Raw genomic sequence first — 60,214 nt, forward strand, 5'->3', positions numbered from 1 at the left:
AAAAAATAAAAAAGAAGATTACCCACTTCAGTAGTTGTTACAGTGAACCCTTCACAACTCGCTACTCCAGCCTTAATATGAGCAACTCTACCCCACCCACCCTCCCTCTCTAACTGATCGAATTAAACTATAATTTATCCTACCCAGTTTTGAGAACAACCTATCAATTATACACCCACTTGCATCTTAGTTATCTTCCACCTACCTAGACACCTCAGACCTTCATCTAGTTAAACATAGACCAGGATTGCAGCACCATTGTGAAAAACTATACCGGAAAGACTTTGTGAAGGATGACAACCACCTCCAACTGTGAACCTGAATCTCTTTCACCATACTATCAAAACAGAAGCTGCTATCCTTGAACCTACATAGATTCCTTGTCCTCCACACTATCCAAGTAGTTACCAGCCACACCGTACGCCAATAAACAGCTTGTGTACTTTGGTGAAAAGGTCCAGGAATGAAGTTGAAATGGTCCAAAATGCACCTAGGAAGGGGAGCGGGACAATTAATCCACGACAGACATACCTTCCATACCTTGTCAACCACCGGGCAGGTGCAGAACAAATGATAATCAGTTTCAATATCACTCTTACAAAAAACACATAGTGCATCATTTTCTGATAAGACAATACTCCTGCTAGCCAGATTATCCACCGTAGGGAGGCCCCTACTCATCATTCTCCAAGCAAAAATTTTAGCTTTTGGTGGTGCCGGGATGGACCAAACACTGCTAGGTGCACCAATATTGGATCCTACATCAGCTTCAGAGGTGATGGCACTATATGCAGACCTGACTGTATAAGTTCCAGACGGTTCACCCAACCACCACCATGAGTCAACCTGCCTCGCCCTAGGATTACACTCCAAGAGTCGTTGCATTAATTGCTGCTCCAGCGGTATCTCCCATTCGAACCTTTCCCGTCTCCAATGTAGCTGCCATGCCCACCTATGGCCTGTCCAATAGCCCATATCCTGAATAAACTTGTTTTGCTGTTCAGAAATAGTGAATAACCTCGGAAAAAGACTTGCTAGACAGATTGGGCCTATCCACTTATCCAACCAAAACCTCACTCTTGATCCTGATCCAATACTCCACTTAACCTTCCTATCAAACCAATTGTCTTGTTCTAGTCCGCCACATACCACAACTAGATCCCTCCACCATAAGGAATCTCTTCGGGAACTACTTTGAGCACAAAGGTTTGTCCCCCCACCATATCTCGAATATAATACTCTGGCCCATAGAGAATCATTTTGGTGAAACAACGACCACCTCCACTTGGCCAGCAAAGCCATATTAAACCTGATAATATTTTTGACTCCTAATCCCCCCATCTTCTTTGGCAACGTCACCCTATCCCAGCTTATCCAGCAAATCTTGCGTTGATCTTCCTTACATCCCCACAGAAAGTTTCTTTGTAGACTAACAATTTCTTTGCTGACACTAGGTGGAATTCTGAAAAAAGAGAGAAATAATAATGGTAGCGAGGTTAAAACTGAGTTCAGTAAGCACACTCTACCAGCCATTGATAGGACCTTGCATTTCCATGATGACAACTTTTTCTGAATTTTGATAACAATGGGCCTCCACGTGTCTTTCTTTCTTGGATTGGCGCCAATTGGAATCCCTAGATATGTGAAAGGAAAGGATAAAATTTTGCAATTCAATAAGTGCGCATAGCTTTCCACCAAACCAGATTCAATTCCCAAAGCTCCGAAGTTGCTCTTGCAGAAATTGACTTTCAAACCCGAGACCATCTCGAAGCATCTCATCATACTTTTAATTGTCATTACATTCTGTAAGTTTGCCTCACCAATAAACATAGTATCATCAGCGTATTGGATAATACTGACAGGCACCTGTTGAGAGCCAACCTTCACCCCACCAAAACTATTTTGACTCACAGCTTCCCTCATCATTCCCGTTAACCCTTCCGCTACCACTATGAATAGGAACGGGGACAGTGGATCACCTTGTCTGAGCCCCTTTTTGGGACCGAATTCCTCTGACGGGCTTCCGTTCACCAGCACAGACACTCTGGAAGACATGAGGCATTCACTGATCCAACTAACCCATAGGTTATTGAAACCAAGACGTCTTAGCATATACAGAAGATAGGTCCAACACACAGAGTCATACGTCTTAGCACCGAATTTGACTTATACTTCATGAGATTACTTTTCTTAAGAAGAAATATTTTTATTAGTTTGATAACATCTTGCCTATTTAATGGCTAATGCTTACAAAAAAGTGATGTGGATACGAGAAAATTCAACATAAAAAAGATAAGCTCGTCACATAAATAAAATTTTATATACAATTAACGTGCCATATACGAAGATATATCCATATGAAACGGTACGTAATGCTAACAAAGAATCCAATTAACTATGATACCGTATAATTTTTAATATCTATATCTCAGGAAAATATTAAATACCTCTCATACGTTTGTGTAAAACAGAAAGAGTCAAATGTGACACACATTTATCATCAAAAAAATAAAATAAAATGTGACACACATTGGGTGAAAAAGCTGGCTAGCAACACTGTCATTTAACATACACAAGCCGGCAAGTTTACAATAATTAATCAATATTTCAGCATTTACTCGTTATTCTATCAATTTAATCTATAAAATTTGAACAACTTGTGTATTCGTCGTTTATGAAAACTATATATAAGACTTATCAGATATGCACGCAAACAAGATAGTATTGGCGATTATTTTGACGCGAGACTTTGGTAGACACCTTTAGCTAGAGACGCAAGAAAAAGACACAGCACAAATTAAGAGAGACACGTATAAAGAAGGAAATAATATATCTTTTAATTCAAGTTGAATCAACAAATTGAATGAAACAATATAAAATTCATCAAGTTGAAAACAAAAAGCTCAGAAAAAATTAATATATTATGGAGCACTAGAGTAGTCTGAAATATATTATTTTAGGGTTAAACATCTCTATCATTCTCATAAATATGTAAAAGCTCATTTTTAATCTTTCATTTTAAAAAGTTGACGTTCGATCCCTTTTTGTAAAATGTGTCAAAATTTAATTTGTTAGTAACTTCGTTAATCCAATATTCAACACTTATAGGGTTTTTAAAATTCAAACTTGCATAAATTTTGGTGTGTGATGATGTGTTTATATTTAACAGATTTAGAAACAAAAATGACTAAAAAAGAGAAGATGAAAAGGTGATGTTTTGAAAATAAGAGATTAAAAACGAACTTTTACGTATCTAGGATTAATTAAAAAAGTTGTTTAACCTACTATTATATATAGTATAGAGTATTTATTTATTAATTGTTGTTTTCAAAGAGGGAAGTGATGGTGATGAGATAAGGGAGAACGTGTTGCAGACATGACAAAGGAAGGTTCAGTGCTGGCAATAGAATGAGGACTCCTTGGGGTTGTAGGGGTTCTTGGTCTTGAGGATGCCATGCTATGGTGACCACCATAGCCTCTTTCACCACTCCTCCTTGGTCCTTTCTCAGCCCACTTGAGCTCAACATGCTTCAATGCACTTGGATACCTCCAACTGCAAAACCCTACCATCCCTGCTCTCTCTATGTACCTGTGTCAACAACAATCATATCCCATAAACCATTTATATTCCAAGGTTAATTTGAAGCTAGCCAAGTACAAAATTCTAGATTCACAAAAGATAAAAACAAAAATAATGTGTATAAGTAAAGATATAACTCACACTTAATAAACTAGATTTTGTAAAGTTAGAATCTATACTCTAACAAGACAAAAATAACACCAACTAACATCCCTCTAATAAAAAGAATTTAATTTTGATAGATTGTGAAGAATTTCACATTTTTAATCAATTAGAAATAGCTCTAAATATAATTTTTAACGTAATTATAACAAAAGTTAATAATTTTATTGTGAAGAATTTATACTCTAACGAGAGTAGAATAACAACAACTAACATCCCACAAATTGTAGCATTGTACTCTTTTTTTTCTCAAGTAAAACACTGTATTTTAGGAAATCATTAATACCTTTGGCTGAATCTCAGTCCAAGACACTCAATACACTTTCTTCCTTCTGTCATTTCTCCCATGCCTATTTCCACACACTGCCTGCAATAAACCCTGCCACATACCTGCATGCCCCAGAAACATCATTAATTAACTAACACAAAAGTTTTTAACTATACACACACACACACACAAAAAAAAAAAAAAAACTAAACTATGCAGTCCCTTCTTGCATACATTACATAGAAAAATCGGAAAAAAAATTGTAAGAATTTTGTAACTTGTAATGTACTAATAAGTAATAACAGTGCCCTTGTTAACATGAATGATATGAAATTATAAATCTTTTCATTTTTAAGTTACTGAATACTGAATATAGTGATAATGTACAAAGACATACCAGGCATCTTGTCCTGAAAAAGTAAACATAGTCACTGCAAACAGTGCAAATCTTAGAGTGAGGAATCCCAGGTCGCCTTCGTCGACCAGAACCACCTTTTCCAGAAGCAAAACTCTTCGTAGCATCATAGCTCATGCTATTCTCACCGACCCTTCTTTGAGCATTCGGTGCAGCAACACTTGCATGGCTAAAACGACCCCACGGTGGCATTGGTGAGTCATCACCACCTTGATGGTGATGGATGTTCACGTGATTGAGTGCCTCCAAGCCCCTTCTGAAGTCAAGACTAGGAAGTGTGGAAAGCTCCTTTGTGGGGTTATTGGTAGGTTCAGAAAAGTGTTGAACATTTGTGGCCATTGTGGTGCTTTGTGACGATAAATTCACATTGGCTAGGTCTTGAAAGGTGAGGTTAACAGACTCATCAGGGATTCCTTGGTACAGTTCTTCAAGTTCTTGCTTTGGCTTTGCATGAAGAGTCTTCATGTGATCATCGCCCATTGTGTTTCTGATGATATGAGCCTATGTGAGAGAAGAGAAATATTTAAGGCAAGTTAACGTGTTGTGAAGGTGAAAGCTGTAGCAGGCTTGCTTCGTCCATTGAAAATAAAGACGATCATATGTGGCCAAAGTTTGCAGGGCCGGTCGAAAATTAATTAACATCATATAACTCATTGATTAACACATTCCTTCTAAAATACTTTTCTTTTATTATTGATTTAAATTTATTACACATTATAAAATCATAAATGAAATGAGAGCTATATATTAAATAAGAATTGAAACTCAAAAAATTATATTATTTTTAATGTTTTAACTAATAATTAAAAAACTTAAAAATGATTTTAATATCTTTAAATTTGAGATAAATTTGTTATATACGTTTCTTAAATTTGAAATTCATCTTTTTAATCTATGTTAAAATTGTTTTGGTCTTTTCAAAGTCCAAATTTCTAACAAAAGACAAATTGAGTTAGTTATGTGATGCGAATTGAATTTAATATGATGTATATATATATATATTTTAATTTTAAGGATTAAAATATTAATTTTAAATTTAAGAAATTAAAAATAAATTTATTTCACATTTAAAAGATTAAAATTATTTTTAATTCAATTAAAAATGTAATGCGTAGTTCATTAAAATTTCTCTTTCTATGAACATTAACACGAATTAAATACTATGATCAATAATTTTTTTTGCACACGTTTTTTTTATAAGGGTAAAAATCTATTTTGGTCTCTTATAATAATTGTTTGTTTCAATTTAGTCCACCCTTTATTTTCGGTTTTAATTTGGTCCTAAACTAATTAATTGGTTTCAATTAGGTCCCTAATAAATTAATTGGTTTCAATGTGGGACTTCCGTCCAAATTTCTTTAACGGTGTTAAACGTTGGCCACGTGGATGCCACATAGATGCATAGGTGGATGCCACGTGGAGACCAATTTTTTTGAAAATACCTGGAACCAGAACGGCCCGTTCTGAAACCAGAACGGGCCGTTCTGGATGCACTCTTGGTATGTTAATTTTGCATCTGAAACGGGCCGTTCCAGATGCAAAATTAACACCAAGAGTATAGCAAGACGGCCCGTTCCAAAATTGAGAATAAAATATTATTTATTAATTTTATTAAAAAAATATAATAATTTTGAAAAATATTTTTTTGTGGTAAAAATTTTAAAATTACTTATTTTTATAAAATACAATTATCTTATAAATAGAGTAATAACTTTTTCTTTTTCTCTTTCTATCTGAATAAATATTTAAGTGTCATTTTATAATTTTTTGTAACTTATTTAAAATTAGAGGAATAAAATAATAAAAATTAATAAGATAAACATAATAAAATTATTAATTTATTTTCTTTTAGTGTGCTCTAAAGTTTTACATTCATTTAAAACAAAAATATTTTGTATGTTAATTTGAATTAATTTAACGAAGTATCATATGATTTTTAATTTTTTAAAATTTTTTATAAATTTGATCTATACATGAAAAAAATTTTAATTTAACAATTAAATTCTTAAAAATTTGATATAGAACATTAATTATTAAATAGAATAAATCTATCAAGATTTATTCTTGAAGTAAGTAAATTTTTTCTTCATTAAAAATGAAGATAATTTTACCACAAAATAAAAAACAATTAAACAATAAAATAAAATATAAAAAAAATATTAATATATTTATTATATTAGATATAACAACATAATTAAAATATAATTAATAATATATATTTTATAAAATTATTAATATTTTATATATAAAAAAAAGAATGAAAAAAATTTTAGTGGGGGCAAGTGCCCTCACTATGATTAACTTAGATCTGTCCCCGCATATGGTTGTGTGGTGAAATGTTAGTCCTGTGTATCCTCTTCCTTTACTTCAGGTTCTACCTCTTCAAGAACAGGTTGTTGTTGGGGTACATCGTTAATGACTTCAAGGAAAAACACCATGTCATTTCATCCTTTACTGGTTTCAATTAGGTCCCTAATAAATTAATTGGTTTCAATGTGAGACTTCTGTCCAAATTTCTTTAACAGTATTAACTGTTGGCCACGTGGATGCCACGTAGATGACACGTGAATGCCAATTTTTTTGAAAATACCTGGAACCAGAACGGCCCGTTCTGAAACCAGAACGGGTCATTTTGGTTTCACTTTTAGTGTGTTAATTTTACAACTGGAACGGGCCGTTCCGGATGCAAAATTAACACATCAAAAGTTCAACCAGAACGGCCCGTTCTTGTTTCAGAACGGGCCGTTCTGGTTCCAGTTGTTTTCAAAAAAATTTGCCATCCACGTGACATCCACCTATGCATCTATGTGGCATCCACGTGGCAAACAGTTAACTCCATTTAAATAATTTAGACGAAAGTCCATATTGAAACCAATTCATTTATTAGGGACCAAATTGAAACCAATTAATTAGTTTGGGACCAAATTGAAATAAAAAATAAAAGTGTGACTAAATTGAAACAAACAATTATTATAATGGGACTAAAATAGGTTTTTAGCCTTTTTATAAATATTTTATTATTTTTAAAAATTTATTCAAAGTTACCAAATTTTATAAGTTTCACTTTCTCTAGGTATTATAATATTTAATAAATTTAAATCAACACCTATATATGGGTGTTAAAAATGTTTTATTGTTAATAGTATTTAACCTTCATAATAAAATGTATATCAAATTTATTAATTTTTGTTACCACCTAGTTTTCGTGTCTTAAGAAATTTGTTAGTTTTTTTTTTTACCCTTTTCCCTCTTTTCGTGTTTTTACTTATTTTTAGGAGAGTTAAATTATTCTAATTTATGACTAAATTTAATTAAGATAAGAAAATTTTCTTAAATAGATACATGTTTTTTTTTTCAAACCAAATAAGATACATGTTAAAAAGGGGATTATTTATGGTATTCATTTAATTAGTCCAGATTTTTAATTAATTAAAATATGTTGTTATAAAGTTTAATTAAGTAATATCATAAAGTTTATGTTATAATAATAATAATAATAATAATAATAATAATAATAATAATAATAATAATAATAATAATAATAATAATAATAATAATAATAATAATAATAATAATAATAATATAGTATATGAGATGTTATATTATTATATATATGGTTGTTATAAGGTGTGGTCCTTTGATTTTAATTTCAAGAGAATTGATGAATGATTCCAATTAGTGAGTTGGTTATTGAGATGGATCCACTTGAAACAACTTAGAGCCTCGATGAGATCGTAGTGATCAACCTCAATGGAGTTGTACACTGTTCATGACGCAAATCATTTTGTATTTGTAACCATGATAGTTTCTTGTTCATGGCATGGAGAGCATCTTCCACATCTTTTGTGGGTTTCAGAGGCATCGCTGAGAGTAGGAAAAAATAATTATAGGGATTTTCCTATCCTTATTAATTAATGACTAGGCTAGCAACGAAAACATTTAAAATTAGAAAAGCTATAATGATAGCAGTTATAGTATCGGAATAATCTGCACCATTATACATAACGTTTGTTAGTAAAAAAAAAAAAAAGTTAAAAAATAATTTTAATACAATAAAAAATTTTACTAGTTTTTTTAATTATATTTTGGTCTCTATTTTTATATAGATTATTTTTACTTTTTATTTTACCAAGAAATCTTTTTTTTAGGAAAAAGAAACTTAACTCATTTCATTCATAATAAGGGAAGTAATACATGTAGGAACAAAATCAAAATAGTGGGGACTAGCATGTGATCCCGACACCCTTGCTAACTAGTGGACGACATGATTGGTTTGTCTCAGGATAAACCTAACCTTAAGGTTTTGATGAGAATGCAACAAGGATCTACATTGATTTAAGATGATCCCATATTCAGAGTGATGAACAGATGAGTCATTGAGATTATCAACAACTTGTTTACAATCAATTTCTACGGGTACATGTTCATAAGGGGACGTTATGAGCCATTGAAGTGCTTCTAGAAGGGATGTTGCCTTTGCTTCATGAGGAAGAGGCAAATCGTCACTACAAGAAAAATGCTAAATAGCGACCGAAATTAGCGACCGAAATTTTTCGGTCGCTATTTTGCGACCGAATTAGCGACTGATTAAAATAGCGACCGATTTAGTGACCGAAAATTTTCGGTCGCTATTTTGCGACTGAATTAGCGACGGATTTGGGTGGTAGCGAGAAAATCGGTCGCTATTTAATTGTGTTTTATGAAAGCATGATCTGCGACGGAATTAGCGACCGATTTTGAATAAATTTCAAAAAAAATTGCGACCGATTTTATTTCGGTCGCTAATCCTAAACTTTTGAATATTTTAGCGACCGAATTAAAATCAGTAGCTAAAACTTTTTTTTTATTTTTTATCATTCAAATGTCAATTGATGTGGCAATTTTTATTAAAATGTCAAAGCTAGGATTCGAACTATGGACATGGAGATTATGGGCCACGCATGGTACCGCTGTGCCACTTTAATTTCTTTGTAAAATATTAAAAGTAATATATATACATAATATAATATCTTTTCTAAACTTTGAAAAATCCTCAACATTATATTAGATATCTTTTAATTTAATATTAAATATCTTTTAATTATAAAATATAATAAATGAAATCTAAAATCTGTAATAATTTATTTGATACAAATATTTAATATGAAATTAGTTATTATAAATTTAGTTATGATTTTTATAATCTTTTAATTTAATACTGGATTTCTTTTGATTATAATATTTTAATATATTTTATTTGAAATATTAATTAAAATATTTTATTACCTTTTCATTTTAATTTATTGTAAAAGAATAAGAATATTTAATTTAGCAGTAATAAAAAATAACTATTATAAGATTTAATTTGTTTAATTTTATTATTTATTATAATATTTTTAGTCGCTATATTGATAAAAAAAATATTTTTAATTAAAATATATTTTAAAATTTTAATTAATTTATTTCATTCACTCTCTTTATTAAAAAGTGATAAAATATAATTTATATTCAATTAATTTAATAAAATAAAAAATTAAAAATATGTATTTAAAATCTATAACAATTTCTTAAATACAAATATTTAAAATTTTAAAATAAATGTTTATTTATTTATTTATTTTAAATAAATTAAGCACAAATTAAATGTTGTGATTTTTTTAGAGTATTCATCCTTAAAGTTGCAAGCTCAGTTACTTGCTGTAGAGAAGGAGAAACATAAATATTGAATAATTCATCTTTTGAGAACCATGAAGGATCTCAGATCAAAGTTAGAGCAAGTGAGTATAGCTGATTTATTTTTAAATTTTTATTGAAATAAATGATCAAAATATATTGCCTCTTTTAATGTGTTGCTTCAAGTCAAAATTAGCCAATCTGATTACAAAATAAATTAAAGGCAAAAAAATCACGTATCAATTCATATCATAATCAAATTTGATTATAAAAGAAAAATGAAAGATCATATCTGGTTCCGTGAAACATCAGTGTTTTAGCGACCGAAATAGCGACCGATTTTATTCGTAGCGACCGAAACCAGCAGAGCATAGAATATGTGCCCTCTTGCATCTTGAATTTCACCCTTAATTTCATTGTTATGCTTTCTTGAGGATATAAATTGAAGAATATAATTCAATTCCTTGATTTCTTAGTTATAAGTGAGATTTGTTTTTGTTGTTGTTTTTGTTAAATTCTTGGTCTAATTTTATGGACAAACATTGGTATGTGTTAAGAGTTGTGTGATTGATACCTTTACTACTATGTTTTTGGGTTACAGATAACACTTTATATGGAGGTGCATATTATGGCTCTCACGTGATGCAGTACGGTGATGTAGGGTTCCACAATGATATTCTTTTCCTATATATGGCTACATCTTATTTTGTATTGTTATTGAAACTTGAGAGGTTGCTAGTAAACCTTTTTTCCCCTTGAATGTTTGGCCCTGAATGTTAAAACTATAAGAAAATAAAGCTTGTAATTTGATGGCGCATTTTATTTTGATTGACAATATTTGTCCATTATATATACAAAAAAAAAATCCAAAAACAAGCATATTTTTTTTATAAAAAAAATGCAATCTACATCGGTTCTCAGGAGAACCGATGTAAAAATATATACACTTTTTACGTCGCTCTATTCTACATCAGTTTTAGAACCAATGTAAATGACTTTAAAGAACCGATGTAAAATATGCTTTTTGTAGTAGTGTCATATTCGTTAACAGGTATAAATTTATAATTAAAAAAGAATTTAAAAATACTGGTATATTTTAGTGACTGAATTAGCGACCGAAATTATTTGTAGCTAATTCAAGTTATTAGCGACGGAAATAGTGACCAAAATAATTGGTTTTCAAATTTTTAGCGACCGAAATAACGACCGATTTTATCCGAATCTATTTTAGATTTTTAGCGACCGAAATAGCGATCGATTTTATTCGTATCTATTTCAGTTTTTTTAGCGACCGAAATAGCGACCGATTTTATCCGTACCTATTTTAGTTTTTTAGCGACCGATTTAGCGACTGATTTATAAAATGTTTTTATTAAATAAATATAAAAATTAGCGACGGAAATTGCTACCAAAAAATTCGGTCGCAAAATTGGTCTCAGAAGTTAGGAGACCAAAATTTTAGCGACGGATTTTTATTGGCTAGCGACGGAAAAAATTTCGGTCGCTATTTCAAATAGCGACCAGGGTTTTAGCGACGGATTTTTTCGGTCGCTATTTCGGTCGCTGAATGAAATAGCGACTGAATTTACCTAAATAGCGACCGATTTTGGTGGTCGCTAAAACTTGATTTTTTTGTAGTGCGTGCTTCCATTCGGTTCTACTAGCTAGAAATGATCCACTAGAGTCTCTTACACAAAGCCCATATCTAAAGGTTACATACTCCTTGAAGAGTGCAACATCTATGTTGCAGAAGTATGTACCTGTAGGGGGTTTCATCCAAGCAGAAGGCATTGTTGAAACAGGCGTTGTAGCATCCTTCTTACGTGCATGTTGCCGCATGCATGGTAGTGTTGTTTAGTTAACTAGATTGAGATGCTCGATGGGGGAATACTATCCATCCACACTTAGTCATTCCGACGCTTCCAGATGCACCAAAGCATGAGCGCAAAGGAAATTAGCTTGGGCCTTGTCAAAACCTGCAGTATTTTCCACATTGTGTCCATGAAGCATACACCTTGTTCCACGACTTAAGAAATATATGGCCAACCACTCGAATCCTCCCATATTGTTCTAACAAATGGGCAACCATAAAAATGTGCCATTCTTTCTCCTGATTTGAAGAGAAATGGGCACATAAGGAAGTGCATGGTACCCCCTTCAGTTGTAGTTTCATTCTTATAGGAAGGCAACCCCTTAGCAATCTCCAGAGGAAAATATGGATCGTGTGAGGGAGCTTTAGGCGCCAAAGATGCATCCAATCCCCTTGAACTCGTAGTGTAGTATTAGAGATGACATTTTCCATGATATGGTGGTATGCAGATTTCACGGTATATGTGCCTTTCCTGTTTGGCTGCCATGTCAATGAGTTTGGCCGTGATAAATTGATGGAGATAGGATGGAGCAATGGATGGATTCTTGTTCCTTTTGTCCTCCTCCGAATGCACGATCTTCTCCTTGAAGATTCCACCGATTAGATTGATGAAGAAGAAGGGAGAAACACGTAGAGAAGAATCCTAGACCATGGATGGAAGCATCCAAGCTAAAGACTCAAAAGAAAGCTCACTTCAAGGTTAGGAAAGGTAGGTTTTCCTAAGTCTAGGGTGAGGTTTCCGGTGACCTTTGAGAGAGAATGAAGCTGAATATTTTCATAAGTTCTCTTAACATTCAAAAGTGTTTACATGATGAAAGAAACAAGCACTTATAGGCATGGAATCAAGCAAAGTGGTGCCACCACCATGTGCTCCAAGGTGGCGCCAAAATTTGAATTCAAATTCAAATTTGAATTCAAATTTTGGATGTCCCACATGGTAGCCATGTGCAACCCCCCTTCTAGAAACCTTAATTAGATTTATGTGTAATTTAGGGTTCAATTGAGTGATCACATGTGCAGCTACCTTTGGCACAAAACATGTGACTTAAATGCAACTCTAATTACTCCTAAATGTAATTAGACTTCTATGATTTATGCCTAAAACTTATTCCTTTTAAATTCCTATTCTAATGGCCTAAATACAATGGCCAAGCAAATACAATGGAAAGAAAAAATTACAAGAATGAAAATGAGCCCAATATTAGGTACCAAAAGCTCAAAGGCCCATGAAGTCCAAAACTAGGCCCAATAAGCCTATGGCCAAAAATGCTATACTATGTGGTCCAAAATACAAGACCAAAATATATGAAACCTATACTAATATAATATATACAAAATAGAAGAAAATGGCTATCTCAAGTTGTGGCCCATGTGAAGAGCAAATTGGGCCTTCTAGGCTCATCGGGCCCATTGGGCCTTGACTGGCCCAAGTCGTCATGTCTAGCCCATTCCTCTTGACTCCTTCAAGATGTCACCTCTTGCCCTCCTAGGCATGATTCCTTCATAAATGAAGTAGCAGCATGGCCAAAATAGTTTATGCATCCTACTAGTTAAAAAGAGCGCGGACACGATTGGTGTCCCACCTGTGGCGAGCATGGTCAATGATGTCATGAACTGTGAGAGATTTGCTTCCATGAGGGGCTGTAGATGAGATATATATGGGCTTTGAGAGTGACACAGCCACGGGTCCTTCCAGAGGTTTATAGATGAGCCATCACCAATGCACCATCTAGTTCCTTGTTGTACCAATACTTGTGAAGTGTGGATGCTTCGCCAAATAAAGCTTAGGTTGTGGCCCAGACGGGCTCCCAAGAAGTCCCCTTGAGGTAAATATTTAGCTTTGAAGACATGTGTGAATAAAGCATCTAGTTTGGATTGGAGATTCCAACCTTGCTTCCTAAGCATGGCCAGATTGAAACCGTGGAGATGCCTGAAGCCTATACCTCCATATTCTTTTCGCATAGTGAGCTTTTCCCAACTGAGCCAATTGATGCCATGACTTGAGTGCTGATTAGAGCCCCACCAAAAGGAGTTTAACATCCTTTGGATCTCCTCCTCCAGACTAGTTGGAAGGAGGAAAGTACTCATATAGTAACTTGGGATTGCTTGAGCTACAAACTTGATAAGATTCTCACGCCTAGCCTTGGACAAATGTTTCCCAGTCCAATAATGGATTTTCTTCCAGATTCGATCCTTGATATAGGAAAATAAAGCTCTTTTATTGCACCCCACCATAGATGGAAGACCCAAATATTTTCTTGTACCCAAACATTCATGCACACCTAGGATAAAGTTGATGGATGCGCGCATATCCTAGGTGGTGTTCTTGCTATAGTATATTTATGACTTTTGCATGTTGATAGCTTGCCCTGATGTGTGCTCATATTGCTTAAGGATGTCGCGAAGGGTTGAACATATTCACGTACATTAGCTTTATAGAAGAAGAAAAAAAAGAAATCATCCGCAAACAAGAGATGAGTGATTTGTAGCGCACCTCTACAAATCTTAGCTCCATGGATGTCTCCTCTAGCCTCCACTTGTTGTAAAAGTGAGGAAAGACCTTCAACATATAAAATAAACAGATAGAGTGATAAAAGGGTCACCTTGACGTAGTCCACACCCCGGAGAAACAGGCCCAACTCCTTCGTCATTCACCATAATCAGGAAAGTAGGGGATTCATAACACATTTGCATCCACAAAACCCATCGAGGGTGGAAATTGAGTTTCAGAAGGAGAGCACGCATGTATGACCAATTGACCTTATCAAAGGCTTTACTGATGTCTATTTTTAGTGCAATTATGCATGTTTAACCCTTAGTTTTGCATTTCATACAGTGATTTATCCAAAATGGATTGTTGTTCGATAAAAACCGATTGGGCTTGAGAGAGATGCTTTGTGGTAAAATAGTTTTAAGCCAATTTGCTAAAACCTTTGACATTATCTTATATGTGATGTTACATAGCAAGATGGGTCATAGGTCCTTCATTGAGCATGGGTCATGCGTTTTTGGTATAAGGACGATATTTGTCTGATAGAGAGGGGTTGGGAATGAGTCTTGATGTAGCCATTGGGATCCAGCATGATACGATTCAAGTCCTAGGAGTTCCCAAAACTTTTTGTAAAATCCAAGATTTAGGCCATCAGGTCCTAGCGTTTTGTCCGCGTGCATGGAGAATGAAGTTGCACGAAATTCACTAATGTAGAAAGGTCTCAGGAGATTGTCATTGTCCGCTTGAGTTATGCGTTGGTTAAGGGCGTGCGTATAACAAGGTCAATCACATTATCGAAGGCTTGAATTAGAGAGTCAAAGTAGGACTTTACTACGTCATGTAGGTCTTTCTGATCATGAACCACCAAGTTGTCATCCCTAGTGAGCTTTTGGATGAGGTTTTGTTTCTTCCGCGTGTTAGCCATGGAATGGAAAAACTTGGTGTTTCTATCACCATCCCTAAGTTAGAAAAGCTTAGAACGCTACTTCCAAAAGGACTCCTCTTGCGTGATTAGAACACTAAGATGCTCCTCGAAGTCGAGAAGACGAGAGACAGATGGAGGGTCTTGCTTATCCTGCAGATTCAGAATACGCTTCCTACATGCTTCAATTGTAGCTTGTGTAGAATATCAGGTGATTGCATTTGTAACCAACATCGAGTCACTAAAGGCGCTAAACCTGGCTCATCCAACTAGGCATTCTCAAACTTGAAAACACGTTTTGAGCGAGAATGATGTTGTAAAGGGAGAGTAAGAAGAATCCGTTAGTGATTTGACCTGGAAACCACCATATTATTGAGTCTACAATGTGGGAACGTGTCCAACCAAGTTTGTGTAGACATGGCATGATCCAACCTTTCCTGGATTTGATGCGGAGTACCTTTTCTTTTGACCCAGGTATATTTGTACCCCTCGAGAGGCAAGTAAAAAAGTTTTGCATTAGTAATTGCTTGACGAAATCCATGTAGAAGCCAAGGAGGGTGATCATGCAGGCCACGTTTGTCTTTAGAGGTCAGTAGGTCATTGAAGTCACCAATGATGCACAACGTGAGAGAGTTATCCTATGATAGATGGTGTAAAAAGGTTCCAAGAGGGTGGAGTGCATGGATACTTGTATGTTAATGAAATGTAGAGAATAGTTAAGAAGCACTACAAGAAAAATGTAAATTTTCTACGGACATAATCCGTCAGTAAAAAATAATATCTGTTGAAAATAGAGAATTTTTGATAGATTTCTGACGAATGCAAATTCATCAGATAAAGAAGTGTCGAAAAAAAAAAATTCGTCAAAAATTTTCAATAAATATATTTATCAAAAATTGTTTAAAAATATTTATGTGATTCCGACGGATAAATCCGTCGAAAAATTTCTGTTTAATTTTAATAAATTTATTAATGTAACACCCCTCATATTTGGCCTCTCAAGGGTTCCATTTCATAACACTTCACTTTTTAGCGTGCTTTGTTCTTACTTGCACAAATTTTAAAAAACTTTCCAGAAGATCATCCATTCCTATATTACTCCAAGTCAAGCATGCTTAACTGTGGAGTTCTGATGAGATAAACTACCGAAAAGTAGATGCATGTTATTAGCATAAGTAGTACAAGTTAATTCATTTAAATCATCCTCAAATATATAATCTCATACTTATACTATCTCTTGATCCTTCTCATTTCGGTGTGTCCGGATTGTTATAAAAATATAATAATTATATTACCAAGAATACGTTATATTACTTTTAATTAATCTTTATTTGTATATATACTTATTTTTAAGATTAACAATCTACTTATTTCAATTCAAAATTAATATTATGATACAATTTAAATTATTTATTATAAATTTAAAAGTTTAAATAATAATTTATATATTTTAAAATATTATATTTATAATTTATAATGATAATATAATTTATAAAATTATAAATATTTATATATTAGATACTTATAAATTAAATTTTAATATTTTAAATAAATTACTAATTAACTAAATATATTTATTTATCTTAAATCTAAGATATAAAATTCAAAAATGTATTTATCCTTGTTTTATTTTATAATTATCAATCATTAATAAAATATTAATTTAAAATCTTATCTAATTATATCATAATATTTTCATATCAAATTTAAAACTAGATATTAGTTATACAAAAATATCAAGATCATTTGATTCCTCCTCTCTCTCTCTGCTCTCTCTCTCTCTGCTTTCTCTCTCTGCTCTCTCTCTCTCTCTCTATATATATATATATATATATATATATAGTAGAATATATATATATATATAGATATTTAAAATTTTATTTATCTTTTTTAATATGTAATTGTCAATTTTTATCAATTTTTTTATATTTTTGACAAATATAAATTTGTTAGAAATTTTTCATCAATAATATAGATTTGTATCTGTCAAAAATATAAATTTTCTTATAGGTTTATAATCGTCGCAAATTATCTATCGGTAAAATCAGTCAAAAATATAAAATTTTTGACAAATTTCTATTTATCGATAATATAACCTTTCTTACGAATTTTTTTCCGTTAGTAAAATCTGTCAAAAATATAAATTTTTACACATATTTGTATCGTCGGTAATTTTCATTTTTTTTTTGTAGTGAAGCACATAGTCAAAGGGTTTCTTCTAGAAGAGAGTTTGTCCTCCATTGTGTCCAGAACATCTAACTACGAAGGATGAGTCAAAGTTCAAGCGAGCACATATTTCGTCTATGTGAGAAGCCGAAAACAGTGTTTTACACAAGAATAGGACATCTAGGTGATATGTCCTCGTTAGGTCAAGGAGAGTAGGAACTGCACGTGGGTTGCCTAGGCCCCGAAAATTCCAGCTAATGAAACTCACATGGTCCCTGGTAGGCCTAATTCCTAGGGCCTACCTTTAAAAAATGGTGAGTTGGAGTGGCAATGCTTTGTTTCTTTGTTGTAGGATTGTGTTGTGTTGGCTCATTCATATGGGATGGGTCCACTAAAACATTATTGATGTTGCGTTTCTTTTTTCCTGGGTTGGCTAATTCATTCGAATCCTCTTCCATATTAGAGTGAGTGGTGTTGCTAAATGGAATGTCATGTTTAGATCCTGCATTTAAATTTAGAAAGATTTTTTCCATCATATCTTTCCATTTTTGTAATTCTGCATCATTTGGTGAGTGACTAGCATGGTTACTAGATTTATTTGTTCCATGATTTACGTGGGATCCCTAATAGTGTGCATGGTTAAGATTTTCATGCAGAATTCCCGCGTTTGTGCCATCTCGCAATCATCGTGAACCATCGTCGACGCTTTGCATATCTGCTTTGAGCACCACACTCCAGTTTCTCTTACCATCATCATTGCCAATAGCAAACAAGGCCTAGCAGGAGTTATCAAGGTGCCCCATGATACCACAAAAGAAATAGAACATCCTATGCGCTCATATTTGAATAATATTAGACCATCTGCAATGGACCCTGTGTTGGAATATAAATTGATTTTGTATGTTGGGCTTAAAAGATAAAAGCCCAATATTAGCAAAGGCCCAAATAGAATTCTAGAAAATCCTATCTAAAAGATTCTAGAATGATGTACAAAATATCTATAGATGTTTATCCATAAGATGTTTCTAGATAAGTTTAGAAAAGTTTAGAATTATAGGAATGTTTTAGAAAGTTCTAGAGAATGAATTATAGCCCTTAGATGAATGTTGTGGTGGCAAGATCCTAACCATTGGTTAAGGAGGTGCCATTAGTATAAATAGGGGATGGTTGTATCATTTAGATGTAAGCCAAAAAGTTTAGAAGCATTCAATACAACAAGTCTTTCTTTCTCTCAAAATCTTCCAACCTCTCCCAATCTTAAACACTTCCTTCTATCCTTTAAAGTTTCTTCCCAACAAAGTGGTATCAAGAGCCATAAGATCTTCAGAGAAATGACAAATACTGGAGTTCCTTTTCAAGTCCCGATGCTCACCAAGAGCAACTATGACAATTGGAGCTTAAGGATGGTAGCTCTCCTTGGTGCACATGATGTCTGGGAGGTGGTCGAGAAGGGCCACACCGAACCAGAGAATGTAGAGAGTCTTTCTCAAGCTCAAAAGGATAGCTTGAGAGACTCAAGGAAGAGAGACAAGAAAGCTCTCTGTCTAATCTATCAAGGATTAGATGAAGATACTTTTGAGAAGATTTCCGGAGTCAAGACAGCCAAGGAAGCATGGGAGAAGCTCAAGATCTCTTACAAGGGAGCAGATCAAGTAAAAAAGGTACGTCTTCAAACTTTGAGAGGAGAGTTTGAAGCTTTACATATGAAGGAAGGTGAACTAGTCTCCGATTACTTTTCGAGAGTTTTAACAGTTACTAATAACCTAAAAAGAAATGGTGAGAAGCTAGATGATGTAAGAATTATGGAGAAAATTCTTAGATCATTGGATCCAAAGTTCGAACATATTGTCACCATTACCGAAGAAACAAAAGACTTGGAGGCCATGTCAATAGAGCAAATTCTTGGTTCGTTGCAAGCTTATGAAGAAAAGAAAAAGAAGAAGGAAGAGATCGTGGAGCAAGTCTTCAAGGCACATTTTGATTCAAGAAAAGAAGAAAATGCACACAACCAATCAAGGCGAAGTTATAGTCAAGAACAAGGACGAGGGCGTGCATATGGACATGGACAAGGACGAAGGCCTAACAATAATAACCAGAGAGGAGAAAGCTCTAACAGAGGTCGTGGGAGAGGAAATCCGAATTCAAGGTATGACAAGTCACGAATCAAGTGTTATAATTGTAATAAGTTTGGACATTATGCTTCTGAATGTAGAGCCCCTAACAAAAATAAAGTCGAAGAGAAAGCTAATTATGTTGAAGAAAGGTGTCAAGAAGATGGTACCTTGCTATTGGCTTACAAGGGCCAAGATAAAGGCGAGGATAATCAGTGGTACCTTGATAGTGGAGCAAGTAACCATATGTGTGGGAAAAGAAGCATGTTCGTAGAGCTTGACGAATCAGTAAAGGGAAACGTGGCTTTTGGAGATGAATCAAAGGTGGCGGTGGAAGGAAAAGGTAATGTCCTCATCCGACTAAAGAATGGAGAACATCAATTTATTTCCAACGTATATTATGTGCCAAGCATGAAGAGCAACATCTTGAGCTTAGGACAACTCTTAGAGAAAGGTTATGATATTCAACTTAAGAATAATAACCTTTCTATAAGAGATAACACAAGTAGATTCATTGCAAAGGTGCCAATGACGAGAAATAAAATGTTCGTGCTTAACATTCAAAGTGATGGCCCACAATGTCTCAAGATGTGCTACAAAGACCAATCGTGGCTTTGGCATCTTCGATTTGGCCATCTTAATTTTAAAGGATTAGAGTTGCTCTCCAAGAAGGCAATGGTGAGAGGGCTGCCTTGTATTACTCACCCCAACCAAGTCTGTGAAGGATGTCTACTTGGAAAACAATTTCGATTGAGTTTTCCAAAGGAGTCAGACTCAAGAGCTCAAAAGCCATTAAAACTCATACACACAGATGTTTGCGGACCAATCAAGCCAAGATCACTTGGTAAGAGTAATTATTTCCTTCTCTTCATTGATGATTTTTCAAGAAAAACATGGGTATATTTCTTAAAAGAAAAATCAGAAGTATTCGAGAACTTCAAGAAGTTTAAAGCCCATGTTGAGAAGGAAAGTGGCCTTCTGATCAAAGCTTTGAGATCCGATCGTGGAGGAGAGTTCACATCAAAAGAGTTTCAGAAGTATTGTGAAGACAATGGAATTAGACGACAATTGACAGTGCCAAGATCGCCTCAACAAAACGGAGTGGCTGAAAGGAAGAATAGAACAATCTTGGAGATGGCAAGAAGCATGCTTAAAAGTAAAAAACTTCCAAAGGAGTTTTGGGCTGAAGCTGTTGCATGTGCAGTCTATCTAACCAACCGCTCTCCAACAAGAAGCGTTAGTGGAAAAACACCACAAGAAGCATGGAGCGGTAGAAAACCAGGTATTTCTCATCTTAGAGTCTTTGGAAGCATAGCTCATGTGCATGTGCCAGATGAGAAACGAAGTAAACTTGATGACAAAAGTGAAAAATACATCTTCATTGGTTACGACGCCAACTCCAAAGGGTACAAACTCTACAATCCTGATTCAAGGAAAACAATCATCAGTCGGAATGTAGTGTTTGATGAAGAACGAGAATGGGATTGGTCGAAAAATTGTGAGGATCATACCTTCTTCTCGTGCGTTGAAGAAGATGATGTGGAACAACAACAACAACCGCAAGAGACACCTACTACTCCACCCACTTCACCAAATACAACCCTTCAAGATTATGAAAGCTCAAGTGAAAGAATGCCACGTTTTCGAAGTCTCCAAGAAATATATGAGGCAACCGAAAATCTAGACAATGTTACCTTATTCTGTCTATTTGCAGACTGTGAGCCCATGAACTTCCAAGAAGCAATTGGAAAGAAGAGTTGGAGAAATGCAATGGATGAAGAGATCGAGGCAATAAAGAAGAATGATACTTGGGAGCTAGTCTCGCTTCCAAAAGAACACACAGCAATTGGTGTCAAGTGGGTCTACAAAGCAAAGAAGGACTCCAAAGGAGAAGTTCAGAGATACAAAGCAAGATTGGTAGCAAAGGGCTACAGTCAAAGGGCTGGCATCGACTATGACGAGGTATTTGCTCCTGTTGCTCGACTAGAAACTGTTAGACTTATTATATCATTAGCAGCTCAGAATAATTGGAAGATACATCAAATGGATGTCAAATCTGCCTTCTTAAATGGAGTTCTTGAAGAAGAAGTCTACATTGAGCAACCACAAGGATATGAAGTTAAAGGAGAAGAAGATAAAGTCTTGAGATTAAAAAAAGCTCTTTATGGATTGAAACAAGCTCCGAGAGCTTGGAATGTTCGGATTGACAAGTACTTTAAAGAAGCGAATTTCATCAAGTGTCCATATGAGCATGCACTCTATATCAAAGCTCAAGGTAAAGATATTTTGATTGTATGCTTGTATGTCGATGACTTGATCTTTACAGGGAACAATCCAAGCATGTTTGAGGAATTCAAGAAGGATATGACCAAGGAGTTTGAAATGACCGACATGGGGCTTATGGCATATTATCTTGGAATTGAAGTAAAGCAAGGAAACGAAGGAATTTTTATTACTCAAGAAAGCTATGCTAAAGACCTCCTCAAGAAGTTCAAGTTGGATGATGCTAATCCAGTTGGCACTCCTATGGAATGCGACATCAAGTTAAGTAAGGATGAAGAGGGAGAAAAGGTGGATCCAGCCCTCTATAAAAGTCTTGTTGGAAGTTTGCGCTATTTAACTTGTACAAGACCAGACATTCTCTATGCCGTTGGAGTCGTGAGTCGATACATGGAAGCTCCAACAACTACTCACCTCAAGATTGCGAAGAGGATTCTTCGATATATCAAAGGTACGACAAGCTTTGGCCTATACAACTCAAATTCTAACGATTACAAGCTTGTTGGATATAGTGATAGCGATTGGAGTGGAGATATGGATGACCGAAAGAGCACAAGTGGATTTGTGTTCTACATGGGAGACACAGCCTTTACTTGGATGTCCAAGAAGCAGCCTATTGTCACTTTGTCTACATGTGAAGCAGAGTATGTAGCTGCAACTTCATGCGTTTGCCATGCTATTTGGCTACGCAACCTATTGAAGGAGTTAAGCTTGCCACAAGTGGAGCCAACAAAGATTTACGTGGACAACAAGTCGGCAATAGCATTAGAAAAAAACCCAGTCTTCCATGATCGAAGTAAGCACATCCACACCCGTTACCATTACATTAGAGAATGCATCAACAACAAGGATGTGCAAATGGAATATGTGAAGACGCATGATCAGGTATCAGATATCTTCACCAAACCGCTGAAGAAAGAAGTCTTTATGAAGTTGAGAAGTTTGCTTGGAGTACAAAATCAAGTTTAAGAGGGGGTGTTGGAATATAAATTGATTTTGTATGTTGGGCTTAAAAGATAAAAGCCCAATATTAGCAAAGGCCCAAATAGAATTCTAGAAAATCCTATCTAAAAGATTCTAGAATGATGTACAAAATATCTATAGATGTTTATCCATAAGATGTTTCTAGATAAGTTTAGAAAAGTTTAGAATTATAGGAATGTTTTAGAAAGTTCTAGAGAATGAATTATAGCCCTTAGATGAATGTTGTGGTGGCAAGATCCTAACCATTGGTTAAGGAGGTGCCATTAGTATAAATAGGGGATGGTTGTATCATTTGGATGTAAGCCAAAAAGTTTAGAAGCATTCAATACAACAAATCTTTCTTTCTCTCAAAATCTTCCAACCTCTCCCAATCTTAAACACTTCCTTCTAGCCTTTAAAGTTTCTTCCCAACACCCTGGGCCATATCAGCTCTGGCCCACTTTATGAGTTGCTTAAATTTTAACAAAGTTGTTTGTAGAAGCAACTTTGTTAAAATTTAAGCAACTCATAAAGTGGGCCAGAGCTGAGAGGTTGGTTATAAGCAATTCCATTGGATATGCTCTTTATTATAACACCTTCTCCGCCTGCTTGTGGGATACACTTGTCTTTCTTTAGTGGGGTCCTAACGTCTAGTAGTACCCTGATATCCATGTAGTTGCGCCAAAGGGTCGTAGTGTTATTCTCATTGTATTCTATAAAACACTCTGATATAATTACCAATTTGTTGCCTAACCATGAGGGACATGAAGTCTGGTGGCAAGTTATGGACTTGGATCCAGAAAGGCACCGTGTATAAGGGGACCATAGTGGGGACTTCACCGAGTTGAAGGGTGCCTAGTATGAGAAGGTGGCGGTCAAAAGACCATGGGTCGCCTTTTAGAACCTTCTGCATATCCATTTTATATGGTAGAATTGAAACAGGTACAACCTCTGATTGATCTCTTCTATGGAAACTCCCCTTCGAGGTTGCCAGACTTTCGCCATATGAACCTTCATAATTTGCACACAGATAGTGCGTTCAATTAAAAAATGACCTATCAGGCAAAGGGAAACATCTCTAGTCGGGACTTGAGGTTGATTACTTTGGATGACAAGAGCGTCTTCATCGTGACCCAAGTTCAGGTGTTGGAGATTAGGAGACGACATGGCGTGGCTGGTGTGGAGGATGACCTTCGTAGTAAGAAAAGAATTCGGTCAAAAGAGCATCCCACAAAGGAGAGAAAAAATCCCACAGAGAAGAGAGTAAATAGCCGAGAAATTTCAATTCATTCTTGCTTTATTTCTCGTGTGTTTTTACCTAGAAACCTAAATCACTCTTTCTCTTAATATATACTTTTTTTTTCAAACTATTAGTCTTTATTAAGTAGCTAATCGTTCTATCTTTTTATTTATTTTAAAAATAAAGCCACAAAATATCTCTTTTTTATCTAGTTCTTCATAGCTCAAAAAAGGGACCTAGGGCCCTTTAAATACAATGTTCGAAAAATAGTTAAGTTAAATGGTTTACCACTTGTATTTCTTAATTAAGGGCAGAAATTCGATACTCATCTTAGACATTAAACTAAATTATGCAAAGGCTATAATAAAACGGTTACATATAGAATGGTTGGATTGCCATTAACAAAATTTATTCAAAGTCTTCAAGCCAATTTGCTTGTGTATGGGCTGCTCCATTTTCTTATTGGGCTTGAAAGTATTGGTCATGTGCTTATAATATATACATTTTTATTTATTTTTTTTAATAAATATATCTCTTATTTGTTTTTTTTTTTAAATTCTAAAATGACTTTCTATGTAATTCCCTATTTTAAGTTAAATGTCTTTCTATTTAATTTCCTATTTTAAGTTAAATGTCTTTCTATTTAATTTCCTATTTTAAAAAAATTCTAAAATGTCTTTCTATTTAATTTCCTATTTTAAGTTTTATTTTTAAAATTATCTTTTCTTTTTCCTCCTCATCCTCTTTAAATCCTTTTCATACTTTAAGAGAATGCTTTTTAGAATAATAAAATTAGTATCTTAAAAAATATTTTTAGAAAATGTTTTTATTACATAATTTTAGAAAGTATTTTTTAGAAGTATGTACAAAATACAGTTTTAGAAAATACTTTCTACAATAGTGGAGCACTAATTTCACTATTCTAGAAAGTATTTTCCCAAATACTAAAACTAATGTTCCCAGGAAGTATTTTGTGGAACACTAAATATTTAATGTTCTATTTGTTTGAAAGTATGAAAGGGGAGAAAATGCTCGGAGAAAAAAATGCGTATTTGGTTTGATACCTTCAACACTATTGAGGAAGTCACACACTTCTACAGCACCTTCGCACATTAATTAGTTTTATGGCTGGTGTGTGTGTGAAAAGGTATATATATAGCCTTGGTCATGGGGACACAAGTCCCTAAATTGAATGCTAGACAATAAAAATGGGTGTTAAATTGTTGCATTCTTTAACTATCTTTTAAAAAGTAACCTTTTGAGTGTTCAAACTTAAGTTATTTATAAAATCAATTTTTGAGCAGGTTAGTTTGCATAGCAAATATGCAACAATATATGTAAGATGCAGTAAAGTAATTGAAGTAAATAAACAGATAGATATAAAGAGATTTCACACAGATTTTTATACTGGTTCACTTCAATTAGGCTACATCTAGTCCTCACACAAACTTGTGAGATTTTCCATTATCACTACCCCCTATTATTAGTGATTCATACTTAGCCACCTATTGAGATTTCACACTTAACAAGCTATGAGACACCCAACCTCATAATCACCTGCTATAAGATCACACAACCGCTTGTTGTGATTTCTTGCTTTCCTTCCTTCCTACACCTCTACAACTCAAGTATGGGTATGCTAGATTTGTTATAGAAATAGGTTTGTGTACACTACTAGAATTTCTCTTATTATATGCGACTTTTTCTGCGAATTTTTCATAAAAATTTACAGGAAACGTTGTTCCTGTAATTTTTTTTGCGAAATTCGCAGGAAATTTTCCTGCGAAATTTCTTGCGAAAAAAATTCGCAGGAAAGTTTCCTGCAAAAAAAAAGTTTGCAAGAAATTTTCCTGCAAAAAAAAATTCACAGAAAACTTTCCTACGAATTTTTTCGCAAGAAATTCTGCAAGAATATCTTTTACGAAAAAAATTTAAAAAAGTTACTATAAATTCTATATTTTAAGAATTCATAATCTTTTATTTTCATGCCTCATACATAATCTTTTAAATTCTAAGATTGTAGATTATAAGTCTAACACTCAACCATACAATTCAACTTGTAAGGTAAGTGTTACTCCAACTTATATACTCTTTAATTATTTTATTTTTAATCGATGTGGGACTTGAAGATTTTTTAAAATATTAAACTTATGAATTTAAATATATTTTTTTTTTTATTTTTCCTGCGAATTAAAATTTGCAGGAAAATCCGCAGGAAAAGTTACCTGCAAAATTTTTCTACCATTTTGTAAACATTACTTGCGAATTTATTTTTGCAAGAAAATCTGCAAGAAACAAAATAAAATTCTTACAATATTTTCTGCAAATTTTTACCATGGAAATTTTTTTCCCATGATTATTAAAATTGTAGCAAAATTTGTAAGAAATACCTGTAAATTATTTTTTGCAGGAAAATTCGCAAAAAAATTCTGCGAATATTTTTTTGCAGGAAAATTCGCAAAAAATTTCTACAAATAATTTTTTGCAGGAAAATTCGCAAAAACTTTCTACGAATATTTTTTTGCAAGAAAATTTGCAAAAAAATAACACTTTTCTAGCAGTGGTATCTTAGCACTCTACTAAGGTAACAACAAATTCTCTTAAACTAGAACTTCCATTAAGGAAGATTCACACTTTATTTTTTTTATTATAGGATTGATACAAATGTAAAAGTGGAGATCTAAAAAAAAATTTAGAGTATGAAGAAATAATTACAACTTTGATAGCTTGTGTTTTTTATTACTCTTTTTATCTTGCTTGTTTTAAAATTGTAGCTTTGATCTTCCTTTTATAGCCACTAAAATATGTTTGTTGTGGGTAACTTAGTTTTTAAGCAGTGTTGACCTCAATTGTACTTTCCTTTTTTGGTGTTGTTAGTTTTTTCTTCAAAAGTTGTTATCTTCTGAGCAAACCTTGTCTAAACCTTTTTAGGAGACTTCAATATCAACCTTCTAAGAAATTGAGTTTTAATTGAAACCTTCTAGTGGATGGTTCACAGAACTAGTATTTTAACTTGAACCTCTTTAACTAGTAGACACTTTGTGCTCAATAATTGGTCAGAACTTTGATGTTACGATATAGTTTTCATAAATTAAATTAAATGTTATCAATTGAAGCTTTTGAACTGTAATACTTTGTCAACCTTCGAAGTACAAAATATAAACAACTCTAAAATACTTGAACAAAATTATTAGTAATCCACATGAGAACTCTTCTATATGTTGACCAAGCTCAAGATGAAGACTTATTAGTTTATGGTTATGTTTTGATGATTACAAAGAGTGTCTCTCATGTTTAAGAGAGTGCAAATTGTATTCATGTGTGCTTATACTTTGTTAGAAATGTTTGCTTTGTGCTTATGAGTAACTTATTCAAATATTTCTTGTTAGATGATGAAAATATTTTCAAATTGGTTTTAAACTTGAAAAATAAAAAATTTGAGTCTGTCACTCAAAATGATCAATTATCAACTTGTAATAATCGATTATTTACATTGTATTTTTTTTTATTTTATTCTTAAATTTAAAAACTAATCTTGACTTTCTATCCTATATAAATTGAATCAATAGATTTCCTTGAAAATTTTTTAGAAACATTTTACAAATTAAAGATCTTAAAAAATAAATATTTTAAATATTTAATTCACTCCCTCTTGAATAAACGATGAGACAACTAAGGGCATCTACAATGGAAGCAATTCAAATGAAAAAGTGATCCCTAGTGTGTCATGTCAGTATTAAACAACTCAAACACAAATTTACTCCAATGGTAAGAAACTTTAAGAAATTCAACTTTTAGAATTTTTTTTCTAATTATTTATGAACCAATTTTAAATTTTTATTAAAAAGGATAATTGCACTACAATGAAAGAAAATAAATTACGAGAAAAAATACATAATAAGTAGATATTAAAAATAAAATAAGGCAACAGTAAATACATAGACATTATACGAAATTAATTTTCATCATTATTATTTTTGAAACGTTCCCAAATATATTTAATAAGATTTGCTTGAAATCTGGTAAGGAACGGTTGCTTGAGAAAGCAACTCTCTCTCTTCTTCAAACAATTCATGTTACCACGTCAGAATTTTCCTATGACAAGAAACTGAAGCTCGAGTTGTTTCATGGGACAAACAACTCCCGTTGAAATTGTTCTAATTCAACGAAACCTTCACATGGTCGTTACCATATTGGTCACGGACACTCCGATTTGTTTCTTTTCCGTCTGACACCCGTAAACTTGTGTGTGGCCTCAAATTGCTATATTTTTAAACTCCCAACTTTTTTAAAAAATTAATTTTTTCACGAAAATATTCAAAAGCCACTCCCCCAAAGGGGATAATTTAATATATAGCTGTTAATAGAGGGAGAGGTGCAATGAACACGTAAATAGAAGGGGAAAAAACGTGACTAATGTCTACAGTAAGAGGAAGAATCATGATTTGTAATTCTTCTTTCTTTTTTAAAATAATCACACAATTAATTGTTTAAATTTAATAGAGAGTGCATATCTATTAGTCTTATTTTGTTTTTATTATCCGGTGCAAATCTTAGTGAAATCTGGAGGTGTCAAACTTTACCATAAATTAATTAGAGATCCCATTTCAAACTGATATACATTTATAGTAAAAAGATTTAAGTCTCAATCTAAGAGAAAGCTTAGTTTATCATAAATAATTGATAAGAACAATGGTCAATCGCCACCTTTCCCCTTTTGCGTGCCCTCTTGCAACTCTAATGAAAAATCTATGAATCAGTTCCTCCTCTCTACGCCTTTCATTAATTTAATATATTTTCTCTTTTCTGTAGGGTATCTATCCAAGCTCATAGTCTTTGATTAGCTTTTAGATTAACCTTCAATTTCTTGACTAAAAAGTCTAATTAAGCAAATATGATTCTTAATATTGCAAAAATATGGGTCAATTACTTTATGTCAGCTTAGGTGCCTGTCGGAAAAAAAATCTCCCCATTTACACGCAAGTGATGAAAAATTATTAAAATAATATTATAAATGGATAAAAAATCATACAAAATATATTTAACTTGATTGGTCTTGTCTATATTTAATTATAAGAATATTCATTATCTTAAAATATATTATATTTACTGAAAGTTTTCTTTTCGAGTTTTGTGAATAAAATTTAAAAATTTTCCAATCATATTACTTTTCTAATTATTATACTTCTAGAAATATTTTGACAAAATGTTACTCTCAAATATTTTTATAAGATATTTTTAGTTATATTTTATTAGTTTTGGAAATATTTTTAAAGTTTTAAATAATTTTAATAAGAAATAATTAAAAAAAAGAAGAAGTTAAAAGTGTGTTAATATAAGTTCCTATATATATATATATATATATATATATATATATATATTTATAGAGATATCACATTCTCACTTCTCACGTGGAAACAAAAATTAAAAAGGAAACATGGAGAAAAACATTTTAGAGAATAACTGATACCTAAAAATAATTTTTCAAAACTGTTAACAAATATGAAAATATTTGAGTGTGTTTGAGTATTTTTAGTATAAAATTTTCAATCAAAGTTATTCACTATATATATGAATTAGAAAAATATTTTATTTTGTAAATATTTTATTCTTTCAACTCTATCTCATATTTATTCTTATTTGATTACTCTCTTATAATAAGATGAATTTTACTCTAAAAATGTGTAAATATTCTTTATATTATTTTTTATATCAAATAAATAATTTATTATTTAACAAATAATAATTGTATATCAAAATAAGTATATATATATATATATATATTTATCTTTATAATATATATATATATATATATATATATATATATAATACTACTTATCTTAAAATATAACAATCAAAATTTAATCACATTAAATATTAATCCTATTTAATAAATAATATTTAATTAAATAATATAAACAATATATGTAATTAAAATTTTATAGAATAATTATATATATCTAATAAATCTTATAATATTAATATATTGATATATATAATATATATGCAATACCAAACAAAATTTTCTTACACAAAAATATAAAACAAATTAATTGAATTATATCTATAACAATAGATAAAACTCTTTAACTATTTTTTGTCTCTATTTTTAATAAAGTCATTATATCCTTCAAATGAAAATTTTCATTAAGTAACTATACATTACACAATTATTTTCTTTCTAAAGTTATTATTATTTTTTCTTTAAAAATAAATAGAGGCACGAAATCCGAGGTATCTTTTGAATGGAAGCACAGGCATGAATCGTTCTTAAAACAAAAAATACTTTTGACAGATAAACGGTGTTAATGGAGTTGTGTCATGATTACCATATTTTTTTTTTCTTTTTGCTTTCTTACATAAGGTTGCAACGCTTATTGACTACTACAGTATATTACAGATGAAACGTGAAAAACAATTGAAACATAGTGTCATCAGCACACTTTACTCGTTGAACAGCTGAATTCATGAGTTTTGTAACTTTGATTTGAATGTACGTTTGAGGCTTCTCAACTAATCTGGATTTTAGTGAGACCTGGGAAAGGGTATTAGATGACTGGCTTACGACAGTAACCCTTCATATGCTCACACCTTAACAATATAATCTTCTATTAATAAATGAAAAATGCTGTATCCTTTGAAAATGGAGGCCAAAAAATTGTCCAAAAAATTAAAAAATTATTAAAAAATAATAATTTTTAATATTTAGAGCATTTTTTACTTCCATTTTTAGATGATGTAGCAATGCTCTTAATCAATACTTTCTTTTCTCAAGTGATTACACACTTATGTTTCTAAATCAATAACTGATTATGTTCTTTTCAAAAATGAAGTCACCACAGCATGAAAGTAACATTTTCTATAGATAAGACTAGGTGAATTTTATTTTTATTTTTACTTTTTTATTGAACCAAACAAAATAACCTTTTAACAAAAATGAGTTTTTTCATGCCAAAATTTCACCAAAAATCTTCATCTTTAATATCTCATAATATTTTATTATTTAAATATTTTATCTTTTATTTTTAATTAAAGATTGATATTTTTTTTTAAAAAAATAGAAATGTTATATGAAGAAATCCAAATTTAGTTTTTAGCACACTTTTTTAAATATATTTTTATTAATTAAAATTTATTAAAAATTAAAAAATCAAGTGAAAGAATCATTAATTAAATGAGAGACTCAGATGATTTTTTGATTTTTAATAAAATCCACAAATAAGATTAGATATGTGTTCAAAAAGTATGAAAGTGTAATGTTAACATTTTTCATAAATGAATTGAATAAATTTTTAGTTATAATAAATTAGATATAAATAATCTATTAATTTATTTGACTTAATTATATTTTTAATCTTTGAAATTTATTAAGATAATTATTTCTTTGGTCCCCAAATTTAAAATTTGTTTATAGTTCTTGTAACTTTTTAAAAAAATATTATTTTAGTCTTGGTATATATTCTTTTGGTCCCTCAATTTTAAAAATGCATTTTCAGTCCTCAAAATATAAAAATTATTATTTAAATTCTTCAAATTTTAGTCATTCAACTTTTTATTCTCTCAAATTTAAAATTTATCATTTTAGTCCCTGTAATTTTAAAAATATTATTTTAGTTTCTTATGGTCTTTGATAGTGACCGCTTAAGATAGTTTTGTAATATTAATTGGTTTAATATGATATTTTCAATGATAATGACATTAGTTAAAGAATTATGTACAACAAATTAATTAATTAATTAATGACATTTGAGTAAAAGACTAAAATAATAATTTTTTTTTATATATTTTAGGAATAAAAACATATATTTTAAATTTGAGGGATAAAAAGATAAATTTTGAATTTGAAAAATCAAAATAATAATTTTTTTATTTATATTTTATGAACTAAAAACACAAATATAAATTTTAGGAAAAAAAATAAGTCAAATTTAAAAGATTAAAAATATAATTAAGTCAATTTATTTTCATCTATTAAAAGATTATTTAAAGAATCTATTTAATTAAAAATCTAGCTTGTCTACCTATTAACATTTTTTTATAGATGAATTTCATCCATCTATAAAATTATTTTCAAAATCAAAAAATATTTTCCTTTCTATCTCTTTATTCCTCTCTCGTTTTTGTCTTATCTTTCTTTCCTCCGGCTAGTTAATGTTCTATCCATAACCAAAATTCTTAACTCTACTCCACAAAATCCAAAATTAGAAATTTAGAGCGCAAAATACGTGTACAATCAAATCTCCCGTATCATGATAAAATTAGCATAGTTATCAGACTGAAAATATAATTAACACAAAAACTTACTTGAATAGGTCTTGATGGAGCTTAATTGTAAACTTTTACAAAAACCAAGAGATGAACTGAAAGAAAGATGAAGAAAGGAGAGTAAGAAAGAGTTCTTTCATACTGAATGATTGAATCGACCACAACATGTACTGCTAGGGCAACCCAAGCATAAAACTAGCAGAGTTTACTTATATATATATATATATATATTTAGTATAAGTGTTTATATAATTTTTTATGGGTTAAATTTCACTTTTGATTTCTCTATTATATTTAATCCACAAATTTGACCTTTTTATTTTTAATTATAAGATCTTTTGGTATTCCAAATTAATTTTCAAATTACTAATTTGATTACTTTCGCCTAGACCATTAATTGATGATGATGTAACTATATTAATGTCATGTAGTCATTATCAATTAATTGTTTCATTTAATAAGAGAAACCAAAATTGCATAATTTAAAAAACTAGAAGACCAAAATTTTGTAAATAAAAATAGTGACCAAAATTATAGATTAAAAATTATAAAGAGATCTAAAGTAAATTTAATCTTCATAATAAGAAATTAATTTAGTTTAGTTATAATTAAGATGCATTTTTTCTTTATAAATAGAGTTTGAATATGATTGAAGAAAATTCTATTTTTTTTATAGGGCCTTGAATTTTTTTTAATACTTATATTAGTTTTATAAAAATTTGACTTAAGACAAAAATACATAATTGTGGTTCTGTTAATACATGTTCTCTTAAGACTGCTCATGCTACTCGTACATCTTTGGTTTATCATTGAAAATACATTAAACAGAAAAGATAAAAATTCTTGTTTGTTTAATGTATAGGAATGTGTGAATTTCCGTGTTTATATTAATGGAAATGGTCTTCAAACACATCCTTAATCGAGAAAATCTCAACAAATTAATATCCCGATTTTTAATTACTTCGAAAATAGCTTGTCCACGAACATATTTAACTTCCAGAAATTAAAATATGAGGTTATTATATTTCCCCATGTCTTTTTCGGGAACGAAAACAAATGACATGTAATGGTTGGAAGTACTGAATACTACAACTAATGGTGGCATGATGCCCTTCACGTGTGCATGCACCTCTTCATAGTAATGTTCTTACATTTACTAAATAAATATTTATTTTTTAGCATTGAAAAACTTTTCAATCCATTGGTAATATACATTTTGGCAGCCACGACTAAACACGTTTTATATATAAGACGCTAAACTAGAACCGAATAAAATTATTTATGCTAAATTACACTTTCAACCTCCTATAATATTTAACTTGTTCACTAATTTTTTTACAATAATAGATTTGAGTCTAATAGTAGGTGACATTTTTTAATAATTTAGGATAGGTGAGCTTTTTTTTAGGATAACTTTGAAACCATTTTAGAATAATAAATTTGAGTCTAACTCAATTTCATAAAATCGATTTGTAAGGCGAGGATTATTCTTCACTTATATACTCTTTAATCACCTTATTTTTAATCGATGTGAGATTTTGATTTTTTTTCAATACACCTCCTCACGTTTAGCATTATTGAACTTGGTACATAGATAAATGATAAGTGACCATTTTTAATAATCTAGGATATGTGACTCTTTTTTTAATGATTTAGGATAGCTTTGATTCCATCTTAGGATAATAGATTTGCTGCTTTCCACTTGTATATTCTTTAATCACTTTATCTCTAGTTGATGTGAGACTTGAGTTTTCCCAATACACTCCCTCATGTCCAACACTAGTGAATTTGAATATATCTAACTTAACCCAATAAAATTGATTTGTAAGGTAAGGATTGCTATCCACTTATATACTCTTTGTTGAACTTGATATGTGGATAAATAGTAGGTGACATGTGATCCTTTTTATAAAAATTTAGGATAACTCTAATAATATCTTAGAATAGTGAATTTAAGTCCAACTCAATCTTACAAAACTGACTTATAAGATAAAAATTGTTCTTCACTTATATACTCTTTAATTATCTTATTTCTAATTGATGTAAAATTTAAATTTTTACAATATAATTATTAAAATAATAATGATAATAATAATTAATATTTTAAAATATTTAAATTAAATTATATTTTTAGTCTATTTTTCTTTGGCCGGACCACATGACTGTCAAATATCCCCCATTTCTACAAGGATTTTTTTTCCAACTACTCCAACTAATTCTTTTACGGTTTAATCCAACTATTTATTTTTTTTTTACACCAATCCAACTATTGTTATACGCGCCAAACCATACCGAGGTGAATTAAAAAAAGAAAAAAAATCGGCACTCATTTAACACATTATTACAATAGCGCAATAATGCACATTAAAAAAGAATTTAACCGTGCACGTGTTTTATGTTTGAGAATGATTTCCACGTGATATCCCCTCCCTGGTTGTTTGCTAACTTTGATCTTTAAGGATTTAATTAGGAATATGCATGCAGCTTTAGCTACACTATAAATAGGCATGAAACTTCTCATCAGGAATCATCATCCATTATTTCTCTAAACCGTATCCAAAGTAATTCATCGATCTTGCTCTTCCTTTTTCACTCAAAAAGCCTTTACTTTCCAACTTCCTAGCCATGGATCAGACTCCTTTTCTTTTGCTGTCAAATATTCAAGGCTTTTGGCCATCTTTGCTAGTTATACTCACTACCTTCATCGTTACGGTCAAAGCCCTAAAAGCTCACTTCGTTGAGAACTATTCAAAGAAACCAAAGCCAAAACTCCCCCCAGGCCCCAAACCATGGCCAATTGTAGGCAACCTCCCTGAAATGCTTGCAAACAGACCTACACATAAGTGGATACACAAACTCATGAAAGAAATGAACACTGAAATTGCATGTATCCGCTTAGGAAATGCCTATGTTGTCCCAGTGACATGTCCCACCATTGCTAGTGAGTTCTTGAGAAGACATGATGCAACTTTTGCATCAAGATCACTAAGTGTGTGCACTCATCTCATCAGTGCTGGATATTCATCAGCAATTTTTGCGCCCTTTGGAGACCAATGGAAGAAAATGAAGAAAATCATAACCAATGATTTGCTTTCCCCACACAAGCACCAATGGCTTCATGGCAAAAGGACTGAAGAAGCTGACAACCTTATGTTTTATGTCTACAACAAATGCAAAAGTGTGAATGACGATGGTGTTAGTGGCCTTGTGAATATCAGGAATGCTACAAGGCACTATTGTAGTAACTTGATTAGGAAAATCATTTTTAATACAAGGTATTTTGGTAAGGGTAGGATGGATGGAGGGCCTGGTCTTGAGGAAGTAGAATATGTTGATGCCATCTTCGATTTGCTTAAGTATATTTATGCCTTCTCTCTTTCTGATTATTTACCATGCTTGAGGGGACTTGACTTGGATGGCCAGGAGAAGAAGGTGAAGGAAACTTTGAGGATCTTCAAGAAGTATCATGATCCCATCGTTCAAGAGAGAATTAAACAATGGAACGAAGGATTAAAGGTTGATGTAGAGGATTGGCTTGATGTTATGATCTCCCTCAAAGATGCCAACAATAACCCAACATTGACATTGGAGGAAATCAATGCACAAATTATAGTAATATTTCACTTCTCTCTTTAGTTTGTTTATTACGTACATCTTCCTCATGCAAATGCAAAGCATATTATATTTCATTAAGAATATGTTTGAATAGAAATTTAGAAATATTTTTAAAAATTTTTCTATCTAAAAAATATTTTTTATTTTTAGTAAAAAACTCTAAAAAAACACTTTTATCTTCTATTTAAACAAACTCTAAGATTAAAATTATCTTTTCCCAACTTCTCATACTCTTTATCTCCCATTTATGATTTCATGTCATGTATTCTTTTTTAACTAGAAAGACTAAGGAGTCAAAACAGGAAAAATTCTTATTTGGTTCAGAAAACTGTGTCTATATTGTTTTGACCAATATTTACATGATATATATATATATATATATATATATATATATAAGATTTTTTTAAAAGTTAATAACACTAAATTATATGCTATTAAATTGGTCAGAGACCATACAAATTCTAGGCTATGTAATAATTTCTTTCAAAACAAGTGATTTGGTACTATTTCAAGCATGTTGAAAATATAAATTTTGAAATATATATACAGTCAAACTCATAATCAATCTCCCTGTAGGAATTGATGATCGCAACAGTGGACAATCCATCAAATGCTTTTGAATGGGCACTTGCTGAAATGATAAACCAACCTGAGATGCTCCAACGAGCCGTTGAAGAATTGGACAGTGTGGTTGGGAAAGAGAGGTTGGTCCAAGAATCTGATATACCTAAGCTCAACTATGTGAAGGCTTGTGCAAGAGAAGCTTTTCGTCTTCATCCTATTGCACCTTTTATTCCTCCCCATGTTTCTATGAGTGACACAATGGTGGGCAATTATTTCATCCCTAAGGGTAGCCATGTAGTACTAAGCAGACAAGAGCTTGGGAGAAATCCAAAAGTGTGGAGTGAACCTCACATGTTCAAACCAGAACGTCACCTGAAGAGTGATGGGTCTGATGTAGTTTTGACTGAACCAAATTTGCAGTTAGTGTCATTCAGCACAGGAAGACGAGGTTGTCCTGGAGTGATGCTTGGGACCACAATGACTATGATGCTATTTGCTAGGTTGATCCATGGCTTCACTTGGAGTGCACCACCCAATGTATCAACAATCAACCTTGCTGAATCCAAGGATGATACCCTTCTTGCTGACCCACTTGTGGCAGTTGCTAAGCCAAGATTAGCACCAGAATTATACCAACGTTAAATCAACTTTAGATTTAATATACCAAGGCAATAAATACATGTGGACTGAAGCAATACATATATGTCCGGTTATAATTATTTAATGGGAAGGAATCGCTGAATAAAGTTATTGAATGTAAAACGGATGTTATTGTCATGTAGGGTTCAAAATTATAGGCCGTTCCGAAAGATGATGTAATAAATAAAAATGTATTTGAATTTTTTAGGCTATTTAAATATTAATGCTAATGTTGTGTGGAAAAAAATTGGTAAAAAAGTTATTAAATTGATAAAAATAGTTATTAATGTTAATGTTGTGTGCAAAAAGTGTTGAAAGTTTTTTCATAGTTTAATAGCGAGTTCCTACCAACTATAGCAAGACCACCCGTTCAAGTTTGTCCCCTTTTAATGTATTTACCTCGTTGAACATGTTGTTTTTATGCATGCAAGTATTTTTTGTGTCAAAATTAAATAGAAAGACAATTATATAAATTAGAAAAAAAAAAGAAATATTTCGCATTTCTTAATTTTTTTTAAAATAAATAAAAAATAAATTATGAAGTAAGTAATTATTTATTCTATATAAAAAAGTGGGTAGTTACTTTTAAAGAGTAAGTGATTTAAAATTAAAAAGACATTTACAAAGAAAAGTTGTTTAGATTTTTTAGTAAATTTTAAAAAAGGTAATATATATATAGTAAAATGAAAACTAAACTACTTATTAAAAGGGGTATCTCTTATATATAATTGTATAAATTATATATTTATATATTAAGTTAATTTATGAACTAAATGAATCAAATTATACATAATTTTAATTAATTGATTTATTTATTAAATTTAATTTTTAATTTAAGTTTAATTCATTTAATTTATTAACTAAGTTTAATGAATTAATTATCAAATTAAATTTTAAACTATTTTTAAGTTTAGGTGCACCACTTATTTGCAGTAAATAAACAGCACATAAATATTGAAGTCAAGTGAAACATTTACCACACCGACAATCCTGTACCAAACCAGAACATATACCAAACTCTCCATCGATTCATAAATATTTCTTCACTGTCTTTTTCGGACCTAAAAATTAATGCTGCTACCCTAGAACCACCAGTTTACTATATTCCTACAATTATATGGGTCAGGCCTGTTTTCTTTTTCTCGTCAAATCTTCCAAGGCTTGTGGCTATCTTTTCTTGTTATAGTCACTGTCTTTACAATTATGTACGATCAAAATCCTATAAGATCTCACTTGATTGAAAAGTATTCCAAGGGAAAAAAAAAAAAAACAAAACTCCCCCCAGGTCCCAATCCATGGCCTATAGTTGGCAACCTTCCTGAAATACTTTCAAACAAACCAACATATAAGTGGATACACAAGCTCATGAAAGAAATGAACACCAAAATTGCATGTATCCGCTTAGGAAATACCTATGTTAGTATGTTATCCCAGTGACACATCCCTTCATATTGGTAGTGAGTTCTTGAGAAAACAAGATGCAACTTTTGCATCAAGATCACTAAGCAAGTGCAGTGATCTCATCAGTGGTGGATACTTAACCACAATTAATTTAGTGCCATATGGGGACCAATGGAAGAAAATGAAGAAAATCTTAGCCAATGATTTGCTTTCCCCGCAGAAGCACCTATGGCTCCATGACAAAAGGACTGAAGAAGCTAATAACCTAATGTTTTACTTCTACAACAAATGCATAAATGTGAATATGATGGTGTTGGTGGCCTTGTGAGTATTAGGACTGCAGCAAGGCATTATTGCGGTAACGTGATCAGGAAAATTGCTTTCAATACAAGGTATTTTGGGAAGGCTAGGGAGGATGTAGGGCCAATTTTTGAGGAAGCACGCGTAGAACACGTTGATTCCATCTTTAATTTGCTTAAGTATATGTTTATGCCTTTTCTGTTTTTGATTATATGACATGCTTTGAGGGGATTTGACTTGGATGGACACCAGAAAAAAGTGAAGGAAGCCTTGAGGATCATCAAGAAGTATCACGATCCCATCATTCAAGAGAGAATTAAACAATGGAATGATGGATTAAAGGTTGATGAAGAGGAATGGCTTCATCTTCTGATATTTTGAAAGACAATAATAACAAAAAACCATCATTGACATCGGAAGAGATCAATGCACAAATTATAGTAATATTTCATTTCTCTTTGTTTATATATATGTCAACACTTACCAATTTGGATCGACATAAATGATAATAAATTAAAGTTACTTAATTAAGTAGTTAAACATGGAATCCTAATTCTCAAACGTGGAAAATTTAAATAAAAAAAGATGTTTATTTATTTAGTATTCGTTAAATCTTTGAAGAAGATAATCTTCGTGTTGAATAGAAAATATTCTTTAATAATAAAAAAAATAAAATTCATTAACACTAGCACACACAATAATTTTTTTTTAATGAGAATTGAGAATTGAAATTACTCATATTAGCATTTCTCTTTTAACATTCTTTCTTGTTCCCCGTTAAAAAGTGACACGTTGTTAAAAATATCATTCTCTCCTCATTGTTAGTTTTTCTCTTACGTATCACTTTTTTAATTGGAAACACAAGGGAAGGGCCAAAACAGTGGTTCCATTTCATCCATCTTGAAAATATAAAATTGAAAATCAATAATTAATCAAACTTCTTGTAGAAATTGCTGATGGCATTTCCTTTGGTGTAAGTTTTGTTTAGAGGGTACCAAAACTATCTGTGACTAGGACCACATAAACGATAACATGTGTTAATTTTGTCAGAACTTATATTTTTTAAGAATGTTTTAATATTTATTATTTAACTCTCATTAATTTATAACCTTTTAAATAATAGTCCCCATGCCTATTTAAACATGTTTTATCTTTTTCATCTCCCTACTCGTTTCATTTTCATTTTTTCTCTTCTCTTTGGTGCATCTCTGGCAAGCACCTCCCATTCTCTCCTCCGCTGCTGGACAATTTATTCTCCCTACGAAAGCACCATTTGCTTCTTCTGTCTGTTTCCAAGTCGCTGCATGAGTTAAAAAGGCTGCGTCTTTGACTTGGAATTGTGAATGGGGTTTCAGGATATGTGAAGAGGAACAGATCCGCGACGTTTTTTCTTTTGGCATTTTAAGTGAGAATAAGAAGTGGGTTTTGGTTTGCAGAGAGAGAAAGTGAAGAGAGAGTGAGAGAGGTTGAGGTTTATGATGTACGGAACTTTGTGCAGCAATTGCAAAGGGTGGTGGCGTTTCGGTGAATCTTTCACATGGAATGGTGCTTGGCATTTTAAGTGGGAATAAGAAGTGGGTTTTGGTTTGCAGAGAGAGAAAGTGAAGAGAGAGTGAGAGAGGTTGAGGTTTATGATGTACGGAACTTTGTGCAGCAATCACAGAGGGTGGTGGCGTTTCGGTGAATCTTTCACATGGAATGGTGCTTTTCGTAGGGAGAATAGATTGTCCAGCAGCGGAGGAGAGAATGAGAGGTGTTTGCCAGAAATGTGCCAGAGAGAAGAGAAAAAATAAAAATGAAACGAGTAGGAACGGAGGGTACACGAGAAAGTTACGATCTTTGATGAAGCTTTTGGTAGGGATAGTAAGTTTTAGAGTATCGGAGCCAGAGATGCGCTAGAGAGAAAAGGAAAAATGAAAATGAAACGGGTAGAAGATGGAGAAGATAAAACATATTTAAATAAGTTGGGGGCTATTATTTAAAAGATTATAAATTAATGAGGGTTAAATAGCAAATATTAAAACATTCTTAAAAAATATAAGTTCTGACAAAATTAACACATGTTATCATTTATGCGGTCCTAGTCACAGAAGGTTTTGGTACTCCCTAAACAAAACTTGTACCAAAAGAAATGTCATTGCTGATTGCAACAGTGGACAATCCATCAAATGCTTTTGAATGGGCACTCGTCGAAATGATAAACCAACATGAGTTGCTCAAACGAGACGCAGAAGAATTGGACAGTGTAATAGGGAAAGAGAGATTAATCCAAGAATCAGATATACCTAAGCTCAACTATGTGAAGTCTTGTGCAAGACTGCAAGAGAACCTTTTCGCCTTCATTCCAATGCATCTTTTGTTCCTCCTCATGTCTCTATGAGTGACACAACGGTGGACAATTACTTCATCTCTAAGGGTAACCATGTAATGCTAAGCAGATAAGAGCTTGGAAGAAACTCAAAAGTGTGGAATGAACCCCAAAAGTTCAAACCAGAATGCCACCTCAAGAATGATGGGTCTATGTAGTTTTTGAAGAGCTAAATTTTGAAGTTCATTTCATTTAGTACAGGAAGGTGTAGCTGTCTTGGAGTGTGCTTGGCACCACAATGACCGTGATGATATTTGCTATAGGTTGCTGTGTGGCTTCACTTGGAAGCACCACCCAATGTTTTAACAATATCAACCTTGCTGAGTCCAACAATGATATGCTTCTTGCTGAGCCACTTGTGGCAGTTGCTAAGTCAAGATTAGCACCAGAACTATACTGCCTTTAAATTAACTAAAGATTTAATTTTCGAAAGGAAACCCATCATATGGAAATGGAGCAATGCATGTTAAGTTAATTATGGGATGAAATCGAAAATAGAAGTGTTGAATTATATCTAAAATGTAATAAGTGGCTGTCATGCATGCACCCGGACCGGTCATCGAACTGGTTAAGATATTGGGTTAGTGGGTCAAAGGTTGAACCAGTGGGTCACTTGTTGAACCGCATGACTCGATTTTTATTTATTTTTATTAAAAAGTATTCATATTAAATATATTTTATACTTATAAATTTTAATAAATTCATATCTTATTTTAAATTTTAATTTTTCTATCTTATTTAAAATTATTTTTATTTTAATTTGTAAAAAAATACATAAAAAAATTACATGTTAAACGGTATATTAATACAAATTAAAAATATAAATAATATGTACATATATAATATGTTTGCAATTAATATCAGAAAATAATATATGTAATATTTACATAGATATTGCATTATTAAATATATAATTTAAAATTAATAATATACTATAAAAGTTATTTAAGTTGTATATATTGCAAACAAATATATTAGAACAAGTAGTCATTGTTATATTTAATAAGACTCCTTACTTTTTCATTAAGAAATTTAATTTTCATTATTATTTTTGTGATTTATGGTCCCTTAAAAATTTTTTTTTTTTAAAAAAAAAGTGGTTGAACCGGTTTGACCCACCGGTTCACCGGTTGAACCGGAAAATTGACCGGTTCAATCCGGTTTAAAACGGATCGACTGCATAACCGATCCAACTTCAGATTCGGACCGGCTGGACCACCGGTTCCCGGTCCAACCGGTCCGACCGGCCGGGTCGGTCCGGGTTTTAAAACACTGTGTGAAGGATTAAAAATGTTTACTGGTCCGACTCAGGATGATGATATAATACAATAAAAATGTATTTGATTTTTTTTAAATGATACTTTATATATATATATATATATATATATATATATATATATATCAATAATTTGCTACCTGAAAAAAAATAACGTTAAAATTAAATGAAAAAAAAATAATAAATTGAAAGCTTTTTCTTAAGTTAGTTGATAGGGTACTATTTTAACCTAATTATTATGCTTTTAGCTTAAAATCTATTTTAAAGTTAAAAAATATAAGAGTTTTGAATAATAATTTGTTTTGCAATTTTAACACAAGTTTCTTTAAATTTTAAAACTAAAAGCGTTGTTTCAAATTTGTTTCACCACATTGATGAATTTAGAATAATAAGGAAATGAAGATTAAGGTGCGCAATTTTTTTTTATATAGAAAAAAGTATTTTCTTCTTCCTCATTTCTTTAGTATATTAAAAATAAGTTTCTTGATTTTATTTTCTTAAAAGGTTTTCTCTAAATGTGTTTAACTATGGCTTTCCCTTTTAAGAAGATGAAAAATTAGAAAAAGTTGAGTCAACACTATTATTTTATCCGTAAACTTGATTTATATAAAGTTATAAAACTAATAATTAACTATTAATTTGTGTTTGTGAAATCTGACTTCCGCGAATAAAAAATTATTTAAATTTCAAGTATCAAAATGCAACCACATTACAGCATAATAGGAATTTGTCTTTCTTAACAGTCTTGTTTATACATAGCCTGTTTAATAAATACTAAATGTCAAATTATACACAAAATTATATTTCATTCTATTATTATCAAATGGCATGTAGAACATTACTAAGAATAAATAAAATAGAACGATACAAGATAGAATGAATAAAACAGCTAAATAAAATTACTTTCTTTCTTGTATGAATGTTTTACGATTAAGATTTGTTTCCATCACATATCCTACTACTTAGAAAGAAAGAAAAGGAAATGCTGAGTTGTGGTTACAGGTTTAAGAGTGCTTGAGTTATGTTGCATATATTGTATGTTTTCCTTTGCTTGTAATCATTAATCCTTGTTAATTTGTTCCTTTCAATTTCTGTTGTGGGTATGGCAGACTTTTGAATTTGATAAATTATAATTATTAATTATGTTTTTAAATTAATGTAAATATTTATGTATATTTTTAAATTAATATAAATAAAAATTTTCATGATTTTTTCTACCAAATTTACGTAAATAAATTTTTATTTAATATTAATATTAAAAACTGTAAAGGTATAACAAAATATGCAAATTTTTAATGATATTAATTATCAATTGTATTTTTTAAGAAAAATTACGTATATAAAGCTATATAGACATTTTTATTAATAAAATTGTAAAAAGATATTGTATCTTTATGTATGTGAAATTTTGATATTTTAGAATATATATATATATATATATATATATATATATAGAGAGAGAGAGAGAGAGAGAGAGAGAGAGAGAGAGAGAGGAGAGAGAGAGAGGAGAGAGAGAGAGAGAGAGAGAGAGAGAGAGAGAGAGAGAGAGAGAGGGGAGAGAGAGAGAGAGAGAGAGAGAGAGAGAGAGGAGGAGAGAGAGAGGAGAGAGAGAGAGAGAGAGAGAGAGAGAGGGAGAGAGAGAGAGAGAGAGAGAGAGAGAGAGAATGAATGAATGAGTGAGTGTGACGTAATCAAATATTAATTATATTAATTAATAATTATAGAAGGTTTTAAAATAAATTAAAAGTATAAAACTTTTACAAAAAATTATCTTAAAATAATTTCATTCCAAAGTGATATTAACACAAAAATTTATATTTAATTACAATTGATTATATATGTTAAATTTTGATGATAATTATTACGTCATTTAATTAAATTATTAAAAGTTATTATTTGTAATTTTATTAAAATCATTGTTAAACATCAATAATAGTGATTTTATATTTTAGAGAGACAAAAATATATAAAAAAAAATTATAAGACTAAAATTAAAATTTACACATTTTACAAAGACCAAAAATATATTGTAAAGACTAAAAATAATATTTACAAATTTTAGAAAAATAAAAAAATTCAGGAACCAATATTGAAATTCACTTATTTTACATAAACTAAAAATATATTGAAAACTTAATTATATTAAAAAAACTCGAAAACAATATTTAAAAATTTCAAAAAATGAGAAATAAAAAATTTAATAATTAAAATTAATATTCACTTACAAAATGAGAAGGTTTGGTTAAGGTTTCTTTTTTCCTTTTAGTTTTTCCACTTCAATTTCCCTTCTTATTTTTTTCTTTTCCTTTCAGTTTTTCCTCCCTCACCCGTGTTTTGACCTATGTTAATTCAACCTAATCATGCAAAACTCAAAACACCATTGATAAGAGAGCATATCCACAATTCAACTGTTATTTATTTTATCTGTCTGATGATGGAAACATGTATTGTGACACCCTTACTATCCTAACACATATATTGTAATAATAATGAAAACTTACAAATAAATTTTTCAATTTCGATGAAAGGGTTCACATGAGAATCTTCTAAATTGTTCTTCAATAACCACAATAATAAAAATTTAGAAAATGAAACGCAAGAGTTTACAAATTTTTTTCAAAAATAATATTTACAATTCTAAATCCATATAAAAATCTATGTCCTAAAATCCTTTGCCTCGATGTCACAATATCATAGCATATCCACAATTCAACTGTTAGCAATCTAGATGCCACTTGTAGCCAGATCTTCCTCACCTAAAACATTCACAATTTGTACGGTAAGAAAAGAAAACATCTATATGAAAAATACACAAGGAAAAACACAACATAATCATGACTCATTATTTAATGAAATATTCACAAGTATTTCTATATATCATAATTTATCAATCATTCATCTTTACATCTCAATTCACAATTACACCAATCCATCACAATCCACACAAATCTTACAATTAGCACTATGCCAAGACCACGCCACATTTGACACAAGTGATACGAGTTAATTGTCTCACTCATCCCACACCATGCCAGGGGCACGCTCGTCCTTATAGCATCACTTACTCAAGGTTCGTCTCATCCCTGGTCATTAGTGTGAGGAACCACAATCACATTACAATTAACCCTATGCCAAGGTTGCCATATTTGACATAAGTGATGCGTGTTAATTGCCTCACTCATCCAACACCATATCAGGGACACGCTCGTCCTTGAAACATCACTTACTCAAGGTTCGTCTCATCCCTGGTCATTAGTGTGAGGAACCACAATCACAATCATATTTACATCCATACAGCATCTCATCTCATAACTCAATTCCATATCACATACACAATTCCATATCACATACACAACAGATAAGTCCAACAAAATAAGGGTTTACACACCCTTCAAGCAATTCACATCTAGATCATCAATTCTTATCAAGTAATATAAAAATAACATTCATAAATTAATATAATAATCAATGGAATTACTAATTTAATATAAGCTTAACATAAACGGTAAAACCCCCAATTATTCCAAAACCTAACTCATAGGCACTTTTCTACAGTTTCGTTCTCCCCTTTCAGATCATCATTCTTACAAATTAAATATATATTTCTAATCCTCAACACATACAGAATCTAATGGGATCATCAATTTCTCAAACAGAAATAATCTAATTTTTTCAAAACCTAACTAACAGACACTTTTCTATAATTTCGTTCTCTCTCCCAAATCATCATTCTTACAAATTAAATATATATTCATAATCCTAAATACATACAGAATCACATAAGACCAATAATTCTCCAAACAAAAATAATTATAAAATTACTCATAATCCTACGAGCTTCCTCTTTTACCCAATTCCCTCATGTAACTTTGCATACAAATAATTCCCTCTTCTACCAAATTCCCTCATGTAACTTTGCATACAAATAATCCCCTTTTCTCCCGTACCTTGATATGTAGAAGCTGAACCTACACAAGATCTGGTTGGTCTCCCTCGCTGGATTCCTCTCGGTCTGAAGCAGAAAGTAGAGGGAAAGAAGAGAGAGCAAAAGAAAAGAAATCAGAAAATGAGAGGTGTACTTTTTGGGAGTGGCAAAGAGCTCAATTTATAGGCATCAGGTTTCGCCGGAACGGCTCGTTCTAAATTCGGAACGCCCCGTTCTGGACCCTTAAATCATGGGTAAAAAATTACATCCGGAACGGCCGTTCTGGTGTGCATTTATTACTCACAACGACTATATTTTGGAAATGGCGCATTCCAAGCCCGTTCCCATTTAGGGTTATAGGCAGTTTTAAAAGTCCGGAACGACCCGTTCCAACTTGAGAACAGCCTGTTCTGGGCTACTAACTCACATTCATTTTGTTAATTTGGAACGGTCCATTCCAAGTTACTAAATCACCCCTATACATTTTTAAAATTATAAAAATACTCTCAATAAAAATGAAATAAAAATTGGGGTGTTACATGTGTCTAAATATCTTTTTACTTTAAAGGATCAAGAAAATGGTCTGAAAATCGATTTGACCAGGGCAACCATACAGGACCTACCATACCAAGTATAAGAAGAATAAAACAAAGTAGAAACATATATAGGTACCTAGTATATAGCTTAATAATTAAAAGAAGAAAACAACAAAGATGAAACAAAGATGTTAAGGCCAAAACAACTAATCCTAACCTATTTGCGTTTCATGAAGCATCTACGTACACACAGCGGACCACTAGGTAGGTCCATTATATTATCAATTATTCAATGTGGCCAAAAGCTAATGTCACTTTTGCACGGTTCTATAGGCTACAACTACGCCCCTTTATTTATGATCCATATATTCATCCTTTGGAGTTTGGTTCAATTACTTGCACCATAGAATGTAGCAAGGAGACTAGCTAATGATTCATATCATTGATAACACATCAGGGGCAATTGATTATGTGGATTTTGGTTTGACTTTTTTTTTTTTTTTTGCAAATTAAGTCTAAACTAATGAAGAAGAAATGATGAATTGATTTAATGCAAAGTTGAATTAAGACAATTCAAATTTTAATAGCAGGTTATTGTTTTTATTTTGGACCTAATACTCGGCTAGATATTCATTAGGTGATGTACACAGTATGACTGTACAATGACCATTAACATATATGATTTTTAATTTGTAGAAAAATTACTTGAAAATTCAAGATCAAACAGAAACATTATCTGCGAAATTATCAGCACATTTAAAATTCACAGGATCATTAATCGTGGAATTTTGCAATTTTTTCACCAAAATGTTATCCGCACATGTTTTGCATGAAAACTTCCGAGAAGCTTCCTAAAATAACTAATTTTAGATATCATTATATCTTGATATTATCTTATCTTGATTTTAAATACAATATGTAGATATAATTTCTTAGAGATTATAGGAAATTATATATCTTATATTTATGTGTAATCTATTATATATATATATATATTGTTGGGCCCGCTAGTCCACTCGTTCCTCCACCATAGTATGATATTGTCCGCTTTGGGCCCAAGCCCGCACGGTTTTGTTTTTGGGCTCCTTCCCAAAAGGCCTCATACTATGTGGAATGGTGGACACTTATAAACTAGCCAATGTTCCTTCATTTTACCGATGTGGGACTTGGGATGAATCCCAACAAACCTCCCCTCAGACCAAGGACCACATGTCTCGTGATCTCCTCCCCTCAAGCGATAATCCGTCACCATCTTGTACCGCCGTTAACTCTACGGGACACGCCGCCTGAACACCACAATATCAGGAAGACTTTCGACACAAGGCACCAAGTTCGAATCTCCATCGCGAGGCACAACACTGAGGGAGGGTCTTCCCGCCATCTTGTACCGCCGTTAACTCTACGGGACACGCCGCTTGAACACCACAATATCAGGAAGACTTTCGAAGGGTCTTCCCGCATCAAACCCAGACGAACCGTTGGCTCTGATACCACTTGTTCGGAAAAGAAGCCTTCAAACAACGACAGCGGAAGCATACACACAAAAATAGAGAAACAAAAACAAACTCATTTTATTTCTCTCCACTTACAATTTTTACAAGGACAAAATTGCAAACCCTCTCATCACAAATTTTCTGGAAAAACTTGGAAACCTTCATACACAAGTTTTCTGGCAAAACTTGGAAACCCTCTCATGACACACAACTACCCAAGTCCCCAATACACCCATTGGAACCTATGTTGTTGTGGTGAGTAGACACTAACTATCACCTCTTATTTATAGTAGTAGTCTACCACTCCCTTCTTCAAACTTCATGATGTGGGACTTTGGAGGATACCCACACACTTTGGGCACAACATTCCTCCCTTCAAAACTACCCAATGTGGGACTTTGGAGGATACCCACACACTTTGGGCACAACATTCCTCCCTTCATCCAAAGTCTCACATTAACCCATCATCATTCACAAGTTTTCTGGCAAAGCTTGGAAACCCTCCTTCACAAGTTTTCCTGGCGAAACTTGAAAACCCTTTCTCACAAGTTTTTCTGGGGAAACTTGAAAACATCTTCTCTTCACAAGTTTTCTGGGTGAAACTTGAAAACCCCTTCCCACAAGTTTTCTGGCGAAACTTGGAAACCCATCTCTTCACAAGTTTTATGGGTGAAACTTGAAAACCCCTTCCCACAAGTTTTCTGGCGAAACTTGGAAACCCATCTCTTCACAAGTTTTATGGGTGAAACTTGAAAACCCCTTCCCACAAGTTTTCTGGCGAAACTTGGAAACTCATCTCTTCACAAGTTTTATGGGTGAAACTTGAAAACCCCTTCCCACAAGTTTTCTGGCGAAACTTGGAAACCCTCTCTTCATATGACCTCCTCGGTACACTGCTTCTCTTCCTCCCTGGTACACTGCTCCACCATCGAGCCAGTCACCCGATCAAACCATCGGCTCAATGGTGGAGCAGTGTACCAGGGAGGAAGAGAAGCAGTGTACCGAGGAGGTCATATGAAGAGAGGGTTTCCAAGTTTCGCCAGAAAACTTGTGGGAAGGGGTTTTCAAGTTTCACCCATAAAACTTGTGAAGAGATGGGTTTCCAAGTTTCGCCAGAAAACTTGTGGGAAGGGGTTTTCAAGTTTCACCCATAAAACTTGTGAAGAGATGGGTTTCCAAGTTTCGCCAGAAAACTTGTGGGAAGGGGTTTTCAAGTTTCACCCAGAAAACTTGTGAAGAGAAGATGTTTTCAAGTTTCCCCAGAAAAACTTGTGAGAAAGGGTTTTCAAGTTTCGCCAGGAAAACTTGTGAAGGAGGGTTTCCAAGCTTTGCCAGAAAACTTGTGAATGATGATGGGTTAATGTGAGACTTTGGATGAAGGGAGGAATGTTGTGCCCAAAGTGTGTGGGTATCCTCCAAAGTCCCACATTGGGTAGTTTTGAAGGGAGGAATGTTGTGCCCAAAGTGTGTGGGTATCCTCCAAAGTCCCACATCATGAAGTTTGAAGAAGGGAGTGGTAGACTACTACTATAAATAAGAGGTGATAGTTAGTGTCTACTCACCACAAACTTGTGTATGAAGGTTTCCAAGTTTTTCCAGAACACCACAATATCAGGAAGACTTTCGACACAAGGCACCAAGTTCGAATCTCCATCGCGAGGCACAACACTGAGGGAGGGTCTTCCCGCCATCTTGTACCGCCGTTAACTCTACGGGACACGCCGCTTGAACACCACAATATCAGGAAGACTTTCGAAGGGTCTTCCCGCATCAAACCCAGACGAACCAGGCTCTGATACCACTTGTTGGGCCCGATTGTCCACCTTTTCCTCCACCATAGTATGATATTGTCCGCTTTGGGCCCAAGCCCGCACGGTTTTGTTTTTGGGCTCCTTCCCAAAAGGCCTCATACTATGTGGAATGGTGGACACTTATAAACTAGCCAATGTTCCTTCATTTTACCGATGTGGGACTTGGGATGAATCCCAACATATATATATATATATATATATATATATATATATATATATATATATATATATATATATATAAAATAAACATTCATCAGTTATGTATTGAAAATGCACGGTTTCAGTCAATTATTCTTCTTTATTCTCTGATTCTTAATAGTTGTTAGAGAATTTTATGTATTTGCCATGGGAAAAATCTGTAAAATAATTCCTGTAAAATTCCGTTTTTGTAGGAATATATATATATATATAAGCATTATTGAATTTGGGAACTAAAATTCCCATTTAAATTATTTCTTGTCATTTGTACACAAAGGAAGATCTGTATGTAATTTAAAATTAATGTACTTGTGAATATTACTAATTGTCATGCACAAATACACTAAGATGTAATTCAAGCGCATTTTTTATGAAACAAGTTTGATACCATTTCCAACCATTAAAATTTTACTTTGTTACAACTACTAAAATCTTACTTAGGTAAATATACTTACTCCAAAAAATTCTTTCGCACTAGAAGTGAAATATGTAGGTCGCTCATTTTAGCAAGTCTTTGGTCTAAATTGAATACTACTGAATTTTGACTAATTATTAAATAGATGGGCATTAGTTTTCTACCCGGTAGTGATGGGGTTGTCACCCCTTATATACCATTTTTCTATATAAAAAAAATCATTACTAATTATCCACGTAATATATAGTTTGTGGCCTAGTGCATAGTAGGAATGACAAATAAATTTGTATTCATAGATAATACCCAAACGCGTTCTGGCTTTGATGGAGAATATCAAGTTTGACTGAATACGTGTACTAGTACAAGTAATACCCAATTTATTAGGTCGGTACATGAACGAGGATAAGTATATACTTACTTGCACTGTACATGTCCTCATCCCTTCCTTACTTTAAGTTTTTTATAAACTTAATTTACTAATTTTAAGAATTTACTTATGATTTTATGTAATTTTTACTCTATTTTAAATTTATGTTAAATAAAATTTAATCAATATGATTATGTAATTGCTACTCTATATTGTGCTTTTTTGTTTTTTTTTTTATTATTATTTTGCCAAAAAAAAATAATATTTTGGTAGATACGGGTATACTTGTCTAGTATTGAAGAGGGAGGTGGGTAAAAAGTATGAACTCAAGGGCGGGGACACGATGAAGATGTTGAAACTCGCACCCCACGTCCTACCCATTGCCATCTCGAATCCGTAGATTATTCGCTTATGAAGCTTATGAATATGTTTGGGAAATGGGGAGTAGAGAACAAAAGTAGGGAAGAGAGAAATGTGTGGTGGTTAAAAATCAGTGTTATTTGGTAAAGTAGAATTAAGAGAAAGTGTGGGGAAGTTGACGTGAGTCGATCACATAAAAAAGCTTCCCCTCTAAAATAAAGAAAAGTGTGAAAAAATTAGTGAAATAAAAATCAATAATCATAGTGATGATATTAAATAATACTAACAATAATAAATAATGAATATAATTTTTATTTATTATATTTAAAATAAAAGGGGTGATTATGTAATATATATAGTAAAATAATAATAATAAATAAATAAATATAATAATAAAAAACAATTTTCATTTATATTTTAAAATAAATTTTTATCAATATCATATTTATTTATTTAAATAATATAATTATAATAAAAAAATTGTTATGTTTAGATAAAATTATTTATTAAAATATATTTATTTAGTTATTTAACTAATGATAATAATATATTTATTTATTTTAAAAATATCTATAATATAAAAATACTTAACTTCTACTTTTTTTTTTATATTTTTCTCTCATCAAACAACTTTTATTTTTATTCTATTTTTCTATAGTTTCTCACACATGTTTTTCATTTTTTTCCTCTTTACCAAACACAAATGAAAAAGCATTTGTCTTGTATATATGCATGTAACATCTAGATTGTGAAGGTTCACCTAAGGCTACAAGCTAGGGGTGAATAGATAGAGCATACTATCTTGCTCCATTTTATCATAAATAGGAACCCAACTTTCGAAGTGATCACCAGAGTTTAGCACTAATTCATACAGTCGTCTTGAAAGTTGAAACCCAACATGTTTTTGTTTGAACACCCTTTTCCCAGCCGTTATGGGTTATGCCCTCTCTTTTTCATGGTAGCACCTTAAATTAATTCTAATTTCTTTGCTTATAATGATTTTTGGTTTTAGCATTATCAAAGTCTTAGGATATCATTTAGTTAAGAAGTTCAAATTGTCTCCAGGTCCCAAATCATGGGCTAGTTGGTAACCTAGCTTCCTGAAATGCTTGCAAAAACAAGCTTATATTTCGGTGGATGCATAATCTTATGAAATAAATGAACATTGAAATCGCATTTACCCTCCTAGGAAATGTCAACATAATCCCAATGAATTCAACATGACACTTATTAGATGTGCATGATTCGATTTAAAAAAAAATTACATAAAAAAATACCGTACTATTTTATTGAACGAATTTGGTTTATAAATTATTTATATCACATTAATAAATCGATTCAAATTCAAATCACTTTTATAAATAAGTTTAGAATTGTTTTAGAACCAAATCAATTTTGAATCAGTTTTAAACTAGTTTTTTTAAGAAAATAAAGTTTTATTTTTCAAAATTGTGAAAAAAAATCATGATTAACGCAGTCTTGAGAGACAAATTAGAAATCTCTTATTAGTTAGATATTTAACTTAATGACTAATTAAGAAACAAATACATCATAAAATTATAAAATTATTTATTTTATTAGAAATATTTTTTAAAAGAACTTTTTTTATACAAACGAAGTGATAGAGGCCAACTCAAAAGCATTGAAAAATTATAAATTATGTGAAAAATTAATTATAAAACATGATTTGATAATTAATATTTATTTTAATAAACTAAAGACAATAAAAATCAAAATAAAAAATACAATAACCATAAACAATAGTCAAACATTTTATGTGATACTTAAATCATTAAACTGTAAAATATGATAGACATAAGTGAAATAAATGAATTTATTTTTATTTCATTATTTAAAAAAGGTGTACTGAACTTAATTATTAATGCAGTTCAATTTTTAAAATCTATTTTACAAAAATAATGCGGCTTGATTTTTCTCAAATTGAATATATAGTTTCTTTAAAATAGTGCAATTCAATTTCAAATTTTAACCGATTCATTTGATTTTTTCACACACCCTTTATACTTATGCTACTGACTTGTTTCATTAGATGTTTTGTTGTTTCATCAATTTCTGTGTAATGAATTGATATTTATATTTATATAATATATAATCTTTCACCTTTCGTTTTTCATGTGTGAACCTGAAAAAACCTTGTTAAGAAATTATTTGTCATTAAACACTTAAATAATTGTTATGGTAATGCTTTTAGGGTCTTATATAGGAGTGTTGAAAATCATACCAACTCAATCAATAAATCGAAAACCGATCAAGAAACTGTAAATTGGGAGAAAATTAGTTAGTGGTTATGTTCAGTTTTTTTATTTTTCTAAATCACATGATTCCATTTGATTTTTATATTAGAATGCGAACTTAGTTCAATTTGTAACGTAATTAGTAGATTGGAACGAAGCGTTCCAAACTACTAAAACACGGGTGATTTAGTAGTCTAGAACGGGCTTTTTTAGATTACTAAATAGGCCTATAAATCCTATACTAGAATAGACTATTCCAAACATGGTTGTGTGAGTTAAATTCAACTCCAGAACGGGTCGTTCTTGTAACGCTTGATTTATATGATAATAATTACATATTTTCTTATATAATATTTTCGCAATTATATCATTAACAACATATTTTTTTTAATGAAGATAAAGGTAAAGAAAAAGAATATTTTGTGAATTTAATACATGACATATCGTTCTAAAATATTTACAATAATGTATTATTTTACACAATATTTCTTTCTTTCACTTCTATTATAATATTTACATTGATAGTGAAAATAAATTTACAATAAAATTATAATAGATTCATCAAATAGCCTCCACATTCCAATTCCTTCCAAAGAAGACAACAGCTATAACAACTGTAAAATGATCTGGAATCCCAAGTAGATCCATCTATTTTATAATATATTTAATTTTAAAAATAAAGAAAAGAGAGGAGTAAGAACAATATCCAATAAATACAATAATTCAAAAGAATATACAAAATTATTTATAATCAATATTAAACATATATATATATATATATAGATCATATATTATATTTTCATGATACAATAAAATTTGAATTATACTTGTAGTGACTAGTCAGGATAAATGAGCATCATCATAATATCAACCAATAAAAGGATATTTCACCTTCATTTCTTACTCATTTAAATCTCCAAGGTCAAACCTCCAGCTACAAATAATTCAAATTTTATCTTCTATGGCCATAGAACAATATTTATTTTCATAAATACGTGAAGAAATAACAAGACGAGTCCAAGATATCACAACTATATCATAGTTGATTATAAATATATTTACAATAAATATATTTATGTAAAAAGAATATATTAAGAGTACCAATGATATAAATAAAAATGACCATTATTATAAAATAATTAAACTATAAAATATGAACACCTTAATAATTAATATGGATAAAAATAATCATAGATTAAGCAAATAAATGAGGTTAGGGACACCCAACTGAATAAATACACATAAATAAATAAACATAATAGTATATAAAATTTTAAAGAAATAAAGTTCTCCTCCCCCTTACATGGATAAGTAGGAGCTAAAACTTGGGCAGAACCTCCCCCTCTGGATTCCCTTTTTCTTTCCCTCTCTTTCTTTCTCTTTCTCTCTCTTTCTCTCTCTTTCTTTCTCTTTCTCTCTCTTTCTCTCTCTTTCTCTCTCTCTAAGATTTTCACCTTCTCACTAAGTTATAAATTTTTCACAGCCCAAGCCTCCTATTTATAGGCATTCAGACATACCCTGAACGGCCCGTACTGAATTCGAAACAACCCGTTCCGGAGCCTTCAATTATACGCAAAATGTTCAACTGGAACGGCCGTTCTAAAATCAGAACGCCCCGTTTCCAAAAAGCAGAACGACCCGTTCTAAAATTAGAACGCCCCGTTTTCAAAAAGCAGACCGGCCCGTTCTAAAATTAGAACGGCCCGTTCTGGAGTTCACTTTTACACAGGTTGACCATAAGGAGAACGGCCCGTTTTCAACTTGGATTTTAGGCCATTTTGTTTATCTAGAAAGACCCGTTCCGCTTTTTGGAACGGCCCGTTCTGGGCCTGAAAAAACAGAATTTCATATTAAAAAAATAAAATTTTCATAAATATTTAAATTATTAAAAAATCTAAAATCTTCTAAAAAATTCCTTTAATTAATTAATAACTATAAAAAACTAATTTTCATAAATATAAAATAATAATTAACTATTGTATAAAATTTGGGATGTTATAGTTCTGGTTTCAGAACTGCCATTCTGCATGTGAATTTTACATATGACGAAGGAGCCTAGAACGGGTCGTTCCGGATTCAAAACGGGTCGTTTTGGTCACTCCTAACCTCTATAAATAGGCTTTGAGGAGGGAGAGAAGGGGAGCTTAGAGAGAGGTTTTAGAGAGAAGTTTTAGTGAGAATGACTCTGGGTTAGGAAACTTTATTTTGAAGGATTGAAGTTCGGGAGTCGAGCTCGGAGGAAAGTTTTCTTATTCCCAAATTCTTGGCTGTTCAGAGCCAATCTTCATGTAAGGGAAGCTAGATTGTATGTTGTTTGGTTATATGTGAGTTTAGGAACTCATATGGAGTAAGAATGTTGAGAATCATTGATTGATTTGAGGACCTTTTCATTTTTCGGGGTTTTGGGAAAAATGGGGTTTTTGATGATTTTGATGCATGGTTGATTTCATGTTGAATTTGAGGTTATTTTTGAGTTGTATGGAGTTGTATAATTACATTGAGATGTATGATGAGTAGAAAGTGAAATGAAGAGATGCATGTTGAGTATAGTGTTGTAAACTAAATGAGTAGTTGTGCCAAATAGAAATGTGTTGAATATGTGATATGTTGTTAAAGTTTCTATATGATATGTGTGGACATTTATATGTTGTGGAATATGATGAGATGATATAGTTGAAAGTTGTGAAGTGCATGATGATAATATTGTGGGTTGTGAGAAGCATGATGTGATGTAGATGTGTTGAGATTTATATAGAAGTTATTAGTAGACTGTGTTGTTAAGTTGTTAGAGGAGAGTTGCATGTTGTGCCGTGTGTTGAAAAGATATTATTTATGATAATTGAGTTGTAAATTTAAAGTTGATGATTGAGCTGATGAGATAATAACGATATTGTTAAAGTTGTGAGTTGACTGTGTTGTTCAAGTTGAAAGTTGATTGAGATGAGGAGTTGATAAGTTGTGTGTCATTTAAGTTGTGGAGCTGAACTGTGTTGTGAGTTGTAAGTTGTTTGTACTGTGATGACGAGTTGTTGATCACTAGGACTAGGGGAGATGTTTTCAAAGTTGCTCATCCCATTGTGTGGATTGAGTGTTGTGGTGCTCTAAGAGCCCAATTTGTTGAAAAACCCTCTTTGGGAAGTTGTCCCTTGGAGTGGACGTTGTGTTGTTCTCTTCTAGGACTTAGTTGATCCCATATGTCGGCAAGTTCGAGGCATACGTGTATGAAGCGACTACGGTATAGGAGCCAGGTCGAGCTATACCGATTACAAGCAGCCAATATGAGTAAAGTACGAAGTCGGGAACTTAGTTCCTAACCGAGTATCGGAGGGTTGTAGTATTTGGAGGATAGCTGGTAGGCTAATCCCATAGGTGACTTATTTAAGCTAGCTAATGTCATGGTAGGTCTAAACCCAGCTGTTCTATCCTGATAGAGTACTATACTTCCTTGTTTAAGTGACAAAGTCTGAGAAATCGTTATCGTGTTGTATATTTCTATCCAAATTTGTTGTTTACCTAGCAAGCCCAAAAAGGTTTTGTGTTGTTGGTTCGGTAGGACCTAGCCACTTAGACTACTCACTACGTTGTAGGAGATCTCCGAGTTGAAATGCGTGATGACGCATAAGTTGTTGATGTGTTGATTCTGTGTTGATTTAGTTGCATATCTGTTGTGATGTTGTGAAGCTGTGATTAAGTTGCGTGTTGTTATCTGTTGAGCGTTGAACTGTTGAAAATGTTGTTTCTGTTGTTGAAGTTGTAGGTTGTTTATATCTATATGTTGATTATTTTCACTAGCTTACCCTTGCATGTTTTCATGTGGTTTGGATTGCGATGATCATACTATGTATGGAAGCAGAGTAGGGAAAGGCTGGAGAGTAGCGGTAGTGTCACAGGCGGTGACTGGAGCTGATCTTTTGTGTAGGCTACTTTGGTGTAACATTTTGTTAGTATTAGATACTTGACTTATTGAACCTTAGGCTGGATATATGTATATATATTCTACTCCTGCATGGTGTTGTTCTGCAGTGTGGCGGCCAGGCGGGTCGTTACACAATTTTTGTATTGAAATATGAAATCAATTTAAATTAATTTAAACTATATTTATAAGTAATTTTTTTTTTCCAAATATATATTATAGGTATATAAAATTGACACATAATAAAAAATGTATTTTATAAAACTATAAGATTCTAAAAGCATGTTTGGAAATCTGTTTTTTTTTTATAATGAAAACATAAAATCACTCTTTCCAAAACACTAAAATACAAAACAAATTTTTTTTTATCTTTTCCGTTCAATGTGGGGTTACAAATTTTTAAAGCAAACACTATTTGATGAGATGGTCTATTTTCATTACTCCTATGTTATTCTGCACATAATTGAATATTCGTAGGTGGAAAAAATATGAAATTTATTAAAGGGAGGAGTCTTTTGTCTAGGAGAAAATCTATAAGAAAATCTTTTTTTTTTCTTTTAAAGAATTTAGTTAATAGATATCGTGATGATGATATTGATGAATAATTGAATATATTTTATTAAATATTTTAAATTGTTTAAAAATATATATTTAATAATATTATAGTCTTAATATAATAAACATTTTAAAGTTTTATTTTTTAAAGTGTCAGCCATTATTTATTTATTTTAATGAGAAAAGGTTCAGTAAGTTTAGAATATTTTCATGTCGAAAAATCTTTCTTATTTCTTTATTTAAATTTTAAAATTCATTTCCAATAAACTTGTTATTTTATTGTCTCAACAAACTTTATTTTAAAAAATGTAAGTTATATTTTTACAGATATTAATTTTAGCTATAATTTTTTTCTATGTATAAAACATTTAATAAAGTGAGTCTGTGTAAAAAAAATGAAGAAAAAAAACCAGTTAGATATTTGGTATCATGCTATAGGATAATAGGATAAGGTTCTCTAAAAATCATATTTCACATATTTTGTATCATGCTATAGGATAATAGGATAAGGGTCTCTAAAAATCATATTGCATAGTGTGTCGGCCAAGTAGCTGTTGCCCTTTCTTCCCATCCCTATATACATCATTTCATATTTCATATATTTGCACCAAGATTGAGTGATAATTTTTGTAAACTAAAAAAATATATATCATTACCATTTCTATTTTCTCTCTTTCTCTCTCATTTTATGATACATATTATCAAATTTATTAATTATTTATCTATCATCTTTCTATCCCTCTCAAGGTGTCTAAATAAATTTTTTTTAAAGGATTATTAATTAAATTGCATGACTCAGTTTTTATTATTTTTTCTAAAAAAATATTTATGTTAAATATATTTTATACTTATATATTTCAATAAATTCATATCCTATCTTACATTTCAATTTTCATCTTATTTAAAATGATCTTTATTTTTATTTTGTATAAATATATATATATATATATATATATATATATATATATATTATTTTAAAAAAATTTGGTTGAACGGTTTCAACTCATCGGTTCACTGGTTGAACTGAAAAACTAATCAGTTCACTCCGGTTTGAAACAGGTCGAATGCATAATCAATCCAACTAAAGATTCGAATCAGCTAGACCACCGGTTTCCGGTTCAACCGGTCCAACCGGCCAGTCTGATCTGGTTTTTAAAACACTGATTATAATAATACTCATAGTCATAGCTCTTATAAAAAATTTATTGCATAATAAATCTCAAATTATATATAATTATAAAATAAAATCAAATGCACAACAAATATATTACAAGTCAAATCATAAATTATATACAAAATAAAGTAACTTAATTAATTTTACATTAAAAAAAAAATAAACAGACTAAACAAAGTGGATCAGATAAGCTGAAAGACTAGAATATCTTATCTAACACACCAATTTTTTTATGAACCTATAGATTCACCCAAAAAGTTGTTGGCCTTTCTTACCACCCCTATCTTTCTATCTATCTATCTATCTATTTATCTATATATATAGAGGGGGTTATAACTACATCGGTATAATTTTTACTAAGTATTACACCGCTCAACAATTTATATTACATGTGAATTTGGTAAAGTCAACCGTTAGATTGAAAGTCCATATCTCTTAGATCATATATACAAAATTTTATATTAATCCAAGATGATTTGATACTTCATTTTTATAAAATAAAATTGACATAATATATTCATTTCAAAATAAACTAAAATATGAACATTTTGATTATCTTCAAGTTGTTGTTCAATTTTAACAAAATTTGATATACATGTATAAAGTGATATGAACTTTCAATTTAACGGTTGGATTTGTAAAATTCACATTTAATATAAAGTTA

General features: G+C 31.6%; 2 protein-coding genes and 1 pseudogene across 2 annotated transcripts; 2 read left to right on the plus strand and 1 right to left on the minus strand.

The window, feature by feature from the left end:
• Positions 1 to 2,813: 2,813 nt before the first annotated feature.
• LOC109816891 (uncharacterized) lies at positions 2,814 to 5,063 on the minus strand. The gene is made up of 3 exons (XM_020382041.3): positions 4,408 to 5,063; positions 4,029 to 4,132; positions 2,814 to 3,589 (listed from the first exon to the last, which is right to left on the minus strand). Exons 1-3 carry the CDS (start codon positions 4,903 to 4,905, stop codon positions 3,328 to 3,330), a joined length of 864 nt encoding a protein of 287 aa, XP_020237630.1. The 5' UTR covers positions 4,906 to 5,063; the 3' UTR covers positions 2,814 to 3,327.
• Positions 5,064 to 34,901: 29,838 nt separating this feature from the next.
• On the plus strand, positions 34,902 to 37,496 carry LOC109816881 (isoleucine N-monooxygenase 1). Its single transcript, XM_020382033.3, has 2 exons — positions 34,902 to 35,997; positions 36,577 to 37,496. Exons 1-2 carry the CDS (start codon positions 35,011 to 35,013, stop codon positions 37,204 to 37,206), a joined length of 1,617 nt encoding a protein of 538 aa, XP_020237622.1. The 5' UTR covers positions 34,902 to 35,010; the 3' UTR covers positions 37,207 to 37,496.
• Positions 37,497 to 38,203: 707 nt separating this feature from the next.
• Positions 38,204 to 41,738, plus strand: LOC145956598 (isoleucine N-monooxygenase 1-like; annotated as a pseudogene).
• Positions 41,739 to 60,214: the final 18,476 nt, after the last annotated feature.

This window comes from Cajanus cajan, chromosome 3, assembly GCF_000230855.2.
Source record: "Cajanus cajan strain Asha chromosome 3, NIPB_CcT2T_4, whole genome shotgun sequence".
NCBI lineage: Eukaryota > Viridiplantae > Streptophyta > Magnoliopsida > Fabales > Fabaceae > Cajanus > Cajanus cajan.

What these genes read in the sequence shown, in the direction of transcription:
- LOC109816891 (XM_020382041.3), bottom strand. Translation starts at nt 4,905, where the DNA reads ATGGGCGATGATCACATGAAGACTCTTCATGCAAAGCCAAAGCAAGAA. An exon ending in TTTTCAGGACAAGATGCCTG is followed by an intron (nt 4,133 to 4,407) that starts GTATGTCTTTGT and finishes TGGGGCATGCAG; the next exon opens with GTATGTGGCAGGGTTTATTG. An exon ending in GGACTGAGATTCAGCCAAAG is followed by an intron (nt 3,590 to 4,028) that starts GTATTAATGATT and finishes TTGTTGACACAG; the next exon opens with GTACATAGAGAGAGCAGGGA.
- LOC109816881 (XM_020382033.3), top strand. Translation starts at nt 35,011, where the DNA reads ATGGATCAGACTCCTTTTCTTTTGCTGTCAAATATTCAAGGCTTTTGG. An exon ending in AAATCAATGCACAAATTATA is followed by an intron (nt 35,998 to 36,576) that starts GTAATATTTCAC and finishes ATCTCCCTGTAG; the next exon opens with GAATTGATGATCGCAACAGT.